The sequence below is a fragment of the Chiloscyllium punctatum genome, chromosome 22, assembly GCF_047496795.1.
Source record: "Chiloscyllium punctatum isolate Juve2018m chromosome 22, sChiPun1.3, whole genome shotgun sequence".
Lineage (NCBI taxonomy): Eukaryota > Metazoa > Chordata > Chondrichthyes > Orectolobiformes > Hemiscylliidae > Chiloscyllium > Chiloscyllium punctatum.
In genome coordinates, this window is record NC_092760.1 from 39,684,717 (window position 1) to 39,756,805 (window position 72,089).

At 41.5% G+C, this 72,089-nt stretch overlaps 1 protein-coding gene across 3 annotated transcripts; it reads right to left on the reverse strand.

Moving 5' to 3' along the window:
* Positions 1-16,674: 16,674 nt before the first annotated feature.
* Positions 16,675-55,346, reverse strand: LOC140493535 (tryptophan 5-hydroxylase 1). 3 transcript variants are annotated; one of them, XM_072592080.1, is made up of 12 exons: positions 55,258-55,346; positions 37,187-37,333; positions 31,369-31,552; positions 30,902-30,931; positions 28,390-28,487; positions 27,130-27,197; positions 24,662-24,858; positions 23,265-23,400; positions 21,972-22,098; positions 21,773-21,868; positions 20,265-20,398; positions 16,675-19,146 (listed from the first exon to the last, which is right to left on the reverse strand). In XM_072592080.1, the coding sequence occupies exons 1-12, from the start codon at positions 55,309-55,311 to the stop codon at positions 18,972-18,974; spliced, it is 1,446 nt and encodes a 481-aa protein (XP_072448181.1). In that variant the 5' UTR covers positions 55,312-55,346; the 3' UTR covers positions 16,675-18,971. The 3 variants fall into 3 exon arrangements, with proteins under 3 accessions (XP_072448181.1, XP_072448179.1, XP_072448180.1); XM_072592078.1 differs by lacking the exon at positions 55,258-55,346 and adding an exon at positions 45,803-46,123; XM_072592079.1 differs by lacking the exons at positions 30,902-30,931; positions 55,258-55,346 and adding an exon at positions 45,803-46,123.
* Between the last annotated feature and the right edge of the window lie 16,743 nt (positions 55,347-72,089).

A 72,089-nucleotide genomic window follows, 5' to 3' on the forward strand; every position in this document is an offset into this window, starting at 1 on the left:
TACATTGTAAACTATACCTTACATCATTAGCATTGGATCCAGTCTCGCTGCAAAACCTTGGATATGCTGCACTGGAGATTGCTGGGGAGAAAGGCAAGTGTCAAGTATTCAGGCCCAAAATTTCCTCACTTGCCAGAAGGGAGCAGAAGTTCAACTGGATGATAAGTAGAGACGCATTGCTGCTGAAAAGGGCAATGACAGCACTGGAGCATGAAGGCAACCTGGAAGGCAGAAAGGAATGAAAGAAGCAGTCAGTGTCAGAGATTGGGGCCTGGCTATCCTCCTGGAAAAGTGCAGTGGAGAGATGGGCTTGATGCAGTCAGTAATCGTGATCTGTCGAGGTGGCATTATGTACTCTGAAGAGGCAGGTGCCTGGAGAATTGGCAATAGGTGTTACCCTCCTTGGGCTCATTTGACGTGTAGTTCAGCAGAGTGGATGAAGTCAGCTTTTACTTCTCAGGTCATACTTCATTCAGATCAGAACCCATTGCAAATTGTGTAGCTGGAATCTGTCAACATGATTCTTTTAATAGAGCTCTCTGCTGTTATCAATATGTAATTTTATGACTCATACATTTTAGGAATGTAGCTTTTAGTTTGGGGGACTGCATTTGTAAATGTAAGGCAAATGGACAGATCTGGAGCATAGAAAATGCTAAACATCCCTTAGATCATTGCAATTCAAAGGTGATTTATGTTTACTTAAAGAAGATAGAGATAGAGAATCAAAGCAATGCTTAGGAGGTAAAGCTAATTTGCTGAAATCCTTACCTAAGACATTCTGGATGTGCCATGTTGTCATTGGAATAGATTGCAATGAGCATTTCATTTTATTTTTTGTGTTTATCTGAGTGACGTTGTCATAGAAATGTCAACTTGGGTGCAAATTTAAGACAAGCAGGTGAGGATAGGTCTGGAGCTGTCAAGGATTTGTGAGACTGAAACAGAGAGTTATCAGTAACCAAGGGTGCTTTCAGCATTGGATTCTGAGTCTTAATGCAGTGAAGTCCATGCTTGAGCTGGGATGTCCACAATCATGTGGTACTTAAGAAGACTTGGAGGATCACCTAGCCAGATGCTAGAGTAAGCATCCCAAGAAACCTCATACTTCTGAGAATTACAATTAATGCCCACTTAAGGACCTCATCCCATTCCAATTTGCCCAAACATGGAAGGGTGATTCACCATTAAAGAAGCTCAATAAAAGGACTGACCTTGCAAAATGGTGCCTGAAGAGGATGGGGAGATCAGCTGCTTGTCAATGAATCCTACTGCTGATTGTACTGTAAACTGTGCCTCACATTGGAAGGTGTGTGTGGAAGCTGTGTAAATCCAGTGCAATACGCCAGATATGCTGTAGTGGAGGTTGTAGAAGTTGTTTGCGGATTTCTGGGTGTCTCTTATTGAAAGGCACTCAGTACCTGATTGTAAAGCCTGCCAGTGTTGAGGGGAAGCCAGCAAAAAGCCAGGCCCCCACCCTGCTATCAAGCTCCCTAACCCATGATCACCATCCAGCAAACCCTTCCTGCCAACACTCACGTTTCACCTCTGCCCTTCAGCAAATGCTGGGTGTCAGCTGGAAGGACCTGGAGGAGGGAGGCAATAGTGCAATGATACTGTCATAGGTTAATAATCTGGAGACCCAGGCCATGTTCTGGAAATTTAGGTTCAAATCTCACCACCTCAGATGGTGGAATTTGAATTCAATTAAAAATAATCTTGTCCCATTTGCCAGCATTTGCTCCTCAAACCCTATTAAAAGTCTAACTGTTGATTGTCACAAAAAAAAACAACTTGTTCGTAGCAAGGAGGTTGACACTGACATGGCCAAGCGAGCTGTTCAGTTGTAAGGAGTTGGGAGGTTATGTTGTGGCTTACAGGACATTGGTTAGGCCACTTTTGAAATACTGTGTGCAATTCTGATCTCCTTCCTACAGGAAGGATGTTATGAAACTTGAAAGGGTCCAGAAAAGATTTACAAGGATGTTGCCAGGGTTGGAGGGTTTAAGCTATAGACAAAGGTTGAATAGACTGGGGCTGTTCTCCCTGGAGCGTCAGAGGCTGAGGGGTGATCTTATCCATGCCCCTCATGATTTTATAAGGTAAATAGACCAAGGTCATTTCCCTGGGGTGGGCGAGTCCAAAACGAGAGGGCATAGGCTTAAGATGAGAGGGGGAAGATTTAAAATGCGCAACCTTTTCATGCAGAGGGTGATGGGTGTGTGGAATGAGCTGCCAGAGGAAGTGGTGGAGGCTGGTACAATTACAACATCTAAAATGCATCTGGATGGGTATATGAATAGAAAGGGTTTGAGGGGCAAATGCTGGCAAATGGGACTAGATTAGGTTAGGATATCTGGTCAGCAAGAACAAGTTGGACCAAAGTGTCTGTTTCTGTTGCTGTATATCTCTATGACTCTATGACTCTCACTGCTAAAAGGTCTTAAAAAAGGAACTAAATCAGATGGACCACCTGGAATCAGCTAAGGTAACAGAATAGACAATGGAAAGAAACAGCACTTTCATCCCTGAAATTTCATTCTTATTAACATCTGGAAGTTAGTGGCAAAAGTGGCAGAGCTGTCCCACAGATTAGTTAAGCAGTAGCCTGACATAATTGTACTCGCTGGCAGATTAGATCCAGAAGAGGTGGTGACACATTGGAAAACAGTCAGGACTGAGGTGGTCTTGGAGTCCTTAACAGTGGCTCCAGGTGCCATGAAGTTTCAGGTCAAACATGGGCAAGGCAACCTCCTTCCAATTACCACATGCTATCCCCTCCTTAGCTGGTGAATCAGTACTCTTCCACTGTCAACTCTGAGAATTTGGTACTGTATTTAGGAGGATTTCAATGACCATCACCAAGAGTGGCTCAGATGCATCTGTCCATGACAGTGTCCTAGTAGGGACAAAGTCCCATCGTCACAGTGAGAACACCCTTCATTGACGTCTGTGGCACTTTCAGTTTGCGAAATGGAATAGACTCTGGGGAACCAAGATGGCGGAAATCTAGGCGGATCGCATTGCAGAGCTCTGCATTACAGCACATGCAGGACGACCTTTCAACCCACCCAACCCAGACCATCGCGATATTCTGGGACTCTAGAAAGATCGTGGAGTCACAAGAAAACATCTAAAAGTTAACTTACTTGCATTTCCAGCCATTCAGAGATGCCGAGAAAGGGAGGAGGAGCATCCAAGACTGGGACTGTGGCCCAGCCTGCAGAATCCTCGGACCTGATTAATTTTCAGGCCCTGGTGAACAAGCTCATGAAATCTCACGAGATGTTGGGGAAACAGATTGAAGAGAAGCTGGCTCTAGTCTCTCTCATGCTGCAGGAGCATGATCAGCAGCTGGGAGACCTGGAAAAAAGGATGGATGAGGTTGAGCACAGAGTCACAGTGGTGGAAGCTGATGCCAGTTCATCCAAGGATAGGATCCAAGCCCTGGAGACGCAGGTCCTGTAATTTGCACAACTACATGGATGATCTGGAGAACAGGAGCAAGAGAAAAAACGTCCAGATGGTAAAGAAGAGAGCGGCCTGTGAAATGTGTTGAGGACTGGCTGCGGACATTCTTTGACTTGGAGGCTGGCAGGAGAGGATTGAAGATAGAGAGGGCTCACCGGGTCACAGCGCGGAGATCGGGTCTGGGTCAACGTCCTCGTCCTCTCCTGGTGTGGTTCCATCACTACAGGGATAAGGAGAGAATCATGGAGGCTTCCAGAATCCAGGGGAAGGATCCGAAGGCCCTAATTTACCAGGGTTCTAAGATCATGTTCTTCCAGGACTTCTCAGTGGCGGTGATCCAGAAAAAAAAAATCTTATGATGGTGTCAAGAGAAGACTGAGGGAGCTCGGGATTCAGTACTCCCTGAGGTATCCGGCAATGTTACGGTACACCCTAGATGGATCCATACATCTCTTTGACATGTCAGAGAAGGCAAGAAACTTTGTGGACAAATTAACCTAATTTGAACAATTTTAGTTTGTATAAATTGTGTTGTTTGGGTACATCTTTATCGTTTTGTAAAAGAAATGGAGGTAGTCCAGTTGGAGCTTTCTTTTTCTTTTTTTTTCTATTGATAATAATTTGATTTAAACTCTGTTTGGCAGGAGTTGAGATGTGTATTTTCAATTTCTAAGTTAAGATATACCAAAAGATGGGTGGGGTATTTACCCCCTTTTTTCTTTAAAAGCTTTTTATTTTATTCATATTGGTATTCTATGGTGTGTTTACTTTCTTTTCTGCTTGTGTTCGCGGTGCGGCTCTAGCTGGGAGAAGTGAAGGTGGGTGGGATGGCTAGATGCTGACTTGTGGGCAGTTTAGGATGGGTAGTTGCCCCGTCCAAGCAGGGGGTGAGTTCCCCTATTCAGCGCCGTTGTCGCTTTATATGTTGGTTTGTTTTTTGGTTTTTGTTGGTTTTAATTTTTAATAGCTTTGCAGATTTGTTAAAGGTAGTGGTCTCAGTTTATGTAGTTTTTATGTTCGGTAGATCATGTGACATTAGGCTCAGCGATTTGTGGTTCGAGTTCCTCCTCTCTGGAATTTAAATGCTATTGCTAATGACTTGATTAAATGGTGTACCTGGAATATCAAAGGAAGCCACTCACCACTTAAGAGGAAGAAGGTACTCTTGAGTCTGAGAAGAGAGAAGATGGATAATGCTTTTTTACAGGAGACTCACTTGGATGACAAGGAGCATGTGAAATTACGGCAAAATTTAATTTTCATCATTTGATAACAGGAGTAGGGAAGTGGCTAAACTGGTTCGGAAGAATCTCCCATTTAAGTTACTAGAGTGTGTTAAAGACACACACAGGAGGTCTGTAATTCTTAAAACCTTGATAAATAGGGAAGAATATGGCGCTTTAAATGTTTATTGCCCTCCAGCTCATCCCCTTAAGTTTTTGGTAGATGTGTTTTCTAAACTGATAAGTCTCAAGTCATGGCACATCATTATAGGGGGAAATTTTAACTGTCTCATGGATCCCACAGTAGACAGGTTGCTCAAATATCCCTCGATACCCTCTGTACAAACTAAACAGATCTGTGTATGGAGTTCGGGTTGGTGGACGTCTGGAGGTGTCTCCACCCTACAGCAGGGATTTTATGTTTTATTCCAATCCACACAGATGTCACACATTAGGATTGATTCTTTTCTGACCCCCGTGGCAACCCTGGACTTGGTGGCATCTTGTACGATCGGTAATATTACCATCTCTGATCATGCTCCAGTGTACCTGTTGGTTAAAATTAAGGACATTACAGTGGGTTCAATGCACTGGTGAATGGATCCCTTTATCCTCAAGGATAATAAATTTGTGGAGTATTTTTCTTGGGAATTTCAGGCGTTCCTAGACATTAACTAACTCAGGCTCGGTTAGTAGCCCATCAGAATCTAATCAGTCTCTAATAGTAAAAGGTGAACATATTTGTACTCTTTCGGACATGTTACCCGAGAGACTGGTAATTTTTGGAATAGATTGACGGAAGTTTAGTGTTTCCCTATATGTACGATCAGGTTGGAGTGCCAACTCAAGACTTGGGAAATAACAGTGGGAGTGATTGACGCAGTGTCAGTTCCAGGAATACAGTGGGTTCCTGGGAACAACTTAGCAGGTTCCAAGGTGGGAGTGACACCCTTTGTTTTGGGCAAACTAGGGAACTGAGGAGTTAAAAGAATAATATCCTGGGATTTTTCCAGACTGTGTAGTAACAAGATCCCACTATCATAAGTGACAGCACGAAGCAAAAACTAAAGACAAAGACAAAGGAGTTAAGGTTCAGTTAGCAGACATCCTGTTTGACATAATGGTGCAGGACAAACCTGAACAGGCAAAGGGTCAGACAGAAGTGTTTAGTCCTGAAACACTTATTGATTTATATATTGATGCATACTCAGAAAAGGAATCAGAATGTATTCCTCAGGGGTATTATCTTAAAGATAGAGTCCTAAGATGAAAATGGAGACCACTGCAGGTTAGTGCAGAGGAGAAATGGATGGAAGTGCCCCAGATTGTGTTGCTGGTAACATACAGACAGCAAGTGTTTCAGGTAGCACATGAGTTATCAGTAGGAGGCAACTTAGGTGTGAGGAAGACTCAGGCTCAGATACAAAAGCACTTTTGTTGGCCTGGACTGCACAAGATTATGGTCAAATTTTGCCATACATGTCATACGTGCCAAATAGGAGGTAAGCCATGGGCAGTAATAAAACCAGCAACTTTGTTTCCAATTCCCACATTCAAAGAACCTTTCACGCAACTTATGATTGACTGTATAGGTCCCCTCCATAAAATTAAAAGTGGGAACCTGTTGAAGAAAATATCAAGAGGCAGATCTTGAGCATTGACTAGTTTATTACATGAGGCATCATGGGGAGACCCACCATCCTAACAGTGGCTCGGTAGATCTTCAAAGTGCAGCAGAAAGTTACAGGATTATACAGGAAACAAGACACGGGCTGAGACACAGGCTGACCTTTAATTACAAGGTGTCAGGATGGTCCAAGGAGGTACCAAATCAGGGGCCAACCATAACTGATGCTGCACATTCCACAAGTGGACAGGATTAAAACCTAACATGCTGTTAACAGAGATCCATAACTAATGTAGGACAGATGTCCTTAATTAGAGGAACCACACACTAGCAATACATCATAAACTATTTGATGGGTTAAACACACATGCTACACACAATACGTCACAGTGGGGAAACATTGAGCAGGCAAACAGTGGTGCCTTGAACAGATAAGCTACACTTTAGCATTACCTTCTAGTGAGAGAGGAGTGAAGCAATGGCTGTGAGACAGCCTCTCACAGCTACATGCCAAGTACTAATGTTCTGCTGAATGAGGGGAGTTCAGCAAAATGGCTCCTTAACCAGGAGGGAAGCCATAGCCAAGAAAATGGCTTCCACAGAGCCAATATTTGTTAACCATAATGGATCTGTCTACAATTTCCAAAAGCAATTCCATTATGTAGTATGAAGGCAAAAAGGGTGGTAGAGGAGTTAGTAGCTTCCTTTACCCAGTATGGGTAATCAGAGAGATTCAGTCAGACCAAGGGTCTATTTTTACTGCTAGGCTGTTTAAGGAAGTCACAAATTGCTTCGGCATACAGCGCTTTAAATCCAGTGTGTTTTGGAAAGGTGGCATCAGACCCTGAAGACCATGTTAAGAGTGTATTGTCAGATTACCCGAATGATTGGAATAAAGGTATCCCATTCATATTGTTTGCCATTAGAGATGCCCCAAATGAATTTACTCAGTTTACTCCCTTTGAGGTAATATTAGGACATGAAGTGAGAGGACCTTTGAAATTACTTAAAGAAAAAATGACAGGACTAAAGTTGGAGATCTCACACTTGGATTGTGTATCTGAGGTAAATGGAATAGGTGAGTTAGCTAAACAGTACCTGAAGAGAGCACAGCATAGAATAAAGCGGATGGCAGATAAGAGCTCTGAAACTGGGACGTTTCCTGAGGAGATGACATATTAGTATTGTTAACAGTGATAGGAGATCCCTTCAAAGCCAGGTTTAGTGGGTCCTAACAAATTGAGAAAAAGTTGAGTCAGGTAACCTATCTGGTAAAGATGCTGGATAGGAAAATATCTATATCACATCTATATCACATATGAATATGTTGAAACCTTATTAAAATCAAGACAGGGCACTGGAGAAACAGGTGTTAGTTACTGTCCTGCAGAGTGAGGAATCAAATCCAGATATTACGGAGTTTGATGTGCCTCAAAATATGTTAAATAATGAGGAAGTCCTTGAGGAGTAGGATAGGTTAGTGAGCTATCTGTCTCAGGAGCAAAGAACCCAGTGAAAGGTTTGTTGCAGCGTTATGAGTACAAATGCAGGAATAAGATGGGGAGGACTAATATTATTAGATTAGAATACTTACAGCTTGGAAACTGGCCCAACAGCCCAACAAGTCCACAATGACCCTCCAAAGAGCAACCCACCCAGACCCATTCCCCTACATTTACCCCTTCACCTAACACTATGGCAATTTAGCATGGCCAATTCACCTGACCTGCACATTTTTGGACTGTGGGAGGAAACCGGAGCACCCAGAGGAAACCCACGCAGACACAGGGAGAATGTGCAAACTCCACACAGGCAGTTGCCTGAGGCAGGAATTGAACCCAGGTCTGCTGTGAGGCAGCAATGCTAACCACTGTGCTGTTGTGCCGCCCAATTATTGTGCATGAGGTGGATGTAGGGAATGCTGTTCTGATAAAACAACACCCCTACAGACTTAATCCTCTCAAAGCCACACAGGTCAAGAAGGAAGTGGATGCAATGCTTAATGAAGATATCATCAAACCGAGTCAGGGTGAGTCAAGTTTGCCAATCTTGTTAGATTGCAAACCTGACTGGATTCAACGATTTTGAGTGAACTATCGGAAGGTCAATGCCATAGCAAAATTGGATTCATACCCAATACTGAGGTTGAAGGACTGTATAGAGACAGTTGGACAAGTCACTTATATCACAAAGTTGGCCTTACTGTGTGGTTATTGGCAGGTATCTTTATCAGAAAAAGTGAAAGAAGTTTCTGCATTTGTAACTTCAAATGAGCTATATCAATTCAAAGGGATGCCCTTTGGAATGAAGAACACACCAGCCACATTCCAAAGACTCATGAACAGAGTTGTGACTGGACTAACAAATTGTGCAGTTTATCTGGATGGTGTAGTGATTTTTAGTGAATCATAGAAAGATCAGATGATACAGTTAGCAGAGCTCTTTGAATGATTATGAGAAGCAAAACTGGTAATAAACTTAAAGAAAACAGAAGTTGCAAAGGCAGAGGTGGTGTTCTTGGGACACAACATCTGTTATGGAAGGTTGATCCCAAGGAATGCCAAGACAAAGGCCATCAAGGAATTTCCACAACCATCATCAAAGAAAGAGATGCTTCAATTTTTAGGACTAAGCAGATTCTATAGGACATTTGTTTCAAACTTCAGCAGTGTGGTGCCACCGCTAACAGATTTACTGAAGAAGAGCACAAAATTTTGGTGGACAGAACAATGCCAGGAAGCCTTTAAGAATTTAAAAGCAGTTTTAGCCTCACCAAATGTTTTGAACCCTTCAAAGTTGCAATCAATGCTAGTGATATAGAAGTTGTAGCTGTACTGCTACGTGAAGATGACAATGGAATTGAATGGCCAATTGGCTACTTTTCAACGAAATGAAACACCCACCAGAGAAAATATTCTATCATTGAAAAAGAATTATTGAGTTTGGCACTGGCCTTACAACTTTTTAATCTTTATGTGGTGAACAATGGGTCGGACATTGTTGTGTACACTGACCACAATCCTCTTACATTCTTGGAAAGATTTAAAGACAAAAAATGATACTATTTCATTGGAATCTTATGTTACAGACTTTTAATTTACAAATTGTACATGTTGCAGGTCATAACAATGTGATAGCAAATGCTTTGTCACAGATTTAAAGATTGGACAGATTCCAATGTTATATATATGTATGTAGAAATTAATATGAAAGTATAACTTGGATTAATGACCAATGTAATCCTATGGGATTAAGAATTAGAAAAGAAAAGAAGCCATCTTTTCATTATGATGGTTCATTTTTTTCTTAAGTGGGAAGGTGTTATGAAGTTGAAGGTGTGTACTTTACCTTTAAGAGACAGTGAATGCTGTTCTAAACTGAGACCTTACAAGCACCTGTGTATATGGCAGTCTCAGAGTGTACTGGAAAATTGAAAATATGAAACATTTGTCTGTGAAAATGGACACCTGAGTTTTGGTTGCTGTTTTGACAACAATTCTGATTTAAGCAGTTGGTTTAAATTATTGCCCCAGGATACTAAAACCCAATCAAGTTTGATTTTATTGTTTTTGCCAATATCAAACCAGTGAAACCATCCAACGTTGGGGATGTCAAAATGCGGGCATTTTGAAAATTGGAGAGAAAGCAACTGCCATAGAGAGAGACTCAATAAATTAGGAAACGCTTATCAAAGTTACCTTTTCATATGAAACATATTCATAGTAAAAAGAAAGAAGACAACCCAGGGAGATCTCAGTCAGAAGAAGAAAGACACCAAAAACCACATCCACTGTGCAGTTTTGAAATTAATTTTAATAAATGTCTTTTTGGAACAGCATATTATTATAGAGTTGGAGACAGATAATAAGCGGTTAAGAGAAAGGGGGGGCTTAGAGTTACAAATACTTGTTGTTTAATGTTCACTTTTAGAGTTAAAAAATAAATTGATATTATTTTCTTTAAGTAGTGGAATTTGGGAGTCACTCATATTTTAACAGATTACAATGCAAGGTGAACTTTTCTGGGTGTTTGGTTTAATTAACAGAAGGGTTCACCGTCTGTATCGTAACACAGTATAGTTATAACACTGGCATCTTTCCAACAATGGGGAAGCAATATACAGGAAAGGCAGGAGAAATCCAACTGAATCAATTACTGACTCATCAGTCTATGCTTGGTCATCAGTAAAGTGATGGAAGGTGGAATCAACTGTGCTTTCAAGCAGCACCTGCTCAGCACTAACCTCAGCGACACTCATTTCTGGCTCTGCTAGAGCAACTCAGCTGAAAACCCCATGAATTGAGGTGAGAGTGATTGCTCTTCACATCAAGGCTGCATTTAAACAAGGCATCAAGGAGCCTCAGCAAAACCAGAGTCACAGGGAACCATGGGGAGCTCTCCTCCAGTTGGAGTCATATTTGGCACAAAAAGAAGATGGTTGTACTTGTTGGAGGTCAGTCATCCCAGCTCCAGGACATCTCTGCAGGACTGTCCTCGTCACAACCATCTTCAGCTCCTTCATCAATGACCTTCCCTTCATCATGAGGTCAGAAGTGGGGATGTTCACTGATGATTGCACAATGTTCAGTACTATTCCCAACTCCTCAGATACTGAAGTAGCCCATGTCCAAATGCAACAGCCTGGACAAAATCAGGATTTGTGCTGATGAGTGGTAAGTTATGTTGATGGTGATGAAGTAGGATTTCTGAGCCCGTAGGTTGTCTACTCTGTCTGCTTTTCTCTTCATTTCTTTGTTTCTCTTTCCTTGTTTTTTTTCTTTCTCTTTTATTTTACTTATGATTATTGAAGAGCTCGATCACAGCTACGGCTTCAGTGGTGGGTGAGTGGGCCCAGCGCCGATTCATGGCAGTGGTGTCAGAAGCGGGTTTGGATTCCCTGCAGCTTCTGCATTGTTGAGCCGGGTGGTTCTAGCACCGACTCATGGATGCTGCGGCAGAGGCGAGATAGGTTTCCAGCAGGGTCCAGCACAGATTCATGGATGCGGTAACGAAGGTGAGTTCAGGCCAAGTACAAGACCTGTAGGCTTCGGTAGCAGCTGCATCAGTAAGGTGAGCCCACAACAGACTCATGACAACAGTGGAGTCAAGTTTGGGTTGATGCAGCACACATTGGCGAGGGCATCGTTGGAGGTGAGGGGGTGCCACAGAGTGGTGACTTTCCTTCCAGTGGTGAAGGGGACTTGTGCCTGGTCACCAAGCCCATGAACTGTGGCAAAGCATTTAACAAGAAGGATTGCAAAGTTGAACACTTTCTTTGTTTTTTTTTTCTCTGCCTTTATATTCTCTGTTTTGGTTTATTTTTCTGTTTTTAGATGGCGCCGGAGAATAGCAGAGAGTTAATTTGTAACAAAACGCACATGGCAATAAATAAGTCAAATCAAATCAAATATTCATATCACACAAGTGCCATGCAATAACTATCTGCAACAAGGAAACATCTAATCATTGTCCCTTGGCATTAACACCAACTATCACCCTCGCCACTACCAATATTCAGTAGCATCATCTACAAGATGCATTGCAGAAATTCACCATAGTTCCCTAGATAGCATCTTGCCTTCCAATCTAAGGGCCACCTCATAAATACAATGGCTACAAAAGCAGGTCAAAAGCTGGGAATACTGCAGCAAGTAAGTTACCTCCTGACTCCCAAAAGCCTGTCCACCATCAACAAGCTACAAGTCAGGAATGTGATGACATACTCTCCACTTGCCTGAATAAATGCAGCTCCCACAACACTCAAGAGGCTTGACACCATTTAAGACAAAGCAGCATGCTTGATCAGCATAACATCTACAAACATCCATTCTCTCTGGCACTGACATGAAATAGCAGCTGTGTGTACTATCTACAAGTTGCACTGCAGAAATTCGCTAAAGGTCCTTAGCTTCTGCCAAAGCCATGATCAATTCCATCTGGAAGGACAAGGACAACAGTTACATAGAAACAACACCACCTACAATTTCCTCTCCAATCCATTCACCATCCTGACCTGCAAATACTGTGCATTTAAAAATTATTATTGAACCAATTTTTCTATACAACCCATTCAGAATATTATTGCACATCTCTGGAACAAGTGGGACTCGTACCTGGGCCTCCCATTCTGGGGGCAGGGACACTACCACTGTGCCACAAGAGCACACATACTGTATAATTGCTGTTCCTTCAGTGTCACTGGGTTAAAATTCTGGCATTCCCTCCACTAACAGCGTTACCAAATGGACTGTAATGGTCAAAAAGGTAGCTCACCTCAAGCTGCTCTTAGGCAACTAGGGAAGGGGAATAAATGGTGGCCCAGCCAATGATGCTCACATCCCATAAAAGGATTTTCAAATAGGGTGTGGGTTACTGGCAGCAGTCTCCACTTTCCCAGTAGGACTGCCTAGCAACAATTTGTGATTGACTGGCAGCTCTTGACAGACAGATCTTCCATCCCTAGGGAAGACCCAATGATGCCAAGTTAATGTGCCTTATCAGTACCTAAACCTGACACCCTTCCTGAAAAAGGCAACAATTAACTCTTAAAATCCCCATCAGTGACAATAAGTTCCATCCATGACTACTATGGTTGCAAGAGCAGTTCAGAGGATGGGAGAAACTCATCCATTGATTTCCTCACCACTTTCTACAAGGTCCACACCAAAGATGTGATTGAATACTTTCCATGTGCCTGAAGGAGTGCAATTCTAAAAACACTCAAAAATCTTGGCATCATCCAGGACAAAACAACTCCATTCATCACCTTAATGTCTCACTTTGCCCAATAACAGTGCACACGAGCAGCAGTGTGTACTATAAAATAATTACTACAGCAACTCAGCAGCTTTGGTTTAATACGTCCAAACCCAATACCTCTACATCCTTTAAGATCAAGGACAGCAGATGCATAGCAATACCACCACTATTGCACGTTCCCCTCCAAGACTCGTAACTCTAATCTTAACCCTGATCCATCCTGACTTCAAATTATATCACCACTCCTACGCTACCACCAGGATAAAAATCAGGAGCTCATTTTTGCATCAAGATGATCCTAAAATTTCAGGCCCAATTTAATCTGTAATCATTTAGTGGGAGTAGTAATTTATTGTACAGATCACTTAATTATTTGACAATTCAACTGCTCATTCAGGACACTACCAGAGAAGCCAAAATAATTTAAGGAGTTGTACTTAATCAAGGTACTAAATGCAAATGTAACAGGAGACAGAGGATAATGAAGGAGTTGTTGAGCTCCATGCTTGAGTTGCTGACAAGGAGTTTGAATGGATAAATTGTAATAGGGCTTGATTACAAGAGAGGGTGGAGGAAGGAAAGAATATAAAGAATATACTATTCCAGATTTTAGGACGATCAAGACATCAAGAGTTCAGAGGAATAATGGATATGCTTATATTAATAAAACAGAGTTAGCCGGCAAAAAGTGAAAGACAGGAAGAGTGTGTAATATGAGCAAAGGAGTTTTTATTTTACATTTTGTTTAGCAATGTGAGACAAAGGCTAGTTGATCCTTGAGGAGAAAGTGAGGACTGCAGATGCTGGAGATCAGAGCTGAAAATGTGTTGCTGGAAAAGCGCAGCAGGTCAGGCAGCATTCAAGGAACAGGAGAATCGACGTTTCGGGCATAAGCCCTTCTTCAGGAATGAGGAAAGTGGGTCCAGCAGGCTAAGATAAAAGGTAGGGAGGAGGGACTTTCCCCCAAGTCCCTCCTCCCTACCTTTTATCTTAGCCTGCTGGATCCACTTTCCTCATTCCTGAAGAAGGGCTTATGCCCGAAACGTCAATTCTCCTGTTCCTTGGATACTGCCTGACCTGCTGCGCTTTTCCAGCAACACATTTTCAGCTAGTTGATCCTTTCCAGGGAAAGGAGCTGTATTCAAGTCAAATCAAATGTGAGCTTCATAAGCAGTTATGAGGAGAGAAGTGTTTACTCTCAAAGAAGGTGTTTGTGGAATGTTAACAGGAGATTTGAGAGCTCCATTCAAATCCAGAGGAGATAATACGCTATTAATTGATGAAAAGGTCCAAGACAGTAAGAAAGAGGACTTAGCAATTCAAGGTTCCCCCTGATAACTTTCTCCATGCACACATGAAACTCTGCATCCATCAGTAACACTTATGAATGCAAATTAACATGTGCGTAATTGGGATAGCCTTGCAACTATTGTTAATGCCAAACTAACAAGCAATAAACTGAGTGGGATAACCACAAATCCAGTGGATTAAAATTAATAGAAAAGTTTCTGATTTAAATGAAGAAATCACTGGATTGGTAAATCAAGGAGGTTCAGTTAGATGCCACTTTATTTTGTTGTTACAAAAAGCACTGGATAAAGAGCCACTTAAGGAATTCTGTCCTAATATTAAGTTCCATAACATTATGGGTAACATAGATTTATATGATTGGTTGGCATGGTATTGGGGGCAAAGTACTAACTTGGATTGAAAGTTAGTTGGCTGACAGGAAACAAATAGTGATAAACAGCTCCATTTCGGAATGGCAGGCAGTGACCAGTGGGGTACTGCAGGGATCAGTGCTGGGACCGCAGCTTTTTACAATATATATTAATGATATAGAAGATGGTATTAGTAATAACATTAGCAAATTTGCTGATGATACTAAGCTGGGTGGCAGGGTGAAATGTGAGGAGGATGTTAGGAGATTACAGGGTGACCTGGACAGGTTAGGTGAGTGGTCAGATGCATGGCAGATGCAGTTTAATGTGGATAAATGTACGGTTATCCACTTTGGTAGCAAGAACAGGAAGGCAGATTACTACCTAAATGGAATCAATTTAGGTAAAGGGGCAGTACAAAGAGATCTGGGTGTTCTTGTACACCAGTCAATGAAGGTAAGCATGCAGGTACAGCAGTTAGTGAAGAAGGCTAATAGCATGCTGGCCTTCATAACAAGAGGGATTGAGTATAGAAGCAAAGAGGTTCTTCTGCAGCTGTACAGGGCCCTGGTGAGACCACACCTGGAGTACTGTGTGCAGTTCTGGTCTCCAAATTTGAGGAAAGACATTCTGGCTATTGAGGGAGTGCAGCGTAGATTCATGAGGTCAATTCCTGGAATGGCGGGACTACTTTATGCTGAAAGACTGGAGCGACTGGGCTTGTATGCCTTTGAGTTTAGAAGACTGAGAGAGGATCTGATTGTGACATATAAGATTATTAAAGGATTGGACATTCTGGAGACAGAAAACATGTTTCCACTGATGGGTGAGTGCCGGACCAGAGGATACAGCTTAAAACTGTGGGGTAGACCATTTCGGACAGAGATGAGGAGAAATTTCTTCACCCAGAGAGTGGTGGCTGTGTGGAATGCTCTGCCCCAGAGGGCAGTGGAGGCCCAGTCTCTGGATTCATTTAAGAAAGAGTTGGATAGAGCTCTCAAGGATAGTGGAATCAAGGGTTATGGAGATAAGGCAGGAAGAGGATACTGATTAAGGATGATCAGCCATGATCATATTGAATGATGGTGCAGGCTTGAAGGGCAGAATGGCCTACTCCTGCACCTATTGTCTATTGTCTATTGCTTATTGTCCTTCAGGCAATTTGCAAAGAGTGTTTTGTTTTAACAGAGCTATTCTTGTCACTGAGGCCCCTCTTGTTTTTTATATTATATATTTGAGTAAAAGTAAAGATACCATAGTCTTACCACACCACAGGACTGAGAGAGAGAGAGAGAGAGAGAGACCAGTGGTGTTGACTTAACCTGAGTGTCACCATACCTCAGGCAACTGGAGAGGTTGAGATGAAGAATCCTTCATGGTAACTTTAGTCAGTGACAGAATTGAATCCACAATTTCCATGTACGTTGAAAACCAGCCATCTGGTCAACTGAGCTAAACCAACCCCCACCACTTGCCATGAAGGTAAATATGCCATAGTCCTACCAGACCATAGGGCTGGTAATTAGAGAGATGACCAGTGGTGGTTTAACCTGAGTGTCACCACGTCTCAGGCAAGCGGAGTGGTTGAGAAGGAAAGTCATTCATGATAACGTCAGCCGTTGTGGGAATTGAACCCACACTGTTGGCATCACTCTGGCCATCCAGCCAACTGAGCTCACCAACCTCCTGTAGCTGGATGATGTATTGAATTTGTGGATGATATGGTGATATGCTGAAGTACTGTCCTTAATACATATCAAATGGAGGATTAAGGTATAATGATTCAGCCATAATTATTCAATAAAGTTAAGATGTGTTTATCGAACAGAATTTTGGTTGTACCATGTACATGTGACCATGTACTCCTAAGAAGTGGAAACAAAACTCCATTGCACTGCCATTGAGAGTTAGGCTGTCATTGCACACAACAATCTTATTGAGAAAATCTGTCCTTTATTAGTGAAACACAAGCGCATTGGGCAAATAATTTGGCACAAGGACAAGCACATGTAAAATCTAGAATTACCATCTAGAATTAGATCCAGCAAGCATTTTAAAATTGAAAACTGTGTCCACATGAGATGAAACATAATTTGTCCTCATTAGGCTATTAATATCTATTACACATAAACTGAAAGTACAGTCTCTTCCTGCACAATCCCAGTTTCATTTCAATACATATACATTTAATCCCAAATTCTATGCATAGTACTAAATTAAAATAGCAGGACTCATTAGAAAACCTCTTCCCTTCCATCTGGATCTTAATTCAAAAGCACTTTCACATTGTGAATGTTAACCAAGTTGGGATTCAATGTTGTACTCTGTTTTTGCTATTCAATTACAATTATCTCAACTTCCATCCAGCTACCAAATGGACTTGCTTAGAACTGAACACTTACTCCAATATTGCTATTTCAATGTTCCTCCCCCAAGACAGGAACTGAAAGCTTGGTTACTTTAAAACAATGATTTTCTGAGCAAAAGCATTACTGGTGACTGTGAATGCAAGTACAAACACAACAATCAATATGCAAATAGTACAGCTATTTGTCAGGGAATATGAAAATCATTCACGCAGCAACTTCCACATCTTCAGAGTGACAACTATTGCAAGACAGTGGGATTTCAGCGAACATTCTACTCTAGTCAGCAACTGCCAACATTAACCTGCAAAACTGAGTGGGCATGCAGAGGGTACACCATTGTACCAGAGGCACAACAGTCATGCATGATCATTATACCTGAAGCCAGCTACTGGATTATATTCTGCACCTTCAACCATCATCAGATAATACTCCAATTGTAAACTGTTGCAAGATTAAAGCCTTCAGAATATATGAAGCCTGCCACCAATGCTCTAATATTCCAAGTTTCAGGGCCCAGTGTATCCCCACTGGATACTTCATGTGACATCTTAGAGATTCTAACCTAGATATTCTGCTCCATTGGTTCTCTGTTTGACCACTCCCAACAATGTAATTGGGTGTAATCTATACCTTCCCCATCATTTCACACAAATGACAGAAATTTGTCATCTGAGATTTCCTAAATTGTTCTTAGCAGCTCCTGAAGGCACCAATGCCTGCTTGTCCCTGGGTGACTGCCAAGGAATGGAAACCCTGTGCATTCCAGTAGGATAGATCATTACACCAGATAAATAGCCCACCAATGGCCTGGAAGCCCTTCACTCCCAAAAACTGTCCTGACAGGAACTTGTGGAGGTCAGAATTTTCACTCTTGCTGATATTTCTGATTCAGCAAAAATGGAAAATCCAAATTTCTCTCTCTTCTGGCTGATTATCTCAAATAAAAACTTTCACAGAGGAATCCCTTCTGGATCGTCTTCATGAATTTATATTTCTGCTCTCTGGCAGTACCAGCCGTTATTTTAAAGAAAAGTCAGGATCTAAATCATCCAGACCTCGTAATAGTTAATTTATTTCAATGAAGACTACCTGTCAGTACAGCAGGCTCCAATATTAGACTCAACCGCAATTGATTTTAATTTCAAATTCATTTTCTTGCAGCTGCAGGTTTGCTGGTTTTTCTTCAGACAGGCAGTGTATATCCATTTACTCTATTTATTTCTGTTCATGGAACTTTATATGAGCAATGCTCATCAGGAATTCTGTCATGTTCACAAAGGAGACAATTTATTCACATTTTTTTAAAATCGCAGTCAATGAATAAATGAAGAATGTGGTATTTTTATTTTGTAAAAGGCTCTCTCCAATGCTCCTGCAGGTCCAACAATGTGAATAATGGAAACTGTTGAATGCGTATTTGAGAATTGTAACTGCCTACTCTGAACCTTGCGAGGAAATGGAGAATTGCCTGACAGAACACAAAACTACTATATTGAAATAAACAATGGAACATGTTGAGAACACTCAGACACTCTGGCAGTATCTATGCAGAGAGAAACAGAGCAAATGTTTCAATATGATGGCCTGGATGCCTGATTCAGTTTTGAGATTTCGTAAAGATAAGAACTTGAACAAGGATTGGTGTTTACATGGATGGGATGCTCATTTTCCAAATGCAGATTGCTTCAAAACCAGGGCATTCTGATACAGTCTGTTTTTTTAAAGATGCTATCACAAGCTGTAATTTTGCAGGTTAATGGTTAGTTAATTGTTCAGCGTATTATCTAATCATGCCTTAAGAATAACAACCAGGTATGAGCTTGCAACAGGGGTAAGGGATTGAGGCAGCGACAGGGTGGGGTTAGATGCCAAATTGCTTGTTGATCCTGCTGAGGGCATCTGAAACAATATCAAGCTCCTGTCGAAGTTCCCTCACAACGTTTGTGATGCTCTTGGTGTCCTTCAGAACGTCCACAGTCTGTGTGTATGGATTGTACCTCACACTGAATGGGCGCTTGATGGTCTTTGCAAATTCCCTTCAAAAACAGAATTGATAAAATTAGGGTTGAAAAGGTTTCTGTATCAACATACCAAAAGAGAGTTTCTTAAGCTAAACTGATCAGAAGATCCCAGGTTCTAAGCCTGGTCTGTGTTCAGCCAGCTGGTCTCATTAGTGGGAACAATTTGGCTTCAGTGGCATTGGATGAAAAAAGAAAAGCAGCCTGGGGTTGCCACTCCTTCTTACTCTCCATTAACTTGCTCTTTTAAGTGTACCAAATGAGCTATATCAAACAGTTACGTTGTGGTCCATTTGCTGGTTAAAAGAGCCTGTGTATTTTGATCAAAAAGGCTGAAATATGAAGGGTGACCACTTGTGCAAGGTACCAAAGGGCTTATAAGAGTCATTGTCTTCTGGAAAAGTGGATAGAAAAAAAAGGAGCATGTTCTTAGCCTATAATTTGTTTCGACATGTGTATTTACCAGGACAAGTAACTGAATTGGAATCAGGTTGATTTTCACTTCTATCATTAGAGAAAAGTTTGAAATTATAAAGGCTTTCTCAGCCCTAAGCTGAGATCAATTAAATCAAAGAACAAACATTCTTGGGCCTTCTTGATAAGCAGGGTTCAACTGGGTGTCTCTTCAATGGAACTCTTCAGTTAATGTTAATCTCATTACTTTTCAAATAGCTTATATAGATTTATTGCACTTATCAGGTAGTCTAATTCAATAAGATAGTGAGCTAAATAGATGTCTAATGTTTTTCTGAGAAGAGTGGAGTTGATTACCTGTCTTTTTTTGTAATCTGTAGCCAAAGTAAGGTACATAAGAGCTGGAGAAGAGATAACTTGACATTTTTCAGGATCTATTGTCAACATATGATGGAAATTAAAGTTCCTTTTGCTCCACTTGACATTTTTTTTTGTTGTCCATTTTGCAGAATAATTCAACTTTATAATTAAGATGCCAATTTATTGTCAATTAATGTTGAATAAGATGAATGTTGATAGGAGTCAGTTTGACACCACCCCAACTCATTTCACAGGCAACATATTTTTACCACAATAGCTTAAAGTGGATTTAAATTCAGATTATGGCATTGAAAGTTCAGTGTTTAAATCACTATCTTCCTCATACCAGAACTTCTGCTTACCTCATCTTCTCTTTGGCATCTTCAAAACTTTCTGAAACAAAGTAGACATCTTGGAATGTAGTGATGAGACACTCCTGCTTGCAAGTGACTTTTGGATCGAAAGGCTTCACTTTGGAATTTCCTGAGAGTGAGTACTACAAAATTCACAAAGAGCAGATTAGTGTTCCTGAAAAGTATGAAGTGCAGTTGCTATCTTGCCATTTAGTTGAAACAAACAAATGCAAATAAAACAACATGACTGAAGTTGCAAGGAATAGGAGAGATTCTGAGTTAATACCAAACCTATAACTTGTTGCTGTCTGTGGATGTTAAGAGAGGAGAAACGGACGAAGGTACAGAGTTTCAGAATTTGTGGACCTGGCAATAAATACTTTGCAGTAGAAGCTGGTGCAATGAGTATCAAAGTCAATTTAGTGAAGAGGATGGATAAACCTGGAGGATGTTTATTTGGAGTTTAGAATGAACAAGAGAAGAGCAATGCCCACTGGCACTGTGATAAAACAATAAAAAACATGGTCAGGTTACAATGGTGAAAGTGAGGTTGGAGACGAGGAGAAAGTTACAATGACAGTTTCTTCAAGCTTTGGATAATTTCAAATGTAGCACTGCACAAAGGAAAGCAGTGACAATAGAATGGGTAATCCCTTGGGTGAATTTTACAGACCCATCTGGGTATTTAGAGGCAGAAATGTTTATAATGAAGCACTGCTACCAACCACCAGTCCCCCATATCACAGGAGGTGCAGTTATCCTATGCACCCTTAAACCTATTGAAGCCCTTAAGTGGCTAATTAAGCACTTCATTCCTCCTCTGCTGCTACAACACAGATTGCTGGGGAAGGCAGAAAGGAGGTGATCAGCCCAACAGACTTCATTGCTTGGACTAATGATGAGCAAGACATAAATATTTCTTCAGGGGGTTGCTAGAGACGTAGCAGAGGCACCTATGTGCAAGATTGTAACCACAGTCTCCATCCCTGATCTCCAAAATACTCCACGTCATCCACACCATCCACCACCACCTGACAGGGATCTCCTACCTCTTCCCAATTTAAATACCTGGATTTATACTGAGTCCAGGAGTCACAGTCATTCTTCTCAGAACTCCTCTTGGACTTGGCAATGGGTGCTACAGTGAACTGGCTCTGCTGGGGTGACAAAGCGACTGCACCATTCAGGTTGTCTGGCAGCTCTCAGAATGGGACTTCCTACTGCATGAAGTCTGAAGTCATAAAGGCCGTCCCCAGCGTATTATCACTGTGGATTAGAGTGGTGCTGGAAAAGCACAGTAGTTCAAGGAGCAGGAAAATCAACGTTTTGGGCAAAAGCCCTTCATCAGGAATTACCTATTATCACTGTGGGGAAGACAAATTTCAAGTTGGCAAGGTGTCAACCAACCTTTTGACTAGAGAAACTGACAAATATGTCCCTCTTGTAACATTCACCTCACCTCATTGAAATGTTAATTATGTGAAATCACTGTACTGTCCACATAGGGTGACACTAACCTTCAGTTCACTGACAGAAGATAGCAGACCAGCTCCATAGACTCTGAGTTGGCCATCTTGCTTACACAAACCAAATTCCACAGTAAAAAAATAGCACTGTAAAATTAATCAACAGTGAACAGTCATAAACAAAGCACAATCAACAGCTTCTATCATATCGTTGTAGTTTCCAAATGAATCACAATTTAATGTAGCTTACTGTGGCTAGTTTCTGAACTGCTTCATCAGAAGCTCCCAGAGAAGCCAAGCCAATCTCCTGGGAAAACTGAGCAAAACTCGGTTCAGCCAGAAGAGGAACGTGTCCCATCAGCTCATGGCATGTGTCACTGAAAAAGAAGCACAAGAGAAAGGAATTTCTATAAATTATTGTGGTAGGTCTGTTTGACATTTCACAAGCGTATGAGCTGAAGAAATAGCTGGAGACCATTCATCATTTTGGTGGTGCACTGTAATTTATATGATAATATCTGATCTACTATTTAACTGTCCCTTCCTGTAGGATCTATATATTCCTTAACAACTAAAACCAATCCATTTCATTTTGAAAAAACTTAACAGCTGAACATCCACTATGTTTTGGGTTGCAGAATTTCAAGGATTCACAAGCATTTGTTTGAAGAAATTTTCTCCCATCTTAAAGTTAGATTGCAGTCTTTTATGATGAGACTCTGTCCCTTCATTCTAGATTCCCAATCAGGACGTATAGGTAGGTGTATCAAGCACTGAGGATGTCACCGAGACAGGGATCGAAATGTCTGCAACACAAATTCCCAGCTCGACGAACAGAACCACAACAACGAGCACCCGAGCTACAAATCTTCTCACAAACTTGGATCATTTAAAATAAAATGGAACAAAATCGACTGGCTCCAGTTCTATCCTTCATGAACTTTAAGGGCAGCACAGTGGCTCAGTGATTAGCACTGCAGCCTCACAACATCAGGGTCTCCAGGTTCGATTCCAGCCTCGGGCGACAGTCTGTGTGGAGTTTGCACATTCTCCCTGTGCCTGTGTGGGTTTCGTCCAGGTGCTCCAGTTTCCTCTCACAGTCCAAAGATGTGCAGGCCAGGTGAATTGGCCATGCTAAATTGCCCATAGCGTTAGGTGCATTAGTCAACGGGAAATGGGTCTGGGTGGGTTACTGTTCGGAGGGTCGGTGTGGACTCTTTGGGCTGAAGGGCCTGTTTCCACACTGTAGGGAATCTAATCTAATCTAAAAAAACTATCTTCTGGAATAGAAGACTTACATAATTTTATAAGCCATTCTTCCTGGGCTTCCATTGCACATTGGTAATGGAAAGCAGAGACACTTGTTATTCTGATGCTTTCATCAAAAAAGTATCTGAGTATTAGGATTTATCCAGAAATCTTATTAGAGATGCTAACATTCTGTTTACTTTCAGCAGTTCAATTATTACAAATGTACTGGAAGTAGCTCTAATAGCTCTGACTACTCAGTCTCACACCCAGCCACTGCTAATAAAAGACTCACGGTTCAGGGGTGTAGAGGGGATCTGAGCTGTGTCTCACATATTGAGTACAGTGGAACACCCGAAATGCCAGACCAGCCAGGAAATCTCGGGGAGACAGATAACCAGCTACTGGTCGTATAGTGAACCCAGTCCTTTCTGAAAGATAAGAGACAGGTGTTATCATGGTAATGGTAATAATAAAATCTATAACTTGAGCAATTAAATAAGTTACATGAATAGAAAATATCATAGTTTTATTCCATATTGATAGATAATTTGATAATAAAGAAAATAAAGCCTCATTATGCATTCTTGGCTGAGAACAAAGATTTCTGTTAATCTAGCTGCAACTAAGCCACAGAAATTGCTTGATTACAGCTCTTCCCCTGTAATCTTGTGTTTATTGCACAATTTTTATTTACATAAGATAAGTAAAATCTACTTACACCACCACCGACGCTCAGTGTTTACAATATACAAATGTGTTACAGAAATTTGTAAAGATTCATAGACAGTACTTTCCAAACCCAAGACAACACCACCACCTACAAACTCCCCTCCAAGTCACACACCAGCCTGACTTGGAAATAGATCACTGTTTCTTCACTGTCATTGGTCAAAATTGTGTTTTCCCTTCCCTAAGGGCATTGCAGGTCTACCTACAGCACATAGGCTCTAGCGGTTGAAAAATGCAGCTCACTAAGGGCAACTGGGGATGGAAAATAAATCTGACTAGCCAGCAATGCCCACAACCCACAAATGAATAAAGAAAAGTGCTTGTAATTTCTGCCATTGCAACATAAAGGTCTAAATGACAGATATGTTAATACAGCCTTATAAAAGTAAGTTTCTTTTAAGAAAGTAAAAAGTTATGAATGAATGACTGTTAATTTCCAGATGTTCCACGCATGCTATTGTTACTATTGGATTCATCGGTTCTATACAGGTGAATGAACACTAAAAAAACCATGCACTGGCATGAACAGCGTAAGGGGTCATTGGGGATGGGTGCAAGGGAATACTTTGGAATGGAGGGTATAGAGAGCATTGGGAGTGAGTGAATGAGCATGGCTTGGTATCCTAGGTCTGAGGGGCACTGGGGGGGGGAGGAGGGGAGGTGAGGGTAGGTGAGACAGAGGACCATAACTTGGGAAGTGAACATGGTGACTATAAAAGTTTAGTTCATAAGTGTCATAGCATCTAAATCTCAGATAGTGTGATATGAGTTACCAAACCACAGAGAACGTGATTTATAGCACACAACATTAGAAAGTATAAAATACAGCATTTAGAGGGCAATACTGTGTCCTCTTGTGATTATAATGCACTGCTCTTACAAATCATTTAATGGCTCTGCAATTTTCTTACCAAAAAGTAGACTGGGATAAATAATTTTCCCATGGTTGCTGTGACTCACCTTTTAGGAACCTGGATACATCCTCCAACTGCGGAATATTATCCTCCCTATAGCCACAATACTTTGTCAGCAGAGGCAAATTCTTCAAATATTCTCTGCAGGCATGGGTTGGATACAGCTTGGTCAGCTCTCGGAAAACTGTGCCCCAAGTCTTCACTTCTTCCTCTGTGAATTCCACCCGTGGAATAGGCTCACCACTGCAGAGACAGGTCATGGTCAATCAAGGACAGTCTGGCACCTTGGCAGGCAACAGTTACATACCATCTGAATCCATCGCAACACCTAGTGTCCGACTGTAACTATTTCATTAATATGTACCCACAATGGTTGTACTCCAATTACCAGATATTTAGGCCTGGGGAATGGAAAAGCTTTGCAATTTATACTTGTAATGTCAGTGTAAAATATTTCCTAGGTCAGGTACAGCTTTGCTGAAGCATTTTCTGTTTTTTCTCAACTTTAAATGCAGCATCTGTGACCTCTAATGGTAGATCAAATGAATACCAACTAATGGAAAATTAGGAATAGATCAAATTTGATTCCTACTGTTCCAAATTTATTCTGTGAGAAATTTTTTCTAGTCAATAGTTGAAAACAGATTTTTAAATTATTAAAATAGTAAGTCTGTCATAGCACTGTATAGCAATGGAAACAGACCCTTCAGTCCAACTCATCCATGCTGACCAGATATCCTAAATTAATCTAGTCCCACTTGCCAGCATTTGGCCAACACATCTCTAGCACCAATCAATCTGCATGTCCATCCATACCATTCAATTTGGAACTATGTAGCAAAGCTGGCTCAAACTCCTGGAATTCTTTCCCTAAGGGCATTATGGGTCTACTTATAGCACATGGACTGTAATGGTTCAAGAAGGCAGCTCAACACTACCTTCTCAAGGACAAATATGGACAGTCAATAAATTCTGGCCAGTCAGCAATGCCCATTTGCCATGATAGAACAAAGAAAGATGCTTGTAGTTTCTCCTATTGCTTCACTGTCAATCAAAATCCTCAAACAGCATTCTAGGTGTGGTTTCACCATGTGAACAGTTGCAGCTCAAGACAGCACCGCACCATCATCTTCTCAAGGGAAGGTGGAGATGGAAAACAAATGTTATCCTAGCCCTTTAAACTCACATCTGAAATAAGTCCAGAGGCCGGTATCGCATCGACAAGTCACCCTTTATTTACACATGGAGAGTCCTTGACACTGTTCCAGCTTCCTCAGGGCCAGCTCTCAGAGCCAGCAGAACCTCTGACACTCCTGACTGGACCAGATTAATAGCCCCAATCAAGGAACTCATATTCTAGAGGTCCACCTTGCTGACCATGTTGTAACCACTACAACATCCTGTGAGTAAATTATTTTTAAAACTCAACTTGTAGCCAGCTCAACCCAACAATTACCCTTTTTTTTTCAACATGCTGTTACACTTCCAAAACAACCAGTGTCAAATTTGCTTTTACACGTCCCCCCTTTTGTCCAGTCTTGGACCCAATTTCCAAATGTAAATTCCAATACACAGACAGGGCTAAGTGCATTGGCCTTTGATCTCTGCTACATTGGTTTCAATCCAGCATAGATAGATTAGATGAAAGCTCCCTTCTCCTGTTGTCTGTCAGGTATCTACATAAATTAGTCTGTCTTGTCTCAATCCAATTCATAAATGGATACAAGCCAGAATTAGATTTTGCACTAAATATTTAATTTTAGTCAGGAAGCCTCAGAATGATCAACTTGGAAAATGGGAATCTGTCATACTATTGTTCTGAGACCTTAACGGTAGAATAGGTAGAAGGGATTTTACTGTGTCTAAAAAACATAATTCCTAACATTATGGAACAATGCAAAGGGGTTTAAGCTTTTACTTGATACTATATGGGATGTGGAACTGCTTGAGACTGATCCAAAACGAGTGAAATGATAAATGATCCAATGCTCAGCCTCAACATTCCTCATATTGATAATTACAAAATTCAATATGAGCAAAAAGATTAAAAATTATTTCTGGTGGAGTCTGTCACACAATGTGAGTTGTCTAAAACCCACTGCAAACACTCCAACAGTTGTCTATTATCCTGATTCAAAATTCTGGAACTCCCTCCTTAATGGTACTGTGGATGAACTTATGTGAAATGGACTGCAGTGGTCCAAGATGGCAGCTCACTAGCACCTTCTCAACGGTAATGAGGATGTACAGTGGATGCTGGTCCAGCCAGTGATGTCCACACCCTATGAGTGAATAAAAAATTCCCACCTCTGCCAATTGCCACAGCTCCCTCAACTTGCCCCAACTTGACCTATATTGGCTTCTGCAGATGACAGAGTAACAGTGCAAACTGTAAACATTGCCAGACACTAAATTGTAAGTCAGCATTTTGATACAGTTAAATCAAATAATTTCACTATGAATGGGTGAAAAAGGGAGATGGTATAAATTTCAAGACTGTGTCAACACACTTACTGTTTGTATGCCATGGCCAGATCTGCAAAGTATTTTCTCCTTTTTCGGTAGACATTGTCTTTGAATCCCTGTCAATATCAAGGCAAACAGATAAGAAAGATTCAGCTAGTGTTGGAGTCATTGTGAAACTTAGTTAAGAAAGTAATTGTGAAAAGAAACTTTAAATAGTAATAACAGTACATGGAGTGTATCAAAATGCACCTCAATGAACCTAGGAGGTAAAAAACAATCAGGCACAGTACCAAACCCTTCAGACCCAGAAGGTCTCACATTCAGTCACTAGCCTGTTCTGAATTAGCCAGTGTTATTCCAGGCAGTAGGGTTATTACTATTAGTCCCAGTACCCCAGCCCAGTCTCAGTCTCCATCTAACAGCAGCACCCACAACCATTCATTCATCTCAAATGGAAACTAGGTCCCTAGTCAAGAGGAATTGGCTAACACTGATATAGCTCAAGTGTGGAAGATGCAATTTTAATTCTGTGTAAATGGATAGCTTTTGAATGAGTTAGAATCTCATGTGAAAAGTGGGTTGCAGGAGATCTAGCCAGGAACGATCACAGCCCCGAAGAGGAGAGAAAACAAGAGCAAAAAGAATCAGAAGCACTTCAAAAGAAATAGCAACTCTCAGTTCAGTTCATAGTCTAAATTGTGCTACAGAATATCATGGCATGAGCAGCTCCTGACACTGGAAGCATGCAACTTGTGGTAATAAATGCAAGAAAAAGATCACTTAGGAGAGATTTGGGGCTATTCCACAACTGTGAGGGAAAATCGGTAAGTGAAATGTTCCCAGTTCACTATAACATGGTTCACAACACTGTCAATTTTGTGTTTTTTTTTCCTGAGGTTTATTAGGTGCAGTGGTGGAAATTCTATTATTTAATTATTATTTTGTGGTCATAAGGTGCCTGCTGCTGACACCATCCAAAATACAGCATTCCATTTCCAACACTGACATTACTGACCATAGATATTCACGCTAAATTTCAAAGTTAGCAGGGAGTAGCTTTAGTCTGCAGCATGGCAGACTGGGGAAAGGTGGGATTATGCCCACAGTATGTCATTACACTTTTACCTGAAAGTCAGTCATGCTTCTGGAGGTACAGAAGAGATAACATTGACCCACAGATAACAGATCTCGAGTAAAGAATGACATGAACATCATCATGATGATATTTTAAGAAAAATCTGCAAACAAAGCTGACAGGAATAACCAGAAGAAGGAAGTGAGAGTGGAGTGCACCAAAGAATTTCATACCGGATGATCTGCATCCAGGTCTGAGCCATACATTAGCACCCGGTTCGCACATTTGTCCAGATCAGAAATCTTCTTTGGAAACCAAGGAGTTTCCATTTCTGTAAAGACAGACAAATAACTAAACTACACACAGAACCATATCACCAGGAGCAAATAAATAAGATTAGCAAACAGCAACCTCCCATCATTTGCACATTTCACCAAGATGAGCTACATTTGCACCAAGAAACAAAACGTTTGGAAAGTGGATGAGAATTGTAGAACTCTTCAGGATACAGTCATGACGACTGGAGAAAAGGTTAGAGAATCTTATTCTGTCACGGAAAGACAGACAAATAGAACACCCCGCACTGAGAATATCAATTGGAAACAGGCTTGCATTTCGATGTATAAGCACAAAGATTTCAACGAGGACAGTGTCAACAACTATGTCTGTCAGATCCAACTCAAATCCAATAATATAGGACACCAACTTGCAGATCATTTCAGAGAACATCTCTGGGATGCCCGCATCAACCCACCCCAACCCCTCATGGGTGAACACTTCAACTCTCCTCCCACTCCACCAAGGACATGCAGGTCCTGGACCTCTTCCATCGCCAAGCCCTAAACACCCAACACCTGGAGGAAGAATGCCTCATCTTCCACCTTGGGATTGTGCAACCACACGGGATTAATGTGATTTCACCAGTTTCCTCATTTCCCCTCCCCCCACCTTTTTCCAGTCCTAAGCCTCCAACTCGGTACCGCCCTCTTGACCTGTCCATCACCTTTCCCATCTATCCATTCCACCCTCCTCTCCCCCACCTTCATCTACCTATTGCATTCTCAGCAACCTTCCCCCTCAGCTCCACCCCCCTCCCATTTACCTGTCAGCACCCCGGCCCACAAGCCTCATTCCTGATGAAGGGCTTATGCCCAAAACATCGAGTCTCCTGATCCTTGGATGCTGCCTGACCTGCAGTGCTTTTCCAGCACCACACTCTCAACTCTGATCTGCAGCATCTGCAATCCTCACTTTCTCCTAATACATCACATATATCTGAAGTCTACCTCAGAGTCTTAAACATAATTTTCCATGTATTTTGAGATGAACAAATTTTCAATTAATATCACACATCTGTATCGAAATATAAAAATGTTGAGAAATTATAGACTAAAAATAATACATATTTATATCCAGACAGCAATACTGAGCTTATATTCTATTCTTTGGTTGAAAAACAAAGTTACGATCAAGAGATAATGCTCTATATTTATATAGGAACAATTATTTATAATAGAAATACTCTACATTCCTAAGATGAGGGCACAGTTATTACGATGAAATAATATTCAATATTTATGACAGAAAGAGGGAACACTGGTGGGTAATATTCCATTTTATATTGAGAAGCAAACATATCATAGACGGGTGACATTCAATATTCATTGAGAGAGAGAGAGCAAAAGAGAGTGAAAGAGAGGGCAACATATATTATTATTGATAATATTTCATAATTACAGATAATATTCTATTGTTATAGAGAGTAAAAAAGCTTGTTATCTTGGATAATGCATATCTTTAAAGAGAAGGATGCTTATTAGAGCTGAGTAATGTGCCATGTATATAAAGAGAAATGCACATATTATAGATGAGTAATATTCACATGTATAAAAACAGTAACACACAAGTTGTAAAGGAGTAATATCCACATGCATAAAGAGGAAAACACAGTTAAAATGAGTAATATGTGTATAAAGGAAGGCACATTATTTTTCAGTAATGCAGATTCTTGTAATGTATTTTTTATTATTCTTTTGTACAAATTCCCCACATTATTTGTCATTCTTATTTACACATTCCTCCCTAATATAATTGAATCTTTTCATCTTCCTGTATAAGCAGCTTTGTTTACAATTCCCCTATTGGGTTATAATTTCTATTGGTACATTTATCTTGTAACAATTATATTCTCTATTCATGGATTTCCTCATTGTATTTGTTGTGTTTATTTAAACATTCATTTGTGTTCTTTTAATTATATTTTTGCATGGAAAAGCTATGTTATATTCATCTATTTCCCTACAAGACTTACAATTTCTAATTGTATGTTTCCCAGATTATGAATCATTTACTTTAATACTTTTAGTTACACCACAAAATGTCTATTATCTTTACAATTTCTATTTGTGACATTATTCCATTTATAATTTCTATTCAGACATTTTACACATTATAATTACAAAAACAAATTATGAATTAAATTAATAAAATGAGAAGACTGAAGTATACCACCATTTGTGCTATTTATCACTGTTCCTCTATTGTCTTACCCATTATAATATTGACTACATGCAATCATTTCTTAGTTTGTATTATTGCATATTTTTTGATAATATGTTTTAGGCTCCAGAATGCCTTATATGATCACTTCCTGTACTCATTAACTTTTTGAATACAATTTGTGACATTTATTTGAACAGATAGGTAGTATTTTGGAACAAAAATGGAATGTCCGACTATACATACCATCAACATTAAGGGAATAAATTTGTACATCTGTGTGATAAACAAAATAATGATTTTAACCATTTTAATTTATTGACATCCCTCAAAGTATAAGCTTTATTCATGGAATTCTATTCTACGGAAGACAGATTATCTTATTCAGAGTGTATGATTGTATTTCTTTGTGCAAACAACTCAAGAGACACATTAGGGATAATTAGACAATAACGCAAACGCACAAGAAGCATTATCACAAAGTGGTACACCCATAGGTTGACACTGATATATTCATTTGCTCAGCAAGCGCAATCCAGCTGCAGCAACAAATAACATGCTCAAACTGTCATGCACTGACATACCAACAGTACAATGACACACATGCAGCTATGCCCATTGCTAATGACGCATCTTTGTATAACAGGCCCATTGCAAAGCAGACACCATTTCAGCATGACACTCTGACGGTGATGCATTGACATGTTTCTTACCACCACTGTGTGCATAGGAGTTTTCAGGTGGATTCAGGGTGACCACATTAACATGACTTTTCAAAATTTGGATGATTTCATTGAGTTGTTCTCGGTTACTGTCACAATCCATGAAAATCTCAAACTCAGAATTCCTTCGCTTAGATTTTCGAGATTCGATGTGAACTAGATTCACATGTTTTTCCTGGAGAGTCAATACAAGCAATATAGAAAATTGGGATGTTCAAATGCAAATTATTGAAAAATATACAACAGGACTTTAATTGTTTAGAATGCTTTCTTTTATCTCAAATATGGGCAAAAATACATGCTACACTCAACCAGCCTCAACCCAGAATCCAAAACAAAACATCTGTCAAGTACAATTCTGTGGTTGGGCAGCATTCAATGAATAATCCACAGTATGTTATATTAACAACCAATTTAAGATCATAATGAGCTCGTAACATTACTTATTTATCAATTTACTTTGATACGCAGGAATCTGCCTCTGAAAATAAAAGCTACATGTTCAAGCTTTGCACTGTTTTCAATTATCCATGAGTGGGACCGTAGAGTTATCCATTGCTTTCTCCATGGTGATGCCTCTGTCAGAGTTGACTTGCAAACCAATCAGTACCCTTTTCCCTGTCGTAAAAATTATTGAAATCATTCGAAATTGAGCATCATAATATTTGTCCTGTTCTATGTGAGATTAAAAGTGTCTGCAATATTTCTCTCTTTTCTCTTTGACGTTCTGTACTACGCTGTAACTGGAAATATAAAATGTTTCATTAACTTTAACTGTGAAATAATTCATAAAACAATCTCAAGTCAGTTAAAGTGCAATTGAAGAAAGCAGATGTGATTACAAGTAAACACAAATATGGTGCTTGCCTAACGTACCCCTGCGCAAAGGTTTGGTTTGGAGTTGGGATCTAACCAGAGCACCAATAAAGCCTTAAACTGGGACAATAGCCCAAACACTGTCCCGAACAGAGAAGATCCATACAGAACAGTCCAACAGAAACAGAGATCATTAGGCTGAGAGTTCAGCCCACCTGAATCAACTGCTGCAGCCACAAATAGGTGAATTACTGGGATTAAATCCATTCAGACTTGACAGTGAAACTACACTGAATTGCAAGCCCTAAATTACTACACTGGCTGTACTAAAGCAGGCTGAGTTCCTTCTATTTCACTGCTTTGCAAAATCTTGCCCTGTTCTTAAATAACTTTAGTATACCCAGCAGCAAAAGCACTATTTCTTAGTTTAAAGCTTTTAGAGAAATGAAGTACTCAGCAGGTCTGGGCAGAGGAGATAAACTAGTCTTAACATTTCAGATTGATAGTCTTTCATTCAAACTGGATTGCTTTCTCCAAAGAATTTGCCTTACCTGCTGTATGGTTCCAATAATTTATATTCTTAATTCAGGTTGCATTAGTACATTGTCTGTGCTATTTGTTAATTGTTCACTAAGTGCTCTTAAAACCTTCTAAAGCCAATCAAGTTAAATTCATGCACTTTTGTTTGGGGTGAAATAAGTAGGAAGATTAGGTTAATGACTAATACTGAGGAGATTTAGAGAAAGTGCTGAGTAGTTCAACACATCCATTAATTAACCTGATTTAAACAGGCAGTCTTTTCATGACTCATCCAGACTTTACAGGTGACAAGTCAATAACTTAATTTACTTACTGTATAATTTACTTGAATAATTCAATTGTTTAAAGAGAAACATATTGGTAGTGATTGTAACAAGGGCATCCAGTGGACCTCAGAATATGAATTACCTGATTAATAGCCCCAATCAGGGAGCCCTGGCTGACAGATAAGAACAGTTCAATCAGAGTTGGCTCTGAAAGAGCTGGATCACTGTCAAGTACTATACATGCTTAAATAAAGGGTGACTTGGTGACAGGATACCAGCCTGTGTCGAGTTATGTCAGTGGCAACAAGAGAGAAAAAGAAGCTCCTGAAGAAATTCACCAACATCAGTCAGCTTTGAGTTGGGGTAAGCATTTTTGGCATCATGCCGTTATTTGGGATGTTTGGCTCATTCGATCCTGCTATTGAATACGGGGTCCAGTATGTAAAAAGAATGTGTTATTTGTGACAGGCACATGACAGTGGGGCAGATGAAAAGCAATGAGTAACTCACCTGACAGCTTGTGGACCCACAGCCTTTTTGATTACTATGAGCTTAACATCTCCTGAGGCACCATCTTTCAAGAGTTAATGGATTTAGTTAAGGAATATTATGACCCCAAGTCTCCTCTAATTCAGAGATGCTATTGGTTTTACTTGGCAAATTGAAAACCAGTGGAATCTATGTTGGGATTTTTTATGAGGTTAAGATGACTGGCAGAGGCATGTGACTTTGGTTTAACCTTTCATGAGATTCTGAGAGACTGTTTGCTATGTGAAATTAATGAAGTCACCATGAAAAAGCATCTATTGCTGAAGCCCAGTTGGACTTCCAACAGGCACTACAACTGGGTTTTCCATTAGAAAATGTGGTAAGTGGAGCATATGAGTTGTAGGGTACTCTGATGGAAGTGAACACCCTCACTATTCTGACTGATGCATCCAGGAGAGTGCACACCCTGGTAAGCCCACCTACAGCTAGTTTGGAACAGTTACGTTGCTGAGCGACATCCAAAGCAGAACCAATCAAAATAAATGTCTGGTTAAACGATCACCATTTCTAATGCAGGGTGAAATCGACACTGCTCTATCAGTGATTGCAGAACTAGTCTTTAACAAATTTTGCTCTGGACTCCAAGCCTTAAGTTTTCTTGAGACCTTGGCTAGACCCAGAACTTATAATAGGAACTCCAACCATTTAAAGGTACAACTTTGGTTCCAGACTCCGTATGAGAAGCAGCAGGTTCAGTTATCACTGGTTGTAGTAAAAGACTCAGGCCCAAGCTTGATGGGGCGAAATTGATTGAGGAAGATTCACTTGATTGGCTCAACATTTTTGATTAGAAAATGGCTGCCCGAGTGAAGTTCTAATTAAATAGCCTTTCAGGAATGCCTAGGGACTATCAGAGGCGTTAAGACCACCTTGCATATTGACTAGGAAGCAATTCCATGGATCTGCAAGGTCTGTCCAGTACCGGTTGACTTATGTGCAAAAGTAGAGACAGAATCAGGAGGCTGGGAAGTGAAGGAATGATCCAGCCAGTCTGGTTTGTGAAATGGGCAGCACCAGTCATATTGACTGAAGCCTGATGGGTCGGTTCACCTTTGTGGGATTTTTTAAAAAAGGGTAAACCACTTCTCACAGCTGGATAAGTACCCATTACCTCACACAGAGGATTGATATGCAAAGCTGTCAGAAGGGCTGTCCTTCACAAAGCTGGACATGGACCATGTATACCTGCAACTGCAGTTTGATGAGGATTCCCAGAAGTATGTTACAATTAATACCCATTGATGTATTAATTATTGTACCAATATATGAGGTTGTGGTATCATCAGCTTGTGCCATTTTTCAGCAGTGATGGACAATATTTTACAAGGTCTACCCTAGGTTGTGATTTATCTGGATGACATGCGAATAACAGGGAAGAACTACAAGAATCACTTAGAGAACTCAGAGATTTCTCCAAGGTGGGCAGACACATTAGAAGGGAAGATTATGTATTCCAGGCACCCTAAATGACCAGATGGTACTCGTTGTAAGTTAAAATGAGAGTGATCAAAGGTGCCCCAGCTCCCATATTTGTACCGGAGTGTAGGTCTTTACTTGGATTGGTGAATTAATTCGGAAAGTTCATACATAACCTGACGTCTATCCTGGCACATCTGCTTTTGAAAAAAGGTCAGCCTTGGAAATAGTCTCAGAGCCAAGACATAGCCTTTAGGAAAGTGAAGAAGCAACTATCATCTAAGGGCTTGAGGAGATGAATACCCAATAGCATTCTTCCCAAAATTTGGTTGATGCAGAGCACAAATATGCCCAGATAGAGGGGGTCATCTTTGGTGTAAGAACGTTCCACTAATACCTTTATGGACATAAATTTGTAACAGTAACAGACCACAAACCCATGCTAGAATTACTCAAAATGGACAAAACCATGTCACCCATAGCTTCAGGTTGAATTCGGCAGTGGACTCTCATTGTAAGTGCGTACAATTGCAACACTGTCCGGGAGCCAAATACCAAATGCAGATGTTTTGAGCTGCCTCTCACTGACAGATGCACCACTGGTGGTGCAGCCCCTGGAAGAATCCATTTTGGTTATACACATTCTGGACACCCTTCTGGACACAACTGACAGCGTCAAACTATGGACTCAAAAAGATCAAGTCCTGACAAAACTAAAACAGCTGAGAGTGATAGGGGAAACAAAAGGACGGTCACAACTAGAATCAAAACCTTTCTGGACCAAGTGAGACTAGATCACAGTACAGGACAGCATTTTAATATGAGGAGCGAGAATGATTGTCCCAAGCAAAGATCGCGGCTAGATACTGGCTGAACTCCACCAGGAGAAAGTGAGGACTGCAGATGCTGGAGATCAGAGCTGAAAAATGTGTTGCTGGAAAAGCACAGCAGGTCAGGCAGCATCCAAGGAGCAGGAGAATCGATGTTTCGGGCATAAGCCTGAAGAAGGGCTTATGCCTGAAACATCGATTGTCCTGCTCCTTGGATACTGCCTGACCTGCTGCGCTTTTCCAGCAACACATTTTTCAACTCTGAACTCCACCAGGGTCATACAGGGGTCACCAGGGTCATGCAAGGGTGTTCAAAAGGATGATGTTGGTGACAAGTTATGTCTGGTGGCCAAGATTAGATGCAGACATAGTTGTATTGGTGCGGCAGTGTCCAACAGGACACAAATTACTCCCTGCAGCTCCCCCACATTTGTGGGAATGGCCAGGTAAACCCTGGGCTTGGTTCCACATCGACTATGCCAGGCCTTTCGTGGTCTCAATGTTCTTAATCACTGTGAACACCCACTCAAAGTGGTTAGATATGCATAGTGTTCATTCATCAAACACATGGATGACAACAGAATAACTGCGAGCATCTTTTGCAATACAAGGACTCCGAGAAGTGTTGATCACAGACAACTAGCTATCATTTACCAAGAGGGAATTTGAGTGTTTCCTAAAGTTGAATGGCATTTAAGGACTCCGAGAAGTGTTGATCACAGACAACTAGCTATCATTTACCAAGAGGGAATTTGAGTGTTTCCTAAAGTTGAATGGCATTTAAGGATATCTCCATGCCATTCATTGTCCAATGGTCTAGTGGAAAGAGCAGTCCAAACTTTGAAGGCAAATTTAATGAAGCAAGACAATTTTGACCATGTGATGGCTCTCGGACTTCTCATCTAATTCTCCGATACAACACACAACAATCCACATTGCTCAGAATCCTACAAGGCTCTGCCCATTATTTTCTATCATACAAGGTGCTATAAGCTTTAATCTTCAAATAAGGAAAATATACTCCTTCAAAATTTAGAACTGCAGAAATTGCAGATGGCATCCAAGAGACATGGGGCTGCAGTTTGGTATTAATGAAAATCTGTAAATAGCTAAAGAATGCATCTCCTTATGTGTATATAAAGTGCTCCTAGATGTGAGATTCCCAGGCTCGAGATTTAATGATAATATGAACTTGGCACCTACACAAGACCAGAACATGGGTGTTACAGTGCTGCAAACCAGATATTCACAGAGATTAAAGTCTCAAAACTGCTTGCAGCGTATGTTTGTGTAAGGTGATTGTCAAAGGTGTGAACATGAATGAGTAACAGTAACAAAGAGACAGAGAGAAATAGCATGATGTTTTCTTTGAGTGTGCACCAATTGTATTACCTGGAAGAGTTTCAGTGCTTTCGCAAGCCCGCCGACTTCATTTTTGAGTGAGAAGACCACAGCAACTCGTCCCCGTTCTACAGACACATTGCAATTCTCTTTATTCTCCTTATTCTCTTCAATTTTATTGAAATTCGATTTGTTGATCTGTTGAATATAAAAAGACAACAATACAGATGAGAGAGTAACAGCAGCAAGGATTGGACTGTGCTGGGGGCTGTATACTCAGGAAATAGCAGGCTATAGGAAAAGACTGGGATTGTAGGTTCAAGGAAACTCATGTGGCCTATATTGCTGTAGCTAAGAATAGGATAACTAATAATGAGACTATTAGTACAGGTAAGGTCAAGAAGCAAAGTTAATATTAATAGTTTAAACAAGGTAGAAGGAAGCATATGTCAGGTATAAACAGGATAGATCGAGTGAATCCTTAGAAGAGTATAAAGAAAGTAGGAATATACTTAAGAGGGAAATCAGGAGGGCAAAATGAGGACATGAGATAGCTTTGGCAAATAGAATTAAGGAGAATCCAAAGGGTTTTTACAAATACATTAAGGACAAAAGGATAACTAGGGAGAGAATAGGGCCCCTCAAAGATCAGCAAGGTGGCCTTTGTGTGGAGCCACTGAAAATGGGGGAGATATTAAATGAATATTTTGAATCAGTATTTACTGTGGAAAAGCATATGGAAGATATAGACTGTAGAGAAATAGATGGTGACATCTTGCAAAATGTCCAGATTACAGAGGAGGAAGTGCTGGATGTCTTGAAATGGTTAAAGGTGGATAAATCCCCAGGACCTGATCAGGTGTACCTGAGAATGCTGTGGTAAGCTAGAGAACTGATTGCTGGGCCTCTTGCTGAGATATCTGTATCATCGATAGTCACAGGTGAGGTGCCGGAAGACTGGAGATTGGCAAACGTAGTGCCACTGTTTAAGAAGGGCAGTAAAGACAAGCCAGGGAACTATAGACCAGTGAGCCTGACCTCAGTGGTGGACAAATTGTTGGAGGGAATCCTGAGGGACAGGTTGTACATGTATTTGGAAAGGCAAGGACTGATTCAGGATAGTCAACATGGCTTTGTGTGTGGGAAATCATGTCTCACAAACTTGATTGAGTTTTTTGAAGAAGTAACAAAGAAGATTGATGAGGGCAGAGCAGTAGATATGATCTATGTGGACTTCAGTAAGGCGTTTGACAAGGTTCCCCATGGTTAGATCTCATGGAATACAGGGAGAACTAGCCATTTGGATACAAAACTAGCTCAAAGGTAGAAGACAGAGGGTGGTGGTGGTGGAGAGTTGATTTGCAGACTGGAGGCACGTGTGCCACAAGGATCGGTGCTGGGCCCTCTACTTTTTGTCATTTACATAAATGATTTGGATGTGAGCATAAGAAGTACAGTTAGTAATTTTGCAGATGACACCAAAATTGGAGGTGTAGTGGACAGCGAAGAGGATTACCTCAGATTACAACAGGATCTGGACCAGATGGGCCAATGGGCTGAGAAGTGGCAGATGGAGTTTAATTCAGATAAATGCGAGGTGCTGTATTTTGGGAAAGCAAATCTTAGCAGGACTTATACACTTAATGGTAAGGTCCTAGGGAGTTTTGCTGAACAAAGAGACCTTGGAGTGCAGGTTCACTGCTCCTTGAAAGTGGAGTCGCAGGTAGATAGGATAGTGAAGAAGGCGTTTGGTGTGCTTTCCTTTATTGGTCAGAGTATTGAGTACTGGCGTTGGGAGGTCATGTTGCAGCTGTACAGGACATTGGTTAGGCCACTGTTGGAATACTGCGTGCAATTCTGGTCTCTTTCCTATCAGAAAGATATTGAGAAACTTGAAAGGGTTCAGAATAGATTTACAAGGACATTGCCATTGGAGGATCTGAGCTACAGGGAGAGGTTGAACAGGCTGGGGCTGTTTTGCCTGGAGCGTCGGAGGCTGAGGGGTGACCTTATAGAGGTTTACAAAATTATGAGGGGTATGGATAGGATAAATAGACAATGTTTTTTCCCTGGGGTCGGGGAGTCCAGAACTAGAGGGCATAGGCTTTGGGTGAGAGACCTAAGGGGCAACGTTTTCACGCAGAGGGTGGTACGTGTATGGAATGAACTGCCAGAGGATGTGGTGGAAGCTGGTACGATTGCAACATTTAAGAGGCATTTGGATTGGTATATGAATAAGAAGGGTTTGGAGGGATATGGGCCGGGTGCTGGCAGGTGGGACTAGATTGGGTTGGGATATCAGGTCGGCATGGACGGGTTGGACTGAAGGGTCTGTTTCCATGCTGTACATCTCTGTGACTCTATGACTCTATAAGGTATTAACAGCATTCTAAAAGCGGAGGCAGAGATTTTTTTTCAATTTTTCAAATCATATATGGGGAACTGAAATGTACTGCTGACAATTCCTGTGCCATGTGAATACTTAAGGGCAGTTTGCATGGCCTGGTAGCTCATTGGTTAACACTGCTGCCTCACAGCACCAAGGACCCGGTTCGATTCCAATCTCGGGTGACTGTCCAGGTGCTCCGGTTTCCTCCCACAATACAAAGATGTGCAGGTTAGGTGAATTGGCATGCTAAAATGCCCAGAGTTCAGGGATGTGTAGGTTAAAGGCATTTGTCAGGGGTAGATAGGGTAGGGGAATGGGTTTGGGTGGGATACTCTTCAGGAGTCGGTGTGGGCCTGTTAGGCTGAGGGGCCTGTTTCCATATTGTAGGGTTTGTAGGATTCCAGATTCTATGACAATTCATACGGTCTGGGGAACCACATGTGTAGGAAACGTCTCCAGCTGCTTCAGCTCAAGCCCAGGGCTTTCAAGCTTGAAGAAGAACTGAAACTAGTACAGAGCATCAGAGGGGCTGGACTGTACTTTGCAGGAGGTGACCACCTGACAGGCAGGGAAGGGGAGAGAGGAGAGGTGTGAGATAAAGAGAATGAACGTAGCCAGCCAGGAGAATAAGAAGACTTGGGCAGTACAGATGACCTCAGGGTGTGTGCCCCTCAAACAAGCACTCAACATTGGAAACTGTTGACAGGAATGATGACATTTTGAGAAAGCTCAGTCCAGATCATGGCAGCAACTGGGAAGGAACAGGAAAATGTGAACATGCAGTTATTAATGCAGATTCCATAGAGGGTGTAGAGACGGAAACAGCAGCTGTCACTACCCATAATACAGAGAGAATGTTAAAATCCTATGGTTAGCTTTTCAGAAGCTAGGGGGAAGTAGTAATACCTTAAAAAGTAGTAATCTCTGGATTACACTCAAAACCATGGTGTAGAAGGCAGGCAATTCTTGGGGCAAGAGGTATCTATTTAACAAGGTTGAGTTGCATATCAACAGTACCAGATCCAATATCCTCACAGGGAGGTTCAGTATTTTGGTTCACAAGGGTTTAAAACTAAATTGCCACACGGCTGAACACCAGTATATAAAAATAAAAAAGAGGAATAAAGTGCATGGAGGACTGAGAGTGTTGGAGAGTAATAGAGATGGAAGTAATATGTTAATAAATATGAGCATATTAAGGGCTACAAGAAGTACAAAACTAGTTTAGAATGCACGTATGTAAGTGCACAAATTGCAGAAGAAGGTTGATGAATTAGAAGTATGGCATAGTGTCAATAATGGAAGTTAATCACAGAATTGTGCAAGAAAATGAGAATGGTGATAATGGGGAACTTCAATATTTGAGTTTTTTTTAACATATTCATGGGATGTGGAGCTGACCTAGCTAGCAATGCCCAAGTCATCTGAACAAACAATAAAAAACAAACAGTGATTGGGATAATATCAGAATAAAGTGAATGGTGGTGGTGTTGGGATAGAATTTATGAAATTGTTCAGGAGAACTTCCTTGACCAATATATCCTTTGTCCAACTACAAAGAAAGCATTCTTGGATTTAGGGCTAGGAAATGAGTCAGCCAAAGCGGACTAGGGGCTGAATCTTCCAAGATATCAGTTCCTTGTTGTTTCTGATGCATTTCATGAAGGGTTTCTCTGCATGACTGCAAGGGAGATTTCTCGTGCTATCTTCCCAAACTTGCTTCTTTAAATACACACCATGTCCCAGTGGCACCCTGCTCATTGTATTCTCCCACTTGCCATAGGCTGAAGTACTGACCACTGTTGGGACTTTAATAGCAGCACATTTTAATTTCAGCTATGCAACTAGTCAAGTACTAGGCGTTCACAGATCATAGAATTGTAGCATCCCTACAGTATAGAAAAAGGCTATTCAGCCCATTGAGTCCACATCGACTCTCTGAAAACCATCCCACCCAGACCCAGCCCCCACCCTTTCTCTATAACTCCACATTACCATGGCTAATCCACCTAACCTGCACATCCCTGGAGACTATGGGGTAATTTTAAGTGTAGCCAATCCACAAATCTGCACACCTTTGGACTGTGGGAGGAAACCCACACAGACATAGGGAGAACATGCAAACTTCTCAGAGACACAGTTACATAAGGCTGAAATTGAACTCGAATCCCTGGCACTAACCACTCAGTACTCACCACATGAGCCACTACAAGGTTCCTGTCAATTGCCCCAGACAGATTAGACAAAGGGATATTGGCACCACACTTTGCCAACAGGTACTTGGAGGTCCTGGTAGACAGGAAGCATGTCCCTCACTGCTTGTGGAGCATGCCTTGATATCCTGGTGATGGTGACTGACAGCGGAGCAGAGGAGCGAGCGTTCTGGTGGTGCGCCAACTTAGTAATAACTTTCACGTCAGAAATTGTGACTATCAAGTTTCTACCTTGTGAGTGGGAGAAACTGTTCAACAATTAGGTAAGATTGTAGCTTCTCACCACTCACCAGTGAAAATCTCATTGCACCATTCAACAATGACACACTTTGCTACTATCAGCGGATAGTTCCTGATTGACAATCTCATATGATTCTCTGAACATTCTCACCAACGCACACATCATTCAGAACCTGAGAAATTTCCATCCCAAGGGTCTGAGGCGATGGGGAGGGGACCTTGTATCAAAATTTAGATTAGTGATTGAAAAAAAGCAAGGAACAAATTAAAGCAGAATTGGAAGAGAGTTAACTTCAATGGCAAGAGAAAATCCAGTCAGGGTAAAGTGAAGCAAAAGCTTTAAGGGAACAATAGGTGATTTTTAAGAAAGAGATGTTTTAAGTGGAGATTTAATACAATTTCAACAAGAGAAAATGGAGAGGAACCAAAGTTGAGGATACCATGAAAGACATGACATACCTGGGCAATTTTCCACATTGTCACATAAATGTCAGTATTGTAACTGTACTGGAACAGCTTGTCTAAAAGAGTGGTAAGTTCTAGAGCATACGTCTTTAGTACTATGCCAGAATATTGTCAAGGTCCATGGCCTTTGTGGTATCCAATGCCTCCAGACATTTCTTGATATCACGTGGAATGAATAAAGTTGGCTGAAGACTGACATCTGTGATGATGGAAAGTTCGTGGAAAGGCTGAGATGAATCATCCATTTGTCACTTCTGACTGACAGTTGTTGCTCATTCTTTAGCCTTACCTTTTGCACCGATGTGCTGGGCTCTCCCATCATTCAGAATGGACATATTTGTGGAGCCTCTTCCTATAGCGCATTAATTGTGCCCTAACTGTTCATGACCGGATGCAGCAGAACTGCAGAGCTTAGACCTGATCTATTAGTGTGGAATTGCTTAGTTCTTTCTGTCACTTGCTGCTTAGGCTGTTTGACACCTAAATAGTCCTGTTTTGTACCTTCACCAGGTTGACACCTCATTTTTAAGTAAGCTTGGTGCTGCTCCTGGCGTCCCCTCCCGCACTCTTCATTGATGAAGGGTTGATCCCCTTGCTTGAGGGTAATGGTTGAGTTGGGAAAATGCTGGGCCATGAGGTTGCAGATTGCATTCGTGCTGCTGCTGATGGCCTATAACACCTCATGGATGCCCAGTTTTAAGTTGTCTATCTCATTTAGCATTGTGATAATGCCACACAACCCAATGGTGGGTATCCCAACGTGAAGACGGGACTTTGTTTCCACAAAGGACTGTCTGGTTGTCACTGTCACCGTTGCTGTATGGACAGATGCATCTGCAGCAGTAAGGATGAGGTCAAGTATTATTTTCCCTCTTGTTGGTTCACTCAACACTTGCCACAGACTGAGTCTAGCAGTAATGTCCTTTAGGACTCAACTAGCTCAATCAGTAGTGCTGCTATTGAGCCACTTTCAGTGAGGTCTTCCACCAGAATGCATTCTGCACCCTTATCATGCTCAGTGTTTCTTCCAGGTGCTGTTCAATATAGAAGAGTACTGATTCACCAGCTGAGGACAGAGTGGTGCATGGTAATCAACAGGAGGTACCTCACCCATATTTTCTGATACTATGAGACTTCACAGGGTCCAGGATCAATGTTGAGGACTTCTAAAGCTGACCCTGGCTAAAGAATTTTGTGTAGGTCAGACCAGGTAGGGACAACAGTTTTCCTTCCCTAAAGAGCATTAGTAAATCTGATGGGTTTTTTCTAACAATCAATAATTGTGATCATTAAGACTTTTAATTCCAGATTTTCTATTGAATTCAAATTCCAACAAAAACCATGGTGGAATTTGAAGCCAGTTAAATGTAAAATCATTGTGAGGAAGATCATATTTTCCAATATGTGTGTCCAGAAGCCAAGTTATTGATCTGTGGTTCTGGATCACCCATAGGTTGAGTTGTTCTACTTCAGTCCTGGCTATTAAAAGGGAAGTGAATAAACTGAAAATTCTGAATAAGGGAGCACAAAAGTGGGAACCACTTGTGCCAATTAGTGACTATCTGTTAATTAGTTAGTACATTCATATTATGGACCTCTTTTCATTCATTTCAGTCATAAGGTGCTGAAAGTGCAATTTGATCACAGAAAACTGAAGATCCAAGAGCTGTGTCCCTACACAAATAACTGTCTTTCCATAACCAGCTTGAAGGATTGTGGAACTAACAGTGTAAGGATTGAGAAGGAAGTGATGCATGAATTCAATATCAAATCAGGGCCAGAGAGGTAAAAGAAGGCAACAGAGATATAGATTAAGTGGGGTGGGGTGGACAGAAACGAAAAATGTGCTTTTAAAAAATACATTTTTAAATCTCCAATGCTTGTAACTGTAATGACTCTACACACTTGCAAATGACTATGTCGTTCAGAGTCATAGGTTAATAATCATACGGTAGCTGTGAATACTTAGGTTGAAACCGACAGGACCTCTCTGGGAAATTTAGTTCTTATTTACCAAGCAAATACATAGAATTCTGAGGACGGGTCATTGGAGCCGAAACGTTAATTCTGATTTCACTTCACAGATGCTGCCAGACCTTTTCCAGCAACTTTGTGCTTTTGTGACACAGAATTCAATGGACTTCCAAATGTTGGGGCAAATAGCTGCTGTCTGGGCAGAAGGTAGGGGTGTAACAGCATCTCCGACAGTAAACGGCTGGATTTCCTGTTGTAACATTGAAGCTGCTGTAACACTTGCTCAGAAATAACGGTGGATGCCATTATTATCTCGGCTATGGCGCCGTCAAAAAGGCTTCAGCATTTTTACACAACCATATTTGTTGTGGTCAGGACTACTTTCACTTTAGTTTCAAATCGGTTAGACAGTCCTTCCTCAATGCGCTTACCTGTGTAGCGGGAGAGGGTGTAGTTTGAAGGTCAACCAGTCTCCAAACTTTCAAACAGGTTTGACCGACAATCCTACTTAATTTCACAAGGGTTGACCACGGGTCAGCTATGTATAGCCGGCTTTAGTTAATGCGCAATAAACAGGTCTCTAAACGCTGGATTACCTCCGAGCGGCTCCAGGGGCAGGAGATGGGAAGCTAAAAGTGAGTTTGGGGATGAGCAAAGTGGTTATTAATGAACATCACAAATCTCCCTCTGCCCAGGCTCACCGTTCGCCCATTCCCAGTTCTCCACTTATAGGCTCGGGCCAGACAACCAGCGACCATAAATAATCCTGACCGCTGCTAACAATGACAGGCAGCAACAACATCTGTATGGGAGCAACTGGGTGGAGTGCTGTGACCTTCGAAGGAAACGGGCAGTCTGTGCTTGATTGACACAAATCTCTGTTGCACACACAGATCCCTCACACATTAAATCCAGCAAAGCCGCTGAGGCACTGGGTCAGAAGCAGAGCATCTCAAACTGATGCAGATTTGGATGTCTGTGAGTCCACACTCACAGCCGGCACACAGGGTACATCAGATTTGGATGGACTTTCTGACCCGTTCTAGCTCTGCAACAATATTTATGTAATCAGAGAAACTATACAATACTGTTTATGTTAGTGAAAGTCTCTTTGTAGAAGTGTTTCTGTGCTGGTACCTCATGTTCTGTGCAGATACTGTACCGTCCAACATCCAGCCTCCCACTTCTTGAGGGTCGCTTGGCGATGATTTCCCTTCAACATTCACGACCATTTTGACCAACTGAAGCTCTAGCACATCAGCCACATCAGTGGTGAAGGGATTCATCAGTTGCCCCCACCCCAGCCAGTGCAAACCCTTCGCCCCCGATCGCCCCAGAGCTTCCCCAGGAAATAACCCCCGAAACAGTTGCAGCAACTCGACTAACCTCGTTATTCAGGTGCTTCTCGTCCATTCCGGAGTTCACAGACTCAAAGGATCGCCCTCTCCTGGGTCCCTCCAACCTGTTGGAGTACATGGCGCTGCTACTGTCTGCCCGCCTACTGCTCTCTGCTCCACTCGGTCTCCTGCCCTGCGCTGCCTGGCAATGATACCCTGTCCTGCCTGGTCTCCTGCCCAGTGCTCCTGCCCTGTCCTGTCCTGCCTGGTACCGTGCCTTGCGCTGTGCCCTCTCTCTGCTGTTGTACCTGCTCTGCCCGAGTTATCTTGTTGTAGTCTGGCGCCTTCTGCTCTCTTCTCGGCTGCTGCGCTCAACTATTTATACCTGGCTTGGGACTGTCCCACCCCCCGAGCGCCTTTTAATCCCCCTCCCCTCCTCCGGCAAGTTACTCAAAAGCAAACATGGAAATGAACACAGTCACGTCATCCTGGCCATCATCCTGAGTTACTGCTCAGGCAGCAGGGGGCTGTGTGGGCAGGGGGCTGTGTGTAGGGGGTTGTGTGCAGGGTCCTGTAGGCGGGGGGCTGTGTGTAGGGGGCTGTGTGCAGGGTCCTGTGGGCTGGGGGCAGTGTGTAGGGGGGCTGTGGGCAGGGGGTGTATGTAGGAGGCTGTGTGCAGGGGGCTGTGGGCTGGGGGCAGTGTGTGTAGGGGGCTGTGTGTAGGGGGCTGTGGGCAGGGTCCTGTAGGCGGGGGGCTGTGTGTCGGGGGGCTGTGGGCAGGGGGTGTGGCCAGAGGGCTGTGTGGAGAAGTGTTGGGGGCTGTCTAGAGTGGGCAGTAGGTTGGGGCAGGAACACAGGTAGTTGCGCAACAAGCAGCGTCAGTATTTCATATTTTCCCATTGAATACACACCCCCAGGAAAGAATAACAAACTATTTTTACAAAAGTGACGTAGGAACCCAAAGGGGAAAGAAAAACCGGAAAGCAAACATTGTGATGCAATGAAAAGGTAAAAAGAAAAGGTGTTTGAGTGGTTGGAAGTTACAAAGTACACAGATTGTGGAAGTCACAAAGTGCCCCCCCCCCCCCATCAAACACAAAGCGGGTCACCAAGGGCTCCAGGAAGTGACAACTGCGCTTTTCCGAAACAACTCGTTCTTGGGGGTTTCTGGGATGTTGCTCATGTCAGTGCTCAGGCACGGGAGCAGCTGTTGGTCAAACCTCGCACCAGCAGTTTAATGCCAACAGTCTCTGGCTGGACATGTTCATCCCGCCCGCCGAACGGAATCATCGCATTCCCCGGCGAGTCGGTAGCGCTTGCAGCTTCTCGCCTCTGGAGAACAGCTGAGTGACCAACCCTCATATCCTCAGTCCTCTTCCGCTGGTTTTATCTCCATCATTCAATCTTTCACTCTCTCTCCTTCCACCTTTCTCTATTGCTCCTTGACCCTGTAATTCTCCTGTTTACATCTTTATCTGTTTCCCTCCGATCTCTGTCTTTTATTTTCTATTTTCCCCTTTCCTTATATACTCGTTTACTTTTATTTCAATTGTCTGTTTTCCATTCGTTTTTGTTTGGATCCTATGGGCTTAACTTTTGTTATGACTTGTTCCCCCGGTCTCCCCTTCTGAATTTCTCTCACTAGCCCCATCCATGTCTCTTTTGTTTCGAAATCGCTCTGTTTCCACCCTGCCCTGCCTTATTTCTCTGAACATTCTTTCCAGTCCAGTCATTGACTTATTGTTCTACCTTCTCGCGTTTATCTGTGTCTGTTTTCACTGTCGTTAATATGTTTACCTGTCGTTGCCTGTACTCGGTTTATCAACACCTCCTTATCTATGTCAATGTTTCTGTCTTAGCCTGGCTCTGTACAGTTCGCTCATTCCAGCTTTGCTATCTACACTCATGTATTTAACTCAAACTCTCTTCCTCTGTTTCTTACCGTTCTGCCGAGGTTCTCTTTCTCTGTGTCAAACTTTAATATTAAACTCCCAACATAACGGAAAACACTGCCCGCGTTTCGATTACAACACACTCAGTTTAGGATTGTTCCCAATCTTTCTGCCAGCGTCGATAGGACCCTGCGGAAATCATATGATGGCAAGACCCTTGAGGGAAATACTGGACGAGGCAGTGTGGGGAGAGAGAGAGAATTGGATTTTCCTCTGTCCCTGTGACATAAGTTTATCATTGGGCAGATGTCACAAGTCTCTTAGATACAGTTTAAAAATGCAAGGGCACTGAGAAAGGATGGGGGAACGGGACTAGCCAGGTTACCTGTCAGAGAAACAACTCTTGAGGCTTCTCATGATGGAGTGGTGGTATCGCTACCTCCGAACCAGGAGGCCCAGGTTATAGCCCCCTTATCTAGAGATGTGAAATAACATCTCTGAGCAGGTTGATTAAAAAGATATTTTGACACGACTCTTCTACATTGTAAACATTCTATGATTGTCTGTATCGATGTAAATGTAAGCCTTGGTAATCACAGAGCCTGGATTTTGACCTGGCAAAAATGTGTATGCAGTCCATTTCAAAGGAAAGGCGAATCATGTTGGAGCATGTGAAGTAGTCAGTGTCAACTCTGTCTGAACTAACTGAACCCTGAGCAAGTTAAGATATATTACAGGAAATAGGAGCATGAAGGCCACTGACAGAAATAGCCATTCTTAAGGTATTGGATAAAATATCCAGTTTTAAAACTCAAACTTATGACAATCACCAACAAATTCTTTTATTTTTGTAGTATGCTTCTTCACAAAGTTGGGTCCTGGAAATCAAGATGACTGCAACCCTCATCTCAGTCACAAGAATTATTTGCTCATTTACTTCCAGAACCTATACATGATCATGTGCAGTAAGCACAGCAGGAAGTGCTTTTTCATGGAGGCTTTCTCCCTACCCCACAAAATTGTTACTTTTTTTTATAGCTGGCTTATAGTTCCCTCTATGTATGGACAGAAAATTGTTGATTTCCTAGAACAGTACAGCATTCCAAATTCTGTCTCTCTCAGCCACTTAAATGTCAGCTAAAACTAAATGAAGAGAATGCGAAGGTTTAAGGACATGATAAAAGCACAGAGAACATTGTACAAATGACCTGATCCTGCAGTATCTATCTTTTAATTATTCCTCCTGGCTTCAAACTTCATGCAAATTACCTTCACGTTCCTTGAAGGTATAGCAGAATAAAGAACATTAAGATCTATAATTCTCTAACTCAAATAGAACTGTCAATTAGATATAAACATCGAAAAGATCAACAGAATTCCAAATGGAAAGAATGTTTCCCAATCAGGATAACCATTTGTCATTTTTTTTAAAACCACTACCTTCCATTAACAGATCATGCATATCAGCTGAGTATATATTTGAGGGATGTTGCTGGACAGATTAATATTAACATCCTAGGTATTAATATATTATGACACTTTTCTTCCATGTGAACAACTTACAGTTAGTAAATTAATACATCACTTGGAAGCAGGTAATCATCAGTGTTTGGCAAAGCAGACTGCATTATAGATTTCCTGAGATTTGTAGAAGCTAACAGTAATGTACCTTTAAGGCACATCTTACCACACCCCCATACAAAGATTCCAAAATATACAGATTTTTATTTTAAAATGACAACACTTTCTATTCAATCAAGCATCAATGCTACAAACATCATCATGCAACACCAAGTGCCAACCATTCAGAGTAACTCCCCTTTAGCAGAGACTTTCTCTCAAGTAATTCAAATAAGAAATCATTAATTGAAAAACCGAGGCTCCAAAATTTCAGTGAAACTAGATGGGTAGAAATATCACAAGGATTTGCTGATTGAATGATGCTATAAATAAATCTGTGCCATAAACTAATGTACATGACTTTAGCCTTAATGTCAGACATATGCAGTTAACTTAAAGTAGATTACTGTAGGATATTGTAATATAATGGAAAATAAACATGTCAATGGTGATGATGTAAATTATGATGTTATTGGGATTAGAGAGACACGTGACTGAGACTCAAAGGATCAAGAGCTGTATTTAGCATAACATATACTATTGGGGAAGCAAAGTGTTTATAGGACTTACTGAGAGTGAGGGAAAGCTACTCTTGGTTACTGTTAAAACAACAAAGCAACAGGCTCAAGAAGTAGCAGTCCAGCCAGATATTGCAGTCTAAAGAGTGCAGTATAGACACCCAATGATAGATAGAATCCGTGAAGGGACAACTATGCAGGCTTAAGTCTGTATTTTTTTCTTTACTTTTTCATGGCATGCAAGCATCAGTGGTGAGGCCAGCATTTGTTACCCATTCCTAAAAGCTCCCTGAACCAAATAGCTTGCTAGTACCATTTCAAAAGCAACTGCATTCCTGGGTCAGGAGTCGCATATAATCCAGACATGATAAATAGGCTTAATTCCTTTCCTAAAGGAGTTTAGAAAATCTGATGGGCTTTTACGACATTAATGATAGTTTGATGGTCACTATTCTCAAGACTAGCTTGCGATGCTTGATTTTATGAATTGAAATTCCACCAGCTGCCAGGCTGGGATTTAAACTCATTCTCCCAGAGCATTAGCGTGAATCTTTGAGTTATTGATCAATGACATTATCACAAAGTATCGTCTCCCCAAGATTTGAATGCCTACAAAACACCCCATAACTGAGTTGTAAATGTTACTATTTAATCAGGAACTCATTCTTATTCAAGCAGGAAAAGCTTGATTTCACACACATGATTTGTGACAGTTAAACACTACAGACCAGTACTAAATGGAGAAGCACAGTCCAGAGATATAGCTGGTCCAGTATATGCTCACAGTAGGCTATTCTCAAACCAGATATCATATAAAACTTGTACCCCATTGGCCAACTCAAGTACCATGTTAGTTGCTGAGACATACAAGGCAGACATTCAAACTCACACTGCTTTGAACAGAGAAACCAAAAGTCTAGATTAGAGTGGTGCTGAAAAAGCACAGCAGGTCAGGCAGCATCCGAGGAGCAGGAGCAAGAATGATGAAACGTCGATGCCCGAAACATCGTTTTCCTACTCCTCGGATGTTGCCTGACCTGCTGTGCTTTTCCAGCACCACTCTAATCTAGACTCTGATTTCCAGCATCTGCAGTCCTCACTTTTGCCTCGAGAAACCAAAAGGCTGACTGCTTGGTTCAGAGAACTGGGATGTAAAACAATGCCTTGAATGAAAGCCAAAAGGTGATTTTATAGAACCTATGATAATAATCAAAAATGTAAAAATAATCCCAGGACACTTTAAGCTAAATTTTATGAAGCACAAGGGAGCAGAGTTTCAGAAGGTAAAGTTGAGAAAAGATATAGTTCCTTTAAAATGTGATCAACACCCAGAATCCTGGAATAGAGTTCCAAATAGTTTAATAACATTATTATAGAGCTAGTCATTAACTGCAAGAACATTGTGTTTTCAATGATGAGATACTAAATATTAAATGGTAATTTCTCAACTATATCTGTGTTAGGATCCTATAATTGGTCCTATAACATCATAAACACATGCAATTCTGATCTCTGGTGACCAAGTGTGTGGGACTAAATCAGTGAATGTAATATATTTTTCACAGTCTGAATAAGAATGAACTCTTGAGTAAACAGTAACATTTGTGGTTCAGATCTGAGGCAATTCTGCAGCATTATTTGATGGCCTCCCTTTTATTTCTTGCCTTGTGTTTAAAAACATGCAGAAAGTCTAATTACATCTCCCATAGCCTTCTCATGTGCTGATCAATTAATTGTGCCTTTGTATGATTTGAACATATATGTGAAAAGGAAAACAAGAGAATGCTTACCCTGTTCATTAGATGATGCACCTCATGCGCCATCTGCTGAAGTTTTAGGAATTGTCGATTCTTGGGAATTGGCAATGAGGAAAAACTACTTGGGGAAATCCCTCCCTACCACCCCGGAGAGCTCCAAACGTTTGTGGCTACCCAGGATGAATCACTAAATGCAATTATCTAAAGTTCCACATCCTTTTCACTACATTCCCCATTCCCCAACGCCAGCGTTATGGCATTCTTACAATAGGGTAGAACACAAGCAGAAAATACAATTTCTTTCCAGACAGCCAGAGTCACAATCACAAGCTACATACACCTTTCACATCATTCAATATCCATCTTATTCTTGAAGTTCATACTATTCTACTGCCCCCTGGCTAACACATCTATATTATTGCTTGTGTTCAGAAATTACATTTCCTCTTTTCTGGTTGAGTTTGTTGTATCTGTATCTTCAAACTGTGTGGATTCTTTAGGGGCTTACAAACGTCTAGTGTGTGAGTTGGAGATGCCACACCGGCGACCTAAGGATGCCCGGAGGCATGGTACATTGGGGAAATCGAGAAAAGGCTACGACAACCAATGGACACCGCACAACAATCAACAGACAGGAGGGTTCACTCCCAGTTGGGGAACACTTCAGTGGTCCAGGACATTCAGCCTTGGACCTTCGGTTGACCATCCTCCAAGGTGGACTTTGGGACAGGCAGCAGAGAAAAGTGGCCGAGCAGAGGCTGATAGCTAAGTTCGGTACCCATAGGGAGGGCCTCAACCGGGACCTTGGGTTCATGTTGCATTACAGGTGACCACCATTGCACTATATACACACACAGATACTCCTACACACACACACTCTCACACACACACAGGCACTCCTATACACACATATGCATGGCCACACAGATGTGCACACAGACACCCACACACACCCTTACAGACACACACACTCCCACACTCACACATGCACCCCCTCACAGACTTAAGACACTCTGCACTCACTACACACACACACATACACTTTCTCACACTCACAACCCCCAACCCAGACAGACAGACACACACACACACACACAGACAAAGACCCACATGCACACATATATTTTGTGGGGTGAATTTGTACTTGCAGGGTTACATTGTACTTTGCTCAAAAACTGCATGAATTTATGTAAAACTCCGTTATCTCACTTTTTAGATTAAAATCAATCTAATCATCATGGCATAGACAGAGAACACAGGGGGCCAACACCTTCAACATATTGTCTAGCTATCACCATTGTTAACAGCTAACCCGAGAATGCAACTTTTTTATAAAAAAAGGTTTTGTGATTTACACATGAAAGAAGTGAAATTATCACTGTATTCTAACAGATGAAAGGCTTAACAGACAATCAATTTTTCAATGTATAATTTCAGTTACATCACACTGTAAATTTTTGCTATAAATTCTGTGTGTTACGATCGAGCCCTCCACTATCACCTGATGAGGGAGCGTCGCTCCGAAAGCTAGTGTGCTTCCAATTAAACCTGTTGGACTATAACCTGGTGTTGTGTGATTTTTAACTAGTGTGTGAGGGTAGCCAACTTCTGGCCTAATAAGAAGTCTTGGACAGTAAACAAGACTTTTTTTATTGAATCTCTGCAACAATGGATTATAAGAATAAGGTCTATATTATGACAAAGATTATTTGAGAGGACCATGGCTTAGATCCATTTCCCCTGAAATCCTGCATAACAGTACTCACAAGTCTGTATGATATCATCACAGTGCTTATTGTCCACAAATAAGTTTGACCCTTTCTGACCCTTCCACACCCAGAGATAACACAGTCTGTGTTCTGGTGCTCCAGAAGCATGTGTTTATCCATTCCTTTTCAGATTTTAAGTATCTCAAAGCTTCAATTTGAACCACAGTAGCTCAGGAATCTAGTCATAATTATCAACACAATCACTTTATGAAAGTTTCAAGGCCAGATGTGACCACCCCCAACCACCCAACTTGCTCTCCCCCATGGCACAGCATCCTTATTCAAGGTGGGCAAAACATTGCTGGCACAAATTAATCATCACCACCTGCCATTTGGTCTTGATTGGCTAAACTTTCAATTTGTACACTCTTACCTTTATCATTGTACCTCGAGTTTTGTATTAAAAATAAATCTATGGAAAGCCATATGTTTTGCTTGTGTCATTTTGATCAAATTATTTTATATCGTATTCTCACTGTTTGTTTCCCCACATACATGACTTTATCAGTTTCTATATTAATCTGAGATGTCCATTGCCACTGATCCAAATGCCTTTACAATGGGTTCATTTATTCCAAGTAGTTTACAATCCCTTCAAAATTGGGATTATTAAACAAGTTAGAGACCTTCGTAGTTGCCTATCAAACCAGTTCAAACATAATTGGCTTCAGAACCCAGCCCTGTAGAATCAAGGTATTACTCTCTATATTTGGATGCTGCTCTGTTAACAAATAGCTTTTGTTTATTCTCAGTCAACTACTTAGATATCCATCTCAAAGCTTCCTTCCTGTTCTATACATTTCTATTTCTGTGTCAAAGGTTTTGCTAAATTCTAGGCATGCTTAGTTTTCCAGATCTCTCATTAATGAACAATTGTATTCTAAAATGTAGTTGGAGATTTGTCAAGTGAAACATCTTTGTGCATGAATCACAGAAAGTGGGTATATAGGTTCAGCATATAATAAGAAAGGCAAATGGAATCTTGGCATTTATTGTAAAAGGACTGGATAATAAAAGTAAAGAAGTGTTGTTACAATTACTTAAGGAGTTGGTGAGAGTATTGTGTCTAGTTTTGATCTTCTTACATGAGGATGGATGTGGTGGCACCAGAGGCAGTTCAGAGGAGGTTCACCACATTGATTCCAGGGCTGAAAGGGCTGTTGTACAAGGACTGGTTGAATAGCTTAGCTTTATACCTGCTGGAGTTCAGAAGATTGACGGGAGATCTGATAGAGATATATAGAATGCTAAATGGATAGATAAGATGGACATTGAACAGATGCACCCCCTTGTGGCACAGTCTCAAACAGTGGTCAGAGATATCGAGTGAGAGAATGATTTGGAGATGCCAGTGTTGGACTGGGGTGTACAAAGTTAAAAATCACACAACACCAGGTTATAGTCCAACAGGTTTAATTGGAAGCACTAGCTTTCGGAGCGCCGCTCTTTCATCAAGTGGTTGTGAGAGAAGGTAGGTTCAAAACTGAGATGAGGAGCAACTACTTCTCTCAAAGGGTTGTGAATCAGTAGAACTCACTGCTCCAAAGTACACTGGAGGCAGACTCAATCAACAGATTTTATGAAAAACGGGATAAAGGGCCCTGGGGACCAGGCAGGAAAGTGGAATTGAGGCCATGATAAGATTAGTCATGATCATGTTAAATGGTGGAGCTGACTTGAAGGGCTGAATTGTCTACTCCCACTCCTAATTCCCATAAATCTACGAAACCTCCCAATTGCAAATCCATATTACCAGTAACCATATTACCATAGCATAATAATTTTATTTAAAGTAATTGGCAATGATTCTATTTGTTGTCCCAATCAATGCAGTGGTTTACAGTTTTGCATAATCTCTAGGAGAAGATGGCTCTTTTAGAATATACTAACAATATTTACAGCCTTATTAAAGACTGAAATAATCCTACTTTTCAATATGGTTGCTTACCTTCAAAGACACCCGCCAAGATTTGTCAACTGCTGACATGCAAATTCTTCCCATCTCCCACACCCTCTCCACTTCTGATGAGCAGCTCACAGCAGCCTGACATAGATTAACAAGGCCAGTGAACTGTCATGTCAGTCTAAGGCTTAATAATAAGCCTGCCCCTGGAAGCTCAAGTTGTATCAGTACTCTTGTAAACAAGTGACCACTAGTTCTGCTATGCATGTATCCCTCACGATTCATTTTTGGATATAGAAGTTGGTGCTGTAGTGTTCAGGGAGGAATGTAACAGGAGCTTTTCCTCCATCATGTCTTCTTGTCACTATGTCGGCCTCAACTCAATGGCTGGAGTATTCCAAGTAGTTATTTCTCTACTGTTGTGAAGGAACTGTGTCCCCATACTGATAGAAGTGCAACATGCTGTACCACCCGGAACTCACCCATTTGAAGTAGTATGGTGATTAAATCCTTCTTGTCTTATGTCACTCCATTCAAGCAGCAATGCTCTGCATTCCATACCCACAGCATTAATTTTCTCCAGGCAACAATAAACTTAAGTGTTAAATTTGACCCTCAAAATCTGTGTCCTCAGTCACAGATTAGTGTCTATAAATACTGACAGCTGTCAGAGTCTCCCGCATGAAGAGTGATCAACTTAACAAAATGATGCCACAGCAATTGGAATTGTAGCCCAGCATAAGTCACCACTTATGGGACAGGAGATGGAAGAAGGTGAGAGAAGGGTGAAAAAAGATGGAGGGGGGGCACCTGGTGAGTCTTTCTCTGTCTTCATTAAATAACACATCAGACAATACAAATAAATAAATACAGTACAACTTACCCCTACTCAGAAGGTTGGATGGTGTTTGACAATAACACTGCAACCAGAACGCATGCTGTCAGGCAATTTAACGTAATGCATTAAATAAATTGCTGTAGAACATTAAGAAGGTAAACCCTCTCACAGACAGGATTAAATGAAGCTAATTCCAAGCCTACCTAATGATTGCTGATGTAAGCTTGTGCCAGAGATTTAATCTGTTTCAGAGAAAAACCAGCCTTGAGCATACCAAAACAATCCAGGTGAAATCTCAAAATTTGTTACAGAACTAAGATACCCTCTTTATATAATGGTTCCAAACTCACTGCAAAGTGCTGATGTTAGAGGGATGCTGTGATGATATATTGCTTTCCTTTTCCATTTTGGTGGCCATGTGATTCTGTTTTCCATCAAGTGTCCCAGTGTCCTGACAATTTACTCAAAATGGCCCAAAAGTCCCAGTTTGCAGCTTTTGCCTCTCTACACGAGCTACATCAGAGATTTCACATTCTTGCACAGCATCAACATTCCTTCTCATTTTCTTTTCTCTCGTTTTACCTTTTGCTCCATTTTTGTTGACAAACCCAAAGCAAGACCCCCCTTTGGCTGCACACTGCACCTATTCAGAGACCAGGAGTTGGCTGAAGCAGGACACTCCTACATCAGTAGAAAGTGGTCTCCCTGGTAACTCGGAACCAGGACAGATAATCTTATTCCTCAGAGTGGATCAGTTCTGAGCAGATTGATTCACCTTTCAGTGCTCTAATTGGCTATTCCATCAGAACACTCAATTTGGTCAACAAGGAATTCCGTGGATGAGGCTAGTGGGAGAGAATGAGGGAGAGGGAGAGCCAGTGGGAAAGTGAGAACCAGGAGTCAGTGGGGGAGAGTGACTGAGAGAGAGAGTTACAGCCAGTGGGAGAGATTGAGAGAGAGAGTGAAAGAGAGAGAGAGAGAATGGCCAGAGGGAGAGTAAGAGAGAGGAATAGCTAATGAGGACGAGAGAAGAAGAGCCAGTGGGAGAGAGTGAGGAGAAGGAGAGCCAGTGGGGGTGAATGAGGGAGAGTCAGCAGTGAATGGGAGAGAGTGACAGAGAGCAGAGACATTGGGAGAATGTGAGGGAGAGGAGAACCAGTGGCCAGTGGGAGACAGTGAGGGAGAGCCAGAGGCCAGTGGGGAATAGCCAGAGGTTAGTACTAGGGAAGTAGGGAGAGAGTTAGAGGCTATGGCAGAGAGACAGAGGCCAATATGGGGGAAGAATGAGCAAGCATACCCTCCCTGTGATGTGTGCCACTATCACCATGCTAAATTGGGAGAATTTAAACAGAATCCTGACACAAAATCTGTTCCCCCATAGTCCAAAATATCTCCACTTTAGTTTTATCATCAAGTCAATACTTAAAAATAAATCATCAACCTAACAAAGCTACAACATTGAAAGAAGTGCATACCAAATAGTGGAAGAATAATGTGACAGACAATGCCAAGCAATCCCATAGCTAACAGATCAGATCTATGATCTGTAGACTTTTTAGTCATCTGGTCATGAATGGTGGTGAATAATGAACAAAAAGAACAATGAGAAAGCTTCACATATATCCTTACCCTCAATAACGGCGGACCCTCACATATCAATGCAAAAACAGGCTAAAATATTTGCAACCATTCTCAGCCTGAAATGGTGAGTGCATGATTCATTTTGACCTCCTCGTGACATTTTGGGCATCACAGAAGCAAGTCTTCAGACAATTTGTTTCACACCATAAAATCAGAAAAAAAACCCTGAAGACTCTGGATACTGTAAAGGCAATGGGCCCTGACAATAGCCTCGTATTGATGGCTTGTGCTTTAGAACAAGCCATGCCCCTAGCCAAGCTTTTCCTGTTCAGCTATAAGGCTGAAGTCGTTTTGATAATGTGAAAAATTGCTCAGAAATTACTTGTCCACAAAATGCATGACAAATCCATTTCAGCTAGTTACTACTCCATTAACCTCTCTTGATTACCAGTGGAGTGATGAAAGTTGTTATCAATAGAGCTATCACACAACACCTACACAGCATAAATCTGCTTACTAAGGCTGAGATTGGGTTTTATCAGGACCACTCAACTCCTAACCTCATTACATCTTCAGTTAAATCATAGACAAAAGAGTTGAACTCAAGAGAATAAGGGAATGCTTTTCACAACCTGTCTACATGGAGTTTGCACATTCTCCCCATGTCTGCGTGGGTTTCCTCTGGGTGCTCCGGTTTCCTCCCACAGAACACCTATACAATGTATTCACCAAAAATGGATACCCCTGCAATTTCATCAACAGCTGCCTAAGGGAAAGACAATGGAATGAGGACATGCCACAACCCAAAGGACTAGCCACACTACCATACATCAAAAACATTTCCGGACTGACAGCCAGACTACTGCGACCACTAAGACTCATAACAGTACACAAACCAACAGCCACTCTCAGACAACATCACCAGGACGAAGGACCCAATACCCAGCATGGGCAAAACTAATGTAGTGTACAAAATCCCATGCAAAGACTGCACAAAACACTACATAGGACAAACAGGAAGACAGCTAACGGTCCGCATCCATGAACACCAACTAGCCACGAAACGACATGATCAGCTATCCTTAGTAGCCACAACTCAGATGACAAACAACATGAGTTCGACTGGGACAACACTACTATTATAGGACAAGCCAAACAGAGAACAGCCAGGGAATTCCTAGAGGCATGGCACTCATCCACAGATTCAATCAATAAGCACATCGACCTGGACCCAATATACCGGCCACTGCAGCGGACAGCTGGAACTGACAACCGGAAGCGGCAGATACAAATCACTATAAATGCCAGAGGAAACATCACAGAAGCGCATCACAGGAGACTCCCAAGCACTGAGGATGTCACCTAGACAGGGGACAAAACGTCTGCGACACAAATTCCCAGCTCTGCGAACAGAACCAAAACAACAAACACCCGAGCTACAAACCTTCTCCCGAACTTCCTCCCACAGTCCAAAGGTGTGCAGGTCAGGTGAATTGGCTATACTAAATTGCCCCATAATGTTAGGTGCATTAGTCAGAAGTAAATGGGTCTGGGTGGGTTACTTTTCGGAGGGTCAGTGTGGACTTGTTGGGTCGAAGGGCCTGTTTCCACACTGTAGGGAATCTAATCTATAAACTGTGGCATCAAGGAGCCCTAAAAATATGAAGAAAATGAGAACAGATGGGAACTCCGCACTGATTGAATCAATGCATAGCACAAAGGAAGATGTCTGTGTTTATTGGAGTTCAATCATCTCAGTTCCAAAGCATTGCTGATTTCCTCATGGTAATATCCTAGGCTCAACTACCTTCAGCTCCTTCCATCAATTACCTTCCACCATCAGAAAATCAAAAGTGGGGAATTATGCAATTATCAACACAATGTTCAGAGTCATCTGCAACTTCTCAGGTACTGAAGCAGTCCATGTCCAAATGCAACAATATATGGATAACATCCGGACATGGGCAGATAAGTGACAAATAACATTCACAAACAAATGCCAAAGAATGAATATCTCCAACAGAATCTAACCATCACCTCTTGACATTCAATGGCATTACCATCACTAAATTCCCCACTATCAACATCGCAAGGGTGACCATTGGTGACCAGAAGGTGACTAACTAGTAACTGTGGATACTGGCAAATCTAAACAAAACCAGAAAATGTTGGAGAAGCTCAGCAGGTCTGGGAGCGTCAATGGAGACAGAGAAACAGAGTTAACATATTGAGTCCAGTGACCATTTGCAAACCATGTAAATACTTTGGCTACAAGACGTCCCAGGTCAGAGGCTAGGAATTTTGGGGGCAAGCAACTCGCCTCCTGACAATCCAAAGTATGTCCACTAACTACAAGGCATAAGTCAGGAGTGTATTGGAAAACCCTCCACTTACCTTGATGAGTGCAACTCCAACAAAATTTAAGAAGATCCAGAACAAAGCAACCCATTTGATTGGCACCCATTCGTTGCTCAAAATGCTCACTTCCTCCACGATTAATTCACAGTAGCAGCAGTATGTACCATCTACTGGATCCACTGTAGTAATTCACGAGTACTTCTCCAGCAGCTCCTTCCAAAAACATGGCTTTCAGCAAATAGGAGCACCGCTACCTTCTGCAATTTCCCATCCAACCTTCCTGACTTGGAACTCCATCAGGAAGCATGCCTCATATTCCACCTGGGAACCCTGCAACCACACAGGATAAATGTGGATTTCAACAGCTTCCTAATTTTCCCTACCCAACATTATCCCAGTCCCAAACTTTGCACCACCCTCTGGACATCACTTCCCCCCCTCTGACCTATCACTTTCTCCCTCACCTTCATCCACCTATCGCTTTCTCAGCTACCTACCATCCAACCCCACCCTCCTCCCATTTATCTGTCAGCCCCGGCCCACAAGCCTCATTCCTGATGAAGGGCTTATGCCCAAAACATTGATTCTCCTGCTTCTCGGATGCTGCCTGACCTGCTGTGCTTTTCCAGCAACACTCTCTCGACTTGGAATTCCGTCACTATTCTTTCATTGTCATGGGATCCTGGAACTGTCTCCTTAACTGCTCTGTGGGAATACCTACACCATATGGACTGCAATAGTTCCAGAAGGCAGCACACTACCATCTTCTCAAGGACATTCGATGTGGTCAACAATTTATGACTTTGCTAACAATGCTCAAATCCAAAGAATAAATGTAATAAATTAGCAACAAAATCCAAAAGAAATCCTCATTCTGTGTTCCATTTGATGTGGGGCTTTGTTGTATATGATGCCTTACAATGTGTAGTTACTGCATTCATTGTATATATGATTCTTGTGTTTATGTAGTTTCATAATATGTGGTACCTCACCATACATACCCCTTCAATGTAAATAGTGTCTCATTACATTATTTAAATGTTTTTGTGTGAACTCAGGCCATAATGCCTTTTAGTACGTGGTGTTTGTGTATTTTTGATTTAGCCATATCTAATGACATTCTGACTTGAAGCAAAGTACTTCTGTACAGTTTAAGGGGCAATCTAATAAGGGAAGATCGCTAGTGAATGAGCCATCTCCCATCACCCTGTTCATTCTCTTGCAACACTAGCTTGCTTGCTAGCCATGCTCAATAGTCTTTATATCCTTTAGTGACTGATTTAGCTGTGTCACATTCAAAGAGCAACATCTGCCCTTCATGCATTTGCTCTTGTTTGCTGTTGTAATCTTATACATTTAGATGGCAATAAACAATTTCTTTGTAGCTTTTAATAGGTACCTATTTGTCTCAGTTCCATTGCAAAGTCAACACTATGCAGTTCAAGTAAATTAATGCCGATTGAGAATCATTCTGGGGGTTTGAGGAGAGAAGAGCTAGTGTGAAAAAGAACTGTTGTAAATTACTGCCAATCAAAGGTTCAGCTAAATTTCCCTATTTAAAACAGATTATAGCAAAAAGCTTATTTTATTCAAATAATCCTTGCTATGTTTTGCAAATCCAGATGTTTAACAATATCCCAAACCACTTTTAATAATAATTAACAATCTTCGCATATTGTATTAAACCTGAGCACTGTTTCCCAGTCAGGTTCTGTTTTTATTACTGTATTCATTATACTAATCCATTTGTTACACATATCAGGTCAATCAATGTCACAAACATCCTTTGTACTGTACCAGGATGGATCTCAATTACTAAAGCTTAAACAAACACAAGATATTGTGACTGCTATCGTAAATTAAAAAGTCAAAGAAATGTGTTTAGACAGGGTTGATTCTAGTTTCATAGGTCTATGCAACGAAACTGCTCTTAACCTGGCTTCACAATCGTTTTCTTCCACTTAGACACAAGGCTACAGATTGTGTGGGAAATGGAAAAACTAAATGCTGAGTTGAAGGATGAGCAGCAAAGTAAGCACTCTGCATGTAACTCGATGCTGGAAATGTATGATGCAGCACATTAGGGAGGAGCTCAATCTTTCAAGAATTCTCAGATTTCGCAAAAGTCCTAGAGGGTGGCAAAACTGCCAATGTTACACCCTTATTCAAAAGGAAGACAGAAAACAGCAACTATAAGCCAGTTGGCTTCACATCTGTCATTGGGAAAATGTTAGAAACTATTATAATGGATGTAATAGTGGAGCATTTCATCAATACTTATTTGGAAGGAACAAGTGACTGTTGAGTCCAACCAAAAGCCGCTGTGAAACCATTTTCTTCAGGCTGCTACCATCCATGCCAAACCATCTGCAAAGAATGTTACTCTGATTACAGAGGTATCATCTCAATGTGACATACAAGAAAGGGAAGCAATCATGAGAAGCACTCTCAATGAAGAAAGTGGAGGATGTTGCACAGAGTGTGAAATCTTCCAGAGTCAAAATGAATCAGTGGCTTGTTATATTCTACAAGTTACCAACCCAACAAAGACACTGGATATAACAGATAAGAACCTTGCTCAAGTCAAATAAACTATTCAACACTATTCAAATCTTCAACTCTTGCAAGAAGTACTATTAAGAGAATGGGCAGGGAGCATCACATTACCTGCTGTTATAAAGCATATTGGGCATGCAGAGAATAATTGAGAGCCCAAATGGCATATTGCATAAAGGAAAATGAATAATTAACTGAAGGAGTTGAGAGAAGAGGTACTAAAACGCATGCATACAAGCTATCGAGGAATTGAGTCCGATCTGAAGAAGAGAAGAGATGTGCTCTATTGACCAAACATAAGTGATAAAATCTTTGACCACATCAACAGTGCAATACTTGTAACGAGTACAAAGCTGAGCTATGATTTGGAGATGCCGGTTTGACTGGGGTGTACAAAGTTAAAAATCACACAACACCAGGTTATAGTCCAACAGGTTTAATTGGAAGCACTAGCTTTCAGAGCGCCGCTCCTTCATCAGGTGGTTGTGGAGGACACAAATCTAAGGCACAGAATTTATAGCAAAAATTTACAGTGTGATGTAACTGAAATTATACATTGAAAAATACCTTGATTGTCTGTTGAGTCTTTCATGTGTTTGAATACCATGATAGTTTCACTTCTAGTGAGCTAGTGAGAGAGCTACTGCTAACACATGATTTCCCAGACAAATCTCAGAAGATCTCATCACATTCGCAGAGACTAGTTATCTTGTCACAGCAGACTACTATTCTGACAACTGGGATCAGTTGACTTCAATGACTACCATAAGGATTGTCAAATGCCTAAAAATACACTGTTGTGTTCTTCCAGCGTCCTGCTTGTCTATCTTGGATTCCAGCATCTGCAATTTATTTGTCCCTAAAAGCACACTTCAGCTTTTATGGTATAAATGTCTTCCCAGTCCCACACAGACATGGGGAGAATATGCAAACTCCACACAGACAGTCGCCCAAGGGTGGAATCAAACCCAGGTCCCCCGTGCCATAGTCTTGTGACCTCTATCAAGAAGCTTGGACCTTGTAGGCAGACATTTTATGCATCATTTCAAAAAGGTCTTCAAGTTGAACACAACATTGTGTGTACGCAGAACAGCCTGCTTTCCATTTCTAATCCCTCTCACGTTTGTAAGTGTGTGTCTATTGGGAGCTATTGTTGGTGATGGTGGGGGTGTGTTGATAGATGAGGAGGAGATGAATCTTGCACTACCACAAAAACTGGGGATGACTGGGAAGCAAAGAAAGCAGGGCAATGTAAATACACAGGAGGCCAAAATTCAGAACCCCCATGGCAAGATAAACCTTTGCAATTAAGTTTTCAGATCTTTAAAGTTGAATTGAGCTTTTTGACAACAAGTTTCAGGAACCTCTATTGCATGCATTTGCATTTCATACATGCTCAATGAGAGGCCATCTCAACAGACTAAATTTGTTTTCCTAATTAAGTTCTGTGCATGTGAGAAATACATGCCTTCAGATTCACAACTGTGTCGCAGAGGTGTTCAGCAGGTGACATATTCTATGACTTTGGAATGTGTAGCTGGTGCTTTGTCCTCTTTGGGGAAGGTTTGTCCACATTGTGCAATGATTGAGATCATGTGTTAGTAGGCTAACAGGACATCAGGATGACCAAGGTAAAGCTGTTGGAGTATGATGAGCATGGAGCAACAAGACTGGCCAATGGTTGGAAGGGTCACCTCAGTGGAGCTTCCTTTAATACATACTATTTTACTTTATTTAGCTCAACAAGTAGTTCCTCAGTAATAGTGGACAGTTGAGTTGGGAGGAGAGTCATTGAAAGTGAGGTGGAGTTTCTGCAGTGCTCCATGAGCTGACTAAAAGCAAACCAGGTAATAATGAGTCAACTGTATGAGAGCCATCCTCAAGTGTGTTCTGTTCTGTTGTCACAGGGCAACATCTCCATTCCATAACTTAAGGTCATCGTGACATTGAGATCCTAGAAAGATTGGGGCTACATTTAAGTTTGAAAGAAAAAACATCTACCATTGTCCAATGCTGAACATATTAATACACACCATTTGTTTACATCAACTATAGAACCTCAACAGTGTGGAAACTGGCCATTCAGCCCAGTGAGTCCACACCAACCCTCCGAAGAGCAGCCCACCCGGTCCCATCCCCCTACCCGGTTGTTGTAACTTGGTATTTCCCATGGCTAATACACCTAACTTACACATCCCTGAACTCTATGGGTAATTTAGCATGACTAATCTACCTAAGTTGCACATCTTTGGACTGTGGGAGTAAATCAGAGCACCTGGTGGAAACCCACACAGACATGGGGAGAATGTGCAAACTCCACACAGACAGTGCCTGAGGGTGGAATTGAACCTAGGTCCCTGGTGCTGTGAGGCATCAGTGCTGACCACTGAGCCACTGTGCTACCCCCTCAGGCATAGATGAGACTGAAATCAATGAAACCTGCACTTGCACTGGCCTTAGTGCAGCTAAGCACTGCTGAACCACAAAGTCATTTTTTTGTCCTGACTGTGAGCATTTGAGTTGGGGATGGTCAGCATCACAGACTGAACTAATGCTCCTGGATAACAGTGAGTGAATAGTTCTCTGGGAGCCCTTTATATGTGCTGCCAGGACCTTTGATCCTAAAAGGTAATGATGGGACAAGGATCTCCTCTCTGGTCCTGTTATAAAATTTGCCAAGCTGTTGATGAAATGATATGTAATGAGCTGAGAACCAGATAATCGCATGGGAAATGGTGACCCACCCCTGAGCTGAAGTAGCATTCAATCCATGCCCAATATCAAACTTAGTCCTGCAAAACTGAAGTGCCGGCAGAACGAGTGCCTGCACCTGCATTTTTATGCTAGAATAATAGTAGTGTGCAATACTTGTCAAACTTAAGTGTCTAGACTTACAAGTGATCAGTGTCCTCAGAAGAACAGTACTGACCTTCAAATTCACTTTTTGTTTGTTGTACATAAATACCAGCCAAAAGGCTTTTAGCTTTTATGTTCATCGTATTGGCGATATGTGGGAAAAAGCTTTGTGTGATATCCAGAGATTCAGCCAGCTCCCACACCATCCTGAAGAAGGGCTGATGCCCAAAACGTCGATTCTCCTGTTCCTTGGATGCTGCCTGAACTGCTGCGCTTTTCCAGCAACACATTTTCAGCCCACACCATCTTTGTCAAGGAAGATTGGCAGTAACTCTGAAGCAGTTTATTTGGCCTTCCATTTGGATGGAGATGCTAAGAAGTGGTACATGTTGTGTAACTCCTGCCTCATTTCCATACTCCTTGCATATTTCAGCCTGTTATAGATGACAACCAATTACCCTTCTCCTCTGCCAAGTAAATTCAAAGAACCAGGGACTGGGGACTGATGCTTCCCTCTGACCAGACCCAGAAAATAAATGTAAAACACAAAACACTAGCTCCTTCATCTCCAGTGGATAATAAGATGCATAAATACAGAAATGCCTGCTAATGGCATTATCATACTGATCAGTAAAGCAGCAGGAAAGCTGAACAGCACTTTGCATCAGAAAAGTGTGCGAATAAACAATTCCATGCCTGCTTTGTGCTTTTAATAAGATGTGTAAGTACAGCTTTTGCTGAGTCATCCAGAGCCCGACCCTCTCCAGAGTGCAGCTGAAAGCACTTCAAATGATTCCAGCTAAACAGGCTCTATTTTCTCCTCACACACCAATTCAGGACCCATCTCTTTGATATTCAAGGCACTACAGAGTTATGCCCACAGTTGTCGTGATAGGCTGCTTCCACATCCACCCACTTTCTAAATAACAACACCTTTTGGGAAATTTCCCTTGAGTCACACTCTCTTACCTTGTAGCATCTTACTCCTAATAATTTTAAATTAATTTTCTCCATTTATTTCCTCCTCCTTTCCCAAAGAGTCCAGCTGGATACGATTGCAACTTCCTCCCAGTTCCTTAAATGAATGATGATCTTTCATCATGTGTTGTAAATCAATAAAACTGGTAATTGACTATATTGGTGCAACTCATCCTGTATGCATCAAAGTGGATCTCCAGTACGTCCATTGCACACATTTCCAAGTATTACTGTTTATTCACTGTGCTTATTTTCTCCCTCAGAGTGGATGGACTATGTCAGGATATTCCCCCTGACTTTAATCCTGTCATAATGCCTATACATGCTTAGCAAACTTACACTCTCAATATTTCTCAAAATGTGAAGTGTTCAATAGAGTAGAATTTATGGCTTCAGGTCTAATGACCAAGATACTTTATTCAATATGGCCATTTTTCATATGTAAGCCTAGATGAAGCAGAGTGAGCAAGTTTTGCCATCATGAAGATATGAACACAAAAGTCAGTGCAGAATATTTTCCTGCCATTAGCAAGTAGGACACAGGGTAGATAAGGATGACGTAGGAGAAGTAATATATCTAATATATGTTTTGAAAAGGCTGACAATAAAAAAATATATTGTAGATTCATTACTAATTAAAGAATATGTGAAGTCAAAGGACAAGTACAAGAATGGGCAGCATAGAGACATAGAGATGTCAAGCACAGAAACAGACTCTTCGGTCCAGCTCATCATGCTAAATTCTTCACAAAACAGAAAACAAAGAGAAGACTGAAAAATAATTACTCAGACTTGCAAAAGGAAAGCAGTGTTCAAGATAGTAACCAGTGGTAAGAATTCCCCAAGTTGTCTCATTACTATCAAATGTTTGCTATCACAGGCAAATTCATTGGGCTGCTTCCATACTGCTGTGTGAAATTCTACACAGTGAAAAGCTTCTCAAATATGTTCAGTCATTACACATAAAGACTAGAGAGAATCAATCATGAAGAAGGTTCCTGAAGAAGGGCTTATGCCCAAAACGTCGATTCTCCTGCTCCTCAGATGCTGCCTGGCCTGCTGTGCTTTTGCAGCACCACATTTTTCAACTCCAGAATCAATCACGAAACAAACTGGGTCCTCTGCTGTTCATGATCTACAGAAATGATTTTGAGGAAAATGTAGCTGGTTGAATTAATAAGTTTGTGGACAATACAAAGATTGATGGAGTTGCAGATAGTGAGGAAGATTGTCAGAGGATACAGCAGGATATATATCAATGACAGCCATGGACACAAAAATGGCAGATGGAGTTTAATCTGGACAAATGTGAGGTGATGCACTTTGGAAGGTCAAGTACAGGTGGAAATTATACAGTGAATGGCAGAACCCTTAGCAGCATTGATATGCAGAGGGATCTGGTGTGCAGGTCCAAAGATCACTGAAGGTGGCAACGCCAGTAAATAAGGTAGTAAACAAAGCTTATGGCATGCTTGCCTTCATTTGAAGGGTCATTGAATATAAGAATAGGCAAGTTATGCTGCAACTTTTTAGAACTTTAGTTAGGCCAGAGTTGGAATATTGCTTTCAGTTCTGGTCACCACACTACCAGAAGAATATGGATGCTCTGGAGGCAGAAAAGGTTTACCAGGATGTTACCTGGTATGTGGGATTTTAGGTATGAAGAAACATTGGATAGATTGGGTTTGTTTTCACTGGAATGGGGGAGGTTGAGGAGCGAGCTAATAGAAGTTCATACCATGTGAATAGCATGGATAGAGCTGAAAATATGAGGCTTTTTCCCAGGGTGAAAGGGTCAATTACTAGAGGACACAGGTTCAATGTGCGAGGGGGGAATTTTAAAAAGGATATGCGAGGCAAGTGAGGCAAAGGGGGCAGTGAGTCCAGACTGATTGCCAGAGGAGGTGATGGAAGCAGACACAATAGCAGCATTCAAGAAACACTTGGATGAATACATGAATAGGAAGGGAATAGAGGGATATGGATCATGTAAGTGAAGACAGTTTTAGTATGGAAGGACAAAATGTGTCGGTGCAGGCTTAGAGTGCTAAAGAGCCTGTTCCTGTTCTGTATTGTTCTTTATTCTTTGTTCTTTGATCTTAACTCTGGCTGATTTTCACCTTTCTTACTCAGGTGAGCTTAATTTAGTTGTCATGGAGATGCCGGTGTTGGACTGGGGTGTACAAAGTTAAAAATCACACAACACCAGGTTATAGTCCAACAGGTTTAATTGGAAGCACACTAGCTTTCGGAGCGACGCTCCCTCATCAGGTGATAGTCAACCTGATGAGGGAGCGTCGCTCCGAAAGCTAGTGCGCTTCCAATTAAACCTGTTGGACTATAACCTAATGTGTGATTTTTAATTTAATTTAGTTGGACTGCGATATCTGACTGTCTGTGTGGAGTTTGCACATTTTCCCTGTGTCTGCGTGGTTTTCATGTGGGTGCTCCCATGGTCCAAAAGTATGCACATCAGGTGAATTAGCCATGCTAAATTGCGCATAGTATTAGGTGCATTAGTCAGAGGGGAATAGGTCTGGGTGGGTTACTCTTCAGAGGGTCAGTATGGACTGGTTGGGCCAAAGGGCCTGTTTCCACACTAGGGAATCTAATCTAATCTGAGATCTGGAGTTTGGGGTTGGGGAGCAAGGTTAGTGAATTTAGTTTTGTAAATAGGCTTATTTTTAAATATCATGTAATCTTTTGTGCTTGCCAGCTTGAGGAAAGCTACATTAAGAGAAAAAAAGGCATTTTACTCATCTACAAAGAAAAGGACTATTGCCGTATTTTTGAACAAAAGGTGGAGCAATTGTTCAATACTATTGAATCAGGTTCTTTATTTATAATTTCAGAATTAACTACTTGTAGTTATATTGTCAAATTCCATCTAGTTGGCAGAAAATGATTTACTGTTGAAGATTTTTTTAATTTGCCTCATAGCCGATTGATTGATAGAGACTACAGGATGTCACAAGGCATGAAGAATGCTCCTACTGTATTCATTAGGGTCTTTGCAGCACTGCTTATGGGCCAAGAGGAGCAGAATTGTTTCCTCCACATCTAACAGAACTGTTCAGTAAACTTCTCCACACAATCTGTAAGTAACCATCCAATGCAATCATATATGAGGCCTTCAAACAACTAGCTCTCTCACCAGCATCTGTGGCCTCTAACCCTGGATTGAACTCCCCAATAATCATTACCTCCTCCAAGATCAGAAAATTCCTGACACCCTACAACCACAACCTCTACCTCTCTTCCCCAATAATTCCCTGACCGTAATCGCCACACCCCCACCCCATAGACAACTATACCTACCCACTTCCAATACAGTTCTATTGCATGCTTTCTCACCTGATATATATCTTGTCAGTTGGGCTTGGCAATGTTTGAGAAGCCTACAAATACATCTTGCTGAGCCTGTACTTGTAGATATCCTAACTTACTAACCCTAACCTAACCCTATCACTCAAATCTTTTTTCGCAACCTCCACTCTCCACTCCCACCCCCTCCCCCAACCCACCCCCAATCAAACCTCATATCCAAAGTTGTCACGACTGCTGCCATCTTAGCATATGAACTGTTATAGAGCAGGCCATTCAGCTCCTAAAGACGTGGACTCAGTGCCTTTACCAGTTGGGAAGAGCTCACTAGCCCACCCTCTCAAGGGTTTCTCATGTTGGTCTTCTCAGTCCAACAACATAAAAATTTGTTGACTTTGTAAATAAAGTTGTGGAGGAGGAAGATATGATGGAATATGGCAATTCTGTGCTGCAAGGACATCTGAATACGCAGCTGAGCTGTCAAACCATTAACTGGGACGACGGGGGAACCCAAACCGCCCTATTCCAGATTCAGATAAGGAAGGGTTAGCTCAATACTGAATTGTCTGGTATTCGGCACAGTACATACACCTTCTACAGCCAAATAAATACCTGCTGTGCAGAGCCATTTTCTCCATTATGCCTGGATTACACAGTGTCCCTGACATCCTCTAACTCCGACATTAACTTCAAAATGATGAATCTATAATGCTCTCAAATGGAGGATCATACAGCTCATGGTTCTACAGTGAACCATTTAGTTACATCAAGGTTTATTCAGGGAACAGGAACATTACAAATCTCACCAAAGTGAGCCCCAAATTGAAATTATTGAAACAACACTATTCTCGTGTGGCTGTTTCAACAGGACATTCACCCCTGTGACTGAGGATAAGAAAAAGGAGACATGGTCCTTGCTTTTCTATACATACAGCTTTATGTCCTCAATGCCTGCATGTCAGTGCAAGTACCACCACATGCCATCACATCGTCAGGGATGGAAAGACAGCCTCAATCACAGGGGCAGCCTCAGTTACAGGGACTTTTTGATAGACAGTATCTCAGTCAGAGGGAACAAGGCATTGGCTGATAATGGATATACCCCAGAGGGCTACTACTCTTGAAATCATTGAATTGAATAAGCTTTATTGTCACATGTACTCACATGGATATAGTGAAAAGTTTACAAGTCACCACATCCTTGATTACCTCAGCCCATTTATGGTGCACCTGAGGGAGCCAATACTGCATTATGTCTGGCTGTCTGTTCATGCACCTTCACACTATCAGTACCACTCTCAGGTCAATGCTACAGAATATGGTATAAATTCTGTACATATCAGCATGACACCCTTGCATCCACTCAGTGTGTTGGTCTGTACAGTTCTCTTGGTGCATGACCATTATTGTAGCGAGATGCACTACCATAATACTGGAGAGATTCCTCTCTCACACATGTTCATTCTCTTTTCTTATCAATTTGGATGTGAGGCTTTGAGACTGCTGTGCTCTTTGTTACTATGTGAGGTACATGGCTCCAGTGTCACCAGCTCCTCAAATTCCAGGGGTGAGAGTATTGTACATGGCTCAGGGGTGCACCAGGGCAGGGATATCCTCACTGTTCTCAAGAATTATCTGCTCTCAGGTTGCTCTGCTCACGGGAACAAAAGAAAAACACCGCAGATGCTAGAAATCTGAAATTAAATCAAATAATGCTGGAACAACTCGATAGGTCAAGGTTCTCCAAGATAAAAGCAGAACATTCTACAGAAGCATATTTAGTTGAGCAGCTTACAGTCCTTCTTATTCTTTTGTCCTGTTGTATGAGCTCTGAGGTCCATGCACAGTAGCAAGTTCTGAAACCAGAAGTCAATGATGAGAATGGTGTGTGTGTGTTTACACAAAATCTCAGAGAGGCTGCACAGCTTAAGGTAAACATTGCAAGCAGCATCTGTGGAGGAAGAAACAAAAACTGAAATTGCTGGAGAAGCTCAGCAGGTCCGGCAGCATCTGTGGGAAGAAAGCAGAGTTAATGGTTTGGGCCCAGCAACTCTTCAGGCCATCCTGATGGAGGGGTGGCTATGCAGAGGGATTACACATCCATGATGAAGAGCAGGTAGATAGGGCTAATTAACTGGAAATTAGATCAATATAAAGTGTCAGAAGAATATTGAATGTCTGTGTGAAGAGATAGAACAAGGTGAGGGCAAAGATAGAATTAAGAAAGAATGAAAAGTGTTCAGAGATTGAAATAGATTTAGTTTTCTGAGAACCTGATGTAAGGTCATTGATGTGAAACATTAACTGTTTCGTCCTGGGATGGTGTCTGACCTGTTCAAAGGTGTCTTGATTCCCCTCGAACTGGAAGTTCATCACCTCATTTTAT

Coding starts and splice junctions, on each gene's coding strand:
- LOC140493535 (XM_072592078.1), bottom strand. CDS start 45,892: ATGTACTCCAACAGGTTGGAGGGACCCAGGAGAGGGCGATCCTTTGAG. Junction 37,334..45,802: donor AGAAGCACCTGAATAACGAG/GTTAGTCGAGTT, acceptor TATATTCAACAG/ATCAACAAATCGAATTTCAA. Junction 20,399..21,772: donor CTTCTGTCAGTGAACTGAAG/GTTAGTGTCACC, acceptor TGAATTTTGTAG/TACTCACTCTCAGGAAATTC.